At 43.8% G+C, this 72,089-nt stretch overlaps 1 protein-coding gene and 1 pseudogene across 1 annotated transcript; both read right to left on the reverse strand.

The window, feature by feature from the left end:
* Positions 1-20,925: 20,925 nt before the first annotated feature.
* LOC121548084 lies at positions 20,926-37,535 on the reverse strand (annotated as a pseudogene).
* An 859-nt stretch (positions 37,536-38,394) lies between these two features.
* Positions 38,395-40,751, reverse strand: LOC121547921 (MARVEL domain-containing protein 1). Its single transcript, XM_041859334.2, has 2 exons — positions 40,679-40,751; positions 38,395-39,597 (listed from the first exon to the last, which is right to left on the reverse strand). Exon 2 carries the CDS (start codon positions 39,531-39,533, stop codon positions 39,045-39,047), a length of 489 nt encoding a protein of 162 aa, XP_041715268.1. The 5' UTR covers positions 39,534-39,597; positions 40,679-40,751; the 3' UTR covers positions 38,395-39,044.
* Between the last annotated feature and the right edge of the window lie 31,338 nt (positions 40,752-72,089).

The following is a 72,089-nucleotide window of genomic DNA, read 5'->3' on the forward strand; positions in this document are numbered from 1 at the left end:
CTCATGCTACGAGCAGTGTGTATGAAATGATTAAGTAACATGTACAGTTCATTTATTTTGCAACGCTTGCACACCCAACACAGCCAGTTTGGTTTCCCTATAGCCCAAAGTCTGGCAGATGGCGATTCTGAGTATTTTATTTTAACCGTCCAAAGGTTAACACTCATATCCCCCGTGGACTGGTTCGTACATAAAACATTCTCCATTCAGGCTGCAAAAGCATCGATTTCCTCTTTAACATAATTTAATGGTGAGAAGGCGGAAAAAAACGAGAAATATGCATACTTTCACTATGAAACACCATTTTCCACCTCCATGCTAAAGTGGCTAATGCCTAGGAATGCTATTCCCGGATGTTGCGTATCGCTTTCAGCCAATCAGGTTGCAGCAGTCTGTTGTTTACCCCTGGGGCGTATTCATTCTGCCGATTCTGTTGCAAAACGTTTCTTAAATGGAAGCAAACGGAATGAAACGAGGAGGGATCTAGCTGAATTTGTCAAATTGAAACTCTAATTTTGCTCTGTTTGTAATGAATTCACACCAGGCTGAACGCGGGGCGCAACATCAGGAAGTAGCATTAGCCACTCTAGCATGGTGGTGGAAAGTGGTGTTTCATGAAGAAAGTATGTATATTTTCCCTGTTTTATCCACCTTCTCGCCATTAAATCGAGTTGAATGGAGAATGTTTTATGTATGAACCAGTCCACGGGGGATACTAGTGTGTAGCCGGCTGCATACAGTGCATTTCGACAGATGAAACAACTCAATATCGCTATCTGCCGGCCTTTAGGCTAGTTTCCCTATTAGTCATTAGCTTCACTGTTGTGTATGCTCACATATAGGTTGCATCCCAAATAAGGCTCTGGTCAAAAGTAGTGTACTATGTAGGGAATAAGGTGCCATTTGGGACAAAGACATAGTTTATTGCAGTGCCCATTCCAGGTGAAACATTGCATTTTTGGAATGACCCACTAACTATTCTTTCCACAGCTGCGGTTCATTCTACTCTAGTTCCCAATCCCAGTTCCATTTTGCAATGGAAGCTTTCAAATTCATTGGGATGCATGACCAGGTAAATACAGTGAGATACTAAGGTGGGTTAAGGAGCACCTGGTTGGCTTACACTGCCGGAATGGGTGGGCTATGTGTTTGAAGTTGTTTCACCTATTCAAACCACCCTGTTTATATAAATAGAGACTACATTACTTCAGTAAAGTTAAACAGAGTTTCTCTACCATGTTTTGTGTTTTGAGTTGCAGTTCAGTCACCTCAATTTTCTGTGAGCTTGATTGTGACCTGTGACCCCTCCGGGTGTACATCAGCTGTGCAGTGATCATGTGTGAGACGGGGAACCCCAACACCCGCTGTGCTCAGGGCTGCATAAACGGCACCATGGCCACAACTCCCCAGCATCACCAAGAGAGAGAGGCCGCCCTGGAGACCAACCCGCACTACATTTCCCAGGGGCCTTTGTGTGTGAGGAGGAGTGCCGACAGCAAAGGTAATCCTGAAAACCTGAATGATTATGTCAGATTTAGATATGGTCATTGACACACGACATAAAATCAAGTGGGATAAAGTATTTAGCCAACAACTGTAAATAATGTGTTATATGCATATCTCATTTCAATCCCTTTTGCATTGAGGAAATACTAATAGTAGAGTAGGCAATCACCCTTTCAATAAATTCCTTTTCCCTCTCCAGCTGCTGATGTGGCTTTGAACCTGAATTTGTTGTTCGTCACTGGCAGCTTCCTGGCAGCAGTCGCCATGGTGTGTGGAGTGGTCATGTACAGATCCAGGGAGTCAAAGGACAAATATCAATCTTGACACACTTTGAGGTGTTTTCTTTTTAACAATCAATACATTTGCTGTACTTAAAGGACCTATATGTAATATTTGTGCATTATAATTTCAGAAAATGTCCATAAAGGTCCAATGCAGACATTTTTATATCAATATCAAATCATTTCTGGGCAACAATTAAGTATCATGCTGTGATTGTTTTCAAAAATAGCTTTTTCTCAAGCAAGAATTTTGCTAGGACTGTGTGAGAGTTGTTTGAGTAGGGAGGGAGAAACTGAAAATTAACTGTTTTTGGCAGAGAGGTTTGGAACTCTCTTTCTTATTGGACTATTAATTAATTTACCACACGGTGATGTCACCATCGAAGGCCAAAACTCCCTCCCAGCAAAACAGGCTGAAGTTTCAGCTGGTCTTTTCAAACAGCTCTTACACTAAAAGTGCATTATTACACAGTATTATTCCAACCTCATAGTGTGGAAATATATATACAATACAGGGAAATCAAGTTTTTGACTGATCAGGGCCTTTAATATATCTACAGTAATAGTGGAATGATAGTGTTTCACACAAAAAAATTATCGCAAATTTGTATTGGGCCCAAACAAAATTACATTCTAGTGGTGCAGCCTTCTTATTGGTCAACAATAGAAGGACCGTCTGTTGTTGTCAAATTGACTGCGGCCAGCAAATCTCTTGTTCTCAAATTGACTGAGGCCAGCAAAGGGCAAGCATCAAACATGTAGAAATCATTCAGCCCCAGTCAATTTGACAACAGTACATTTGTTTGTTGATCATTAGAATACAATTTTGTATGGGCCCAATAAAAAATGTTGGGCCCACAAATATCTGTAGATACTGTATATTAAGGGAATGCTCTGAAATTACAATGCAAAAATATTACATATAGCTCCTTCCAAATCTATCTGAGGTGGTTTGTAAACTAACTATATCTGTAATTTCTTGTAACATTTAGTGAATTGGGAAAAACTAAGGATTTTAAAAATGAAGGGTTACACTTTGTCTCACAGGAAGTTGGTGGCACCTTAATTGGGGAGGGCGGGCTCATAGTAATGGCTCGAACGGAATAAATTGAATGGTAATCGAACTCATCAAACACATGATTTCCATGTGTTTGATACCATTCCATTCACTCCATTCCAACAATTATTATGAGCCGTCCACCCCTCAGCAGCCTCCTGGGCTTTGTATTAATGACTAAATACGCTCTGTTGCTCTTTTAATTGTCTTATTGATAAGAATTATGGTAAAATCGAATGAGAAATGTGAGAATGAGATTATGAAAGGTTTGGTACAGTATGTTTCACACATTGTCTGCTTCTTACCTATGACCATGTCAAAGATTTAATCACAACTGGATCAGGCCTCTGCCACTAATCTAGGCCCTTAGAAGTGACCCCAACACAGGAGGTTGGTGCCACCTTAATTGGGGAGGACAGTCTCTTGGTAATGGCTGGAGCGGAATCAGTGGAACGGTATCAAACACATCAAGGGGCAAAATGGGAGTGAGAGAGATATTACAGGATTATGGGTACTAAGCAAGTCTACGTCATGGCTAGTTGGCTACTTCTGGGCTACAGCGCCCAATATCATAAGCTGAGCACTCCAGGTTGTTCACTTTGGCTGCATTATGTAGAGTCATGAATTACAGACACGCTAATACATAGAAGAGGGGAGGGAAAAGAGGGCAATAGCGATGCAAGTCTGGTTCTACTTGAGCCAGCTCTATAGCCCTATATTCAAAAATGACAATGACAGAAGAGCTGGCTAAATCAGAAACACTAGCATCTAGGCTAGGGATATGCTAGCTATTATCAGAAACAGAATGGCATCCAGGTTAAGGATATGCTAACTATTAGCAGAAACAGACTGGCATCCAGGCTAGGAATATCTAACTATTAGCAGAAAAAGACTGACATCTAAGCTATGGATATGCTAACTATTAGCAGAAACAGACTGGCATCCAGGCTAGGGATATGTTAACCTCTTAAGGATCGGACACTTTCTTTAAATTTTCGCCTAAAATGACATACACAAATCTAACTGCCTGTATCTCAGGACCTGAAGCAAGAATATGCATTTCTTGATACCATTTGAAAGGAAACACTTTGAAGTTGGTGGAAATATGAAATTAATGTAGGAGAATATAACACATTAGATCTGGTAAAAGATAATACAAACAAAAAAACATGAGGTTTTATGTTTTTATTTTTTTTATCGTCTTTGCAACGCAAGAGAAAGGCCACAATATAATATTGCAGTTTAGGCGCAATTTAGATTCTGGCCACTAGATGGCAGCAGTGTGTGTACAAAGTTTGAGATTGATCCAGTGAAGCATTGCAATACTGGACTATTTCGTATCAAGTCTGCCTAAATGTGCCGAATTGGTCAATTGATACATTTTCAAGTATATAACTATAGAGAACATACAAAAATGATATGGTAATACAAAATGTAAGTTTACACACTCCCAGGAATGTCATTAATGATGGATCATTAGCTTATACACTAACTTTCACACATCTAGATGGCCGGGCGGGGTGGGTGTGGAGCCACAGACAGCAGGGGTTCAAACTGTAGAACCCAGTTCCTACATTCAAATATAAAAATTGATTTCATCAAACAAAACGATGCTACATTTTATCTCTGGGACCCTTAGGATGACAAATCAGAGCAAGATTACTGAATGTAAGTATTATTTACCTTCAGAGGTGAATGTATCAAACCAGTTGCCGTGATACGTTTTTTGTTATTGTGCACTCTCCTCAAACAATAGCATGGTATTTTTTCACTGCAATAGCTACTGTAAATTGGACAGTGCAGTTAGATTAACGATAATGTAAGCTTTCTGCCCATATAAGACATGTCTAGGTCCTGGAAAGTTTGCTTTTACTTACAACAGTCATGCTAATCACATTAGCGCACGTTAGCTCAACCGTCCCGAATGTCCTGTCCCCTTAGCAGAAAAACACCCACAAAGCATAATGTTTCCACCTCCATGTTGGACGGTGGGGATGGTGTTCTTGGGGTCATAGGCAGGATTCCTCCTCCTCCAAACACGGTGAGTTGAGTTGATGCCAAAGAGCTCGATTTTGGTCTCATCTGACCACAACACTTTCACCCAGTTCTCCTCTGAATCATTCAGATGTTCACTGGCAAACTTCAGACCGCCCTGTATATGTGCTTTCTTGAGCAGGGGGACCTTGCGGGCGCTGCAGGATTTCAGTCCTTCACGGCGTAGTGTGTTACCAATTGTTTTCTTGGTGACTATGGTCCCAACTGCCTTGAGATCATTGACAAGATCCTCCCGTGTAGTTCTGGACTGATTCCATTCTCATGATCATTGCAACTCCAAGAGGTGAGATCTTGCATGGAGCCCCAGGCCGAGGGAGATTGACAGTTCTTTTGTGTTTCTTCCATTTGCGAATAATCCCACCCACTGTTGTCACCTTCTCACCAAGCTGCTTGGCGATGGTCTTGTAGCCCATTCCAGCCTTGTGTAGGTCTACAATCTTGTCCCTGACATCCTTGGAGAGCTCTTTGATCTTGGCCATGGTGGAGAGTTTGGAATCTGATTGATTGATTGCTTCTGTGGACAGGTGTCTTTTATACAGGTAACAAACTGAGATTAGGAGCACTCCCTTTAAGAGTGTGCTCCTAATCTCAGCTCGTTACCTGTATAAAAGACACCTGGGAGACAGAAATCTTTCTGATTGAGAGGGGGTCAAATACTTATTTCCCTAATTAAAATGCAAATACATTTATAAAAAATTTTGACATGTGTTTTTTCTGGATTTTTGTTGTTGTTATTCTGTCTCTCACTGTTCAAATAAACCTACCATTCAAATTATAGACTGATCATTTCTTTGTCAGTGGGCAAATGTACAAAATCAGCAGGGGATCAAATACCTCTTTCCCTCACCGTACATATACAGTGGGGAGAACAAGTATTTGATACAGTCCCGATTTTGCAGGTTTTCCTACTTACAAAGCATGTAGAGGTCTGTAATTTTGATCATAGGTACACTTCAACCGTGAGAGACGGAATCTAAAACAAAAATCCAGAAAATCACATTGTATGATTTTTAAGTAATTAATTTGAATTTTTTTGCATGACATAAGTATTTGATCACCTACCAACCAGTAAGAATTCCGGCTCTCACAGACCTGTTAGTTTTTCTTTAAGAAGCCCTCCTGTTCTCCACTCATTACCTGTATTAACTGCCACTGTTTGAACTCGTTACCTGTATAAAAGACACCTGTCCACACACTCAATCAAACAGACTCCAACCTCTCCACAATGGCCAAGACCAGAGAGCTGTGTAAGAACATCAGGGATAAAATTGTAGACCTGCACAAGGCTGGGATGGGCTACAGGACAATAGGCAAGCAGCTTGGTGAGAAGGCAACAACTGTTGGCGCAAATTATTAGAAAATGGAAGAAGTTCAAGATGACGGTCAATCACCCTCGGTCTGGGGCTCCATGCAAGATCTCACCTCGTGGGGCATCAATGATCATAAGGAAGGTGAGGGATCAGCCCAGAACTACACGGGAGGATCTTGTCAATGATCTCAAGTCAGCTGGGACCATAGTCACCAAGAAAACAATTGGTAACACACTACGCCGTGAAGGACTGAAATCCTGCAGCGCCCGCAAGGTCCCCCTGCTCAAGAAAGCACATATACAGGGCCGTCTGAAGTTTGCCAATGAACATTGAATGATTCAGAGGAGAACTGGGTGAAAGTGTTGTGGTCAGATGAGACCAAAATGGATCTCTTTGGCATCAACTCAACTCGCCGTGTTTGGAGGAGGAGGAATGCTGCCTATGACCCCAAGAACACCATCCCCACCGTCAAACATGGAGATGAAAACATTATGCTTTGGGGGTGTTTTTCTGCTAAGGGGACAGGACAACTTCACCACATCAAAGGGACAATGGACGGGGCCATGTATCATCAAATCTTGGGTGAGAACCTCCTTCCCTCAGCCAGGGCATTGAAAATGGGTCGTGGATTTGTATTCCAGCATGACAATGACCCAAAACACACGACCAAGGCAACAAAGGAGTGGCTCAAGAAGAAGCACATTAAGGTCCTGGAGTGGCCTAGCCAGTCTCCAGACCTTAATCCCATAGAAAATCTGTGGAGGGAGCTGAAGGTTTGAGTTGCCAAACGTCAGCCTCGAAACCTTAATGACTTGGAGAAGATCTGCAAAGAGGAGTGGGACAAAATCCCTCCTGAGATGTGTGCAAACCTGGTGGCCAACTACAAGAAACGTCTGACCTCTGTGATTGCCGACAAGGGTTTTGCCACCAAGTACTAAGTCATGTTTTGCAGAGCGGTCAAATACTTATTTCCCTCATTAAAATGCAAATAAATTTATAACATTTTTGACATGCGTTTTTCAGGATTTTTTTTTTGTTATTCTGTCTCTCACTGTTCAAATAAACCTACCATTAAACTTATAGACGGATCATTTCTTTGTCAGTGGGAAAACGTACAAAATCAGCAGGGGATCAAATAAATGTTTCCCTCACTGTATATACACTGCTCAAAAAAATAAAGGGAACAGTTAAAAAATACAATGTAACTCCAAGTCAATCACACTTCTGTGAAATCAAACTGTCCACTTAGGAAGCAACACTGATTGACAATACATTTCACATGCTGTTGTGCAAATGGAATAGACAACAGGTAGAAATTATAGGCAATTAGCAAGACACCCCCAATAAAGGACTGGTTTTGCAGGTGGTGACCACAGACCACTTCTCAGTTCCTATGCTTCCTGGCTGATGTTTTGGTCACTTTTGAATGCTGGCGGTGCTTTCACTCTAGTGGTAGCATGAGACGGAGTCTACAACCCACACAAGTGGCTCAGGTAGTGCAGCTCATCCAGGATGGCACATCAATGCGAGCTGTGGCAAGAAGGTTTGCTGTGTCTGTCAGCGTAGTGTCCAGAGCATGGAGGCGCTACCAGGAGACAGGCCAGTACATCAGGAGATGTGGAGGAGGCCGTAGGAGGGCAACAACCCAGCAGCAGGACCGCTACCTCCGCCTTTGTGCAAGGAGGAGCAGGAGGAGCACTGCCAGAGCCCTGCAAAATGACCTCCAGCAGGCCACAAATGTGCATGTGTCTGCTCAAACGGTCAGAAACAGACTCCATGAGGGTGGTATGAGGGCCCGACGTCCACAGGTGGGGGTTGTGCTTACAGCCCAACAACGTGCAGGACGTTTGGCATTTGCCAGAGAACACCAAGATTGGCAAATTCGCCACTGGCGCCCTGTGCTCTTCACAGATGAAAGCAGGTTCACACTGAGCACATGTGACAGACGTGACAGAGTCTGGAGACGCCCGTGGAGAACGTTCTGCTGCCTGCAACATCCTCCAGCATGACCGGTTTGGCATTGGGTCAGTCATGGTGTGGGGTGGCATTTCTTTGGGGGGCCGCACAGCCCTCCATGTGCTCGCCAGAGGTAGCCTGACTGCCATTAGGTACCGAAATGAGATCCTCAGACCCCTTGTGAGACCATATGCTGGTGCGGTTGGCCCTGGGTTCCTCCTAATGCAAGACAATGCTAGACCTCATGTGGCTGGAGTGTGTCAGCAGTTCCTGCAAGAGGAAGGCATTGATGCTATGGACTGGCCCGCCCGTTCCCCAGACCTGAATCCAATTGAGCATATCTGGGACATCATGTCTTGCTCCATCCACCAACGCCACGTTGCACCACAGACTGTCCAGGAGTTGGCGGATGCTTTAGTCCAGGTCTGGGAGGAGATCCCTCAGGAGACCATCCGCCACCTCATCAGGAGCATGCCCAGGCATTGTAGGGAGGTCATACAGGCACGTGGAGGCCACACACACTACTGAGCCTCATTTTGACTTGTTTTAAGGACATTACATCAAAGTTGGATCAGCCTGTAGTGTGGTTTTCCACTTAAATTTTGAGGGTGACTCCAAATCCAGACCTCCATGGGTTGATACATTTGATTTCCATTGATAATTTTTGTGTGATTTTGTTGTCAGCACATTCAACTATGTAAAGAAAGAAAAAAGTATTTAATAAGATTATTTCATTCATTTAGATCTAGGATGTGTTATTTTAGTGTTCCCTTTATTTTTTTGAGCAGTGTATATATGTGGTCCTCTGTAACGCCAGGGTAGTGGGTTTGATCCCCGGGACCACCCATACACAAAAATGTATGCACGCATGACTGTAAGTCTCTTTGGATAAATGTGTCTGCTAAATGGCATACAGTGGGGAAAAAAAGTATTTAGTCAGCCACCAATTGTGCAAGTTCTCCCACTTAAAAAGATGAGAGAGGCCTGTAAATTTCATCATAGGTACATGTCAACTATGACAGACAAATTGAGAAAAAAAATCCAGAAAATCACATTGTAGGATTTTTAATGAATTTATTTGCAAATGATGGTGGAAAATAAGTATTTGGTCACCTACAAACAAGCAATATTTCTGTCTCTCACAGACCTGTAACTTCTTCTTTAAGAGGCTCCTCTGTCCTCCACTCGTTACCTGTATTAATGGCACCTGTTTGAACTTGTTATCAGTATAAAAGACACCTGTCCACAACCTCTAACAGTCACACTCCAAACTCCACTATGGCCAAGACCAAAGAGCTGTCAAAGGACACCAGAAACAAAATTGTAGACCTGCACCAGGCTGGGAAGACTGAATCTGCAATAGGTAAGCAGCTTGGTTTGAAGAAATCAACTGTGGGAGCAATTATTAGGAAATGGAAGACATACAAGACCACTGATAATCTCCCTTGATCTGGGGCTCCACGCAAGATCTCACCCCGTGGGGTCAAAATGATCACAAGAACGGTGAGCAAAAATCCCAGAACCACACGGGGGGACCTAGTGAATGACCTGCAGAGAGCTGGGACCAAAGTAACAAACCCTACCATCAGTAACACACTACGCCGCCAGGGACTCAAATCCTGCAGTGCTAGACGTGTCCCCCTGCTTAAGCCAGTACATGTCCAGGCCCGTCTGAAGTTTGCTAGAGTGCATTTGGATGATCCAGAAGAAGATTGGGAGAATGTCATATGGTCAGATGAAACCAAAATATAACTTTTTGGTTAAAACTCAACTCGTCGTGTTTGGAGGACAAAGAATGCTGAGTTGCATCCAAAGAACACCATACCTACTGTGAAGCATGGGGGTGGAAACATCATGCTTTGGGGCAGTTTTTCTGCAAAGGGACCAGGACGACTGATCCGTGTAAAGGAAAGAATGAATGGGGCCATGTATCGTGAGATTTTGAGTGAAAACCTCCTTCCATCAGCAAGGGCATTGAAGATGAAACGTGGCTGGGTCTTTCAGCATGACAATGATCCCAAACACACCGCCCGGGCAACGAAGGAGTGGCTTCGTAAGAAGCATTTCAAGGTTCTGGAGTGGCCTAGCCAGTCTCCAGATCTCAACCCCATAAAAAATCTTTGGAGGGAGTTGAAAGTCCGTGTTGCCCAGCGACTGCCCCAAAACATCACTGCTCTAGAGGAGATCTGCATGGAGGAATGGGCCAAAATACCAGCAACAGTGTGTGAAAACCTTGTGAAGACTTACAGAAAACGTTTGACCTGTGTCATTGCCAACAAAGGGTATATAACAAAGTATTGAGAAACTTTTGTTATTGACCAAATACTTATTTTCCACCATAATTTGCAAATAAATTCATAAAAAATCCTACAATGTGATTTTCTGGATTTTTTTTCCTCATTTTGTCTGTCATAGTTGACGTGTACCTATGATGAAAATTACAGGCCTCTCTCATCTTTTTAAGTGGGAGAACTTGCACAATTGGTGGCTGACTAAATACCTTTTTCCCCCACTGTATATATATATATATATATATATACATACATATATTTTTAAAATATATTTGTCTTTATTATTTTCCACTAACCCTACCACCTGTCAAGGCGTGCTGAAGGTGGGTGTGGTGTATGAATCATGCGCAGAGGCTCAGTCCAAAGGCTTTAGTGCAATATATATAAAAGACAGAAACACAATAAGCCCGAAGGCGAATACACGGCGCACACAGGCGACAAAACAAACGGCGCACAAACATGTGCAAAACAACCTCTCCAAAACACTGGAGGGAAAATGTAGCTCCAAACACGAAACAGAAGCGCAATCACACACAACGACAAGCACACACAACGATAACTAAATAGGACACTAACGAGGACTAACAAGACACAGGTGTACAACATCCAGACAAAACCAAACGAACATGAAACATAGATCGGTGGCAGCTAGTACTCCGGGGACGACGACCGCCGAAGCCTGCCCGAACCAGGAGGAGGAGCAGCCTCGGCCGAAACTGTGACACCACCCCTCCGCTAATTGGAGTAAATTAATGAACAACAACACCTAGGCTTCTACTTCCAGCTTATACATACTATATACAGTACATTTTACAGACACAATCTATTTTCAAATCAAATCAAATCAAATTTTATTTGTCACATACACGTGTTTAGCAGATGTTATTGCGGGTGTAGCAAAATGCTTGTGCTTCTAGCTCCGAAAGTGCAGTAATATCTAACAATTTCACAACATATACCCAATACACACAAATCTAGTAAGGAATGGAATTTAAGAAAATATACATATATGGACAAGCAATGACAGAGCGGCATGGACTAAGATACAGTAGAATATTATAGAATAGAATACAGTATATACATATGAGATGAGTAGTGCAAGATATGTAAACATTATTAAAGTGACTAGTGTTCCATTTCTTAAAGTGGCCAGTGATTTCAATAGGCAGCAGCAGCCTCTAATGTGCTACTGATGGCTATTTAACAGTCTGATGGCCTTGAGATAGAAGCTGTTTTTCAGGTCCCAGCTTTGATGCACCTGTACTGACCGCGCCTTCTGGATGATAGCGGGGTGAACAGGCAGTGGCTCAGGTTGTTGATGTCCTTGATGATCTTTTTGGCCTTCCTGTGACATCGGGTGCTGTAGGTGTCTTGGAGGGCGGGTAGTTTGCCCCCGGTAATGCATTCGGCAGACCGCACCACCCTCTGGAGAGCCCTGCGGTTGCGGGAGGTGCAGTTGCCGTACCAGGCGGTGATAAAGCCCGACAGGATGCTCTCAATTGTGCATCAGTAAAGGTTAGTGAGGGTTTTAGGTGCCAAGACAAATTTCTTCAGCCTCCTGAGGTTGAAGAGGCTCTGATGCGCCTTCTTCACCACACTGTCTGCGTGGGTGGATCATTTCAGTTTGTCAGTGATGTGTACGCCAAGGAACATGAAGCTTTCCACCTTCTCCGCTGCGGTCCCGTCGATGTGGATAGGGGGGTGCACCCTCTGCTGCTTCCTGAAGTCCACAATCATCTCCTTTGTTTTGTTGACGTTGAGTGAGAGGTTATTTTCCTGGCACCACACTCCCAGAGCCCTCACCTCCTCCCTGTAGGCGGTCTCGTCATTGTTGGTAAACAAGCCTACTACTGTTGTGTCGTCTGCAAACTTGGTGATTGAGTTGGAGGCGTGCTTGGCCATGCAGTCATGGGTGAACAGGGAGTACAGGAGGGGGCTGAGCACGCATCTTGTGGGGCCCCAGTGTTGAGGATCAGCGAAGTGGAGATGTTGTTTCCTACCTTCACCACCTGGGGGCGGCCCGTCAGGAAGTCCAGGACCCAGTTGCACAGGGCGGGGTTCAGACTCAGGGCCTCAAGCTTAATGATGAGCTTGGAGGGTACTATGGTGTTGAATGCTGAGCTATAGTCAATGAACAGCATTCTTACATAGGTATTCTTCTTGTCCAGATGGGATAGGGCAGTGTGCAGTGTGATTGCATCGTCTGTGGATCTATTGGGGCGGTAAGCAAATTGAAGTTGGTCTAGGGTGACACGTAAGGTAGAGGTGATATGATCCTTGACTAGTCTCTCAAAGCACTTCATGATGACAGAGGAGAGTGCTACGGGGCGATAGTCATTTAGATCAGTTACCTTTGCTTTCTTGGGTACAGGAACAATGGTGGCCATCTTGAAGCATGTGGGAACAGCAGACTGGGAAAGGGAGAGATTGAATATGTCCGTAAACACACCAGCCAGCTGGTCTGCGCATGCTCTGAGGACGCGGCTAGGGATGCCGTCTGGGCAGGCAGCCTTGCGGGGGTTAACATGCTTAAATGTCTTACTCACGTCGGCCACTGATAAGGAGAGGCCACAGTCCTTGGTAGTGGGCCTCGTCGGTGGCACTGTGTTATCCTCAAAGCGGACGAAGAAGGTGTTTAGCTTGTCTGGAAGCGAGACGTCGGTGTCGGCGACGTGCCTGGTTTTCCTTTTATAGTCTGTGATTGTCTGTTGACCATGCCACATACGTCTCATGTCTGAGCCGTTGAATTGCAACTCCACTTTATCTCTATACTGATGTTTTTCCAGTTTAATTGCCTTGCAGAGTGAGTAGCTACACTGTTTGTATTCTGCCATATTCCCAGTCACCTTGCCATGGTTAAATGCGGTGGTTCGCGCTTTCAGTTTTGCGCGAATACTGCCATCTATCCACGGTTTCTGGTTAGGGTAGGTTTTAATAGTCACAGTGGGCACAACATCACCTATACACTTCCTGATAAACGCAGTCACCGTTTCAGTGTATTCGTCTAAACTATTTTCGCAAGCTACCCGGAACATATCCCAGTCCGCGTGATCAAAACAATCTTGAAGCGTGGATTCCGATTGGTCAGACCAGCGTTGAATAGTCCTTAGCAAGGGTACTTCCTGTTTGAGTTTCTGCCTTGCAACGCCAGGGTTGTGGGTTCGATTTCCACAGGGGGCCAGTATGAAAAAATTTATGCACTCACTACCTGTAAGTCGCTCTGGATAAGAGCGTCTGCTAAATGACAAAAATATATATATACAGGTAGGGAGGAGGAACATTTTAATTTTGTTTTTAGTCCTGTCCTGTCCTTCCTCTACCCTCACCCACTCTCATCTATTTCTGATGTCCATCCAGTTTGATTTCTATTTGCCATATATTTTTGACTGTGCTGTTTTACAAAAGTTCTGAACCTATATACATTTTATTGGCATTTTACATGAGTGTCACGCCCTGACTCAGGGGACTCTTATATGTTGAGTCAGGGTGTGAATATTCGATGTTGTGTTTTCTATGTTTCAGTCTAGGTGTTGTATATCTATGTTTGGCCGGGTGTGATTCCCAATCAGAGACAGTTGTCGCTCGTTGTCTCTGATTGGGGATCATACTTAGGCAGCCTGTTGGCATGCATTAGTTGTGGGATCTTGTTCCGTGTATAGGTTTGTTTTGTGTTTCAGCCTTAGGACTTCACGTTTCGTTTGGTTTGTTGTTTTGTCGTGTGTTTATCTGTGTAATAAACATGTACGCTTTTCATGCTGCACCTTGGTCTGACCCGTCCTTGAACGAACGTGACAATGAGTTATCTTGTTGTTATTAGTCCCACCTTTCATCTCCATTCAACGCCTCCCATCTATCTCTATTTTCATTTTATTTTTTATTATATATTTTTTATTTATTTAGGGGGTAGATCAGCTTTAATATTGCAGATAGATTGTAACTTCCATCAATGTAATTGTCTGCATCACTTCCAATTTTTGGTTACTACATGATTCCATACAGTGGGGAAAAAAAGTATTTAGTCAGCCACCAATTGTGCAAGTTCTCCCACTTAAAAAGATGAGAGAGGCCTGTAATTTTCATCATAGGTACACGTCAACTATGACAGACAAATTGAGGAAAAAAAATCCAGAAAATCCCATTGTAGGATTTTTAATGAATTTATTTGCAAATTATGGTGGAAAATAAGTATTTGGTCACCTACAAACAAGCAAGATTTCTGGCTCTCACAGACCTGTAACTTCTTCTTTCAGAGGCTCCTCTGTCCTCCACTCGTTACCTGTATTAATGGCACCTGTTTGAACTTGTTCTCAGTATAAAATACACCTGTCCACAACCTCAAACAGTCACACTCCAAACTTCACAATGGCCAAGACCAAAGAGCTGTCAAAGGACACCAAAAACAAAATTGTAGACCTGCACCAGGCTGGGAAGACTGAATCTGCAATAGGTAAGCAGCTTGGTTTGAAGAAATCAACTGTGGGAGCAATTATTAGGAAATGGAAGACATACAAGACCACTGATAATCTCCCTCGATCTGGGGCTCCACGCAAGATCTCACCCCGTGGGGTCAAAATGATCACAAGAACGGTGAGCAAAAATCCCAGAACCACACGGGGGGACCTAGTGAATGACCTGCAGAGAGCTGGGACCAAAGTAACAAAGCCAACCATCAGTAACACACTACGCCGCCAGGGACTCAAATCCTGCAGTGCGAGACGTGTCCCCCTGCTTAAGCCAGTACATGTCCAGGCCCGTCTGAAGTGCATTTGGATGATCCAGAAGAGGATTGGGAGAATGTCATATGGTCAGATGAAACCAAAATATAACTTTTTTGTAAAAACTCAACTCGTCATGTTTGGAGGACAAAGAATGCTGAGTTGCATCCAAAGAACACCATACCTACTGTGAAGCATGGGGTTGGAAACATCATGCTTTGGGGCTGTTTTTCTGCAAAGGGACCAGGACGACTGATCCGTGTAAAGGAAAGAATGAATGGGGCCATGTATCGTGAGATTTTGAGTGAAACCCTCCTTCCATCAGCAAGGGCATTGAAGATGAAACGTGGCTGGGTCTTTCAGCATGACAATGATCCCAAACACACCGCCCGGGCAACGAAGGAGTGGCTTCGTAAGAAGCATTTCAAGGTCCTGGAGTGGCCTAGCCAGTCTCCAGATCTCAACCCCATAGAAAATCTTTGGAGGGAGTTGAAAGTCTGTGTTGCCCAGCGACAGCCCCAAAACATCACTGCTCTAGAGGAGATCTGCATGGAGGAATGGGCCAAAATACCAGCAACAGTGTGTGAAAACCTTGTGAAGACTTACAGAAAACGTTTGACCTGTGTCATTGCCAACAAAGGGTATATAACAAAGTATTGAGAAACTTTTGTTATTGATCAAATACTTATTTTCCACCATCATATGCCAATAAATTCATTAAAAATCCTACAATGTGATTTTCTGGAATTTTTTTTCTCATTTTGTCTGTCATAGTTGACGTGTACCTATGATGAAAATTACAGGCCTCTCTCATCTTCTTAAGTGGGAGAACTTGCACAATTGGTGGCTGACTAAATACTTTTTTTCCCCACTGTATATGTTATTTCATAGTTATGATAACTTCACCATTATTCTACAATGTAATAAATTGTACAAAATAAAGAAAAACCCTTGAATGAGTAGGTGTGTCCAAACTTTTGACTGGTACTGTATATACATACATATAAATTCATATACATACATACAGTGGGGAGAACAAGTATTTGATACACTGCCGATTTTGCATAGATACACTTCAACCGTGAGAGACGGAATCTAAAACAAAAATCCAGAAAATCACATTGTATGATTTTTAAGTAATTAATTTGCATTTTTTTGCATGACATAAGTATTTGATACATCAGAAAAGCAGAACTTTATATTTGGTACAGAAACCTTTGTTTGCAATTACAGAGATCATACGTTTCCTGTAGGTCTTGACCAGGTTTGCACACACTGCAGCAGGAATTTTGGCCCACTCCTCCATACAGACCTTCTCCAGATCATTCAGGTTTCGGGGCTGTCGCTGGGCAATACGGACTTTCAGCTCCCTCCAAATATTTTCTATTGGGTTCAGGTCTGGAGACTGGCTAGGCCACTCCAGGACCTTCAGATGCTTCTTATGGAGCCACTCCTTAGTTGCCCTGGCTGTGTATTTCGGGTCGGTATCATGCTGAAAGACCCAGCCACGACCCATCTTCAATGCTCTTACTGAGGGAAGGAGGTTGTTGGCCAAGATCTCGCGATACATGGCCCCATCCATCCTCCCCTCAATACGGTGCAGTCGTCCTGTCCCCTTTGAATGATGTTTCCACTTCCATGCTTCACGGTTGGGATGGTGTTCTTGGGGTCGTACTCATCCTTCTTCTTCCTCCAAACACGGCGAGTGGAGTTTAGACCAAAAAGCTCTATTTTTGTCTCATCAGACCACATGACCTTCTCCCATTCCTCCTCTGGATCATCCAGATGGTCATTGGCAAACTTCAGATGGGCCTGGACATGCGCTGGCTTGAGCAGGGGGACCTTGCGTGCGCTGCAGGATTTTAATCCATGACAGCATAGTGTGTTACTAATGGTTTTCTTTGAGACTGTGGTCCCAGCTCTCTTCAGGTCATTGACCAGGTCCTGCCGTGTAGTTCTGGGCTGATCCCTCACCTTCCTCATGATCATTGATGCCCCACGAGGTGAGATCTTGCATGGAGCCCCAGACTGAGGTTGATTGACCGTCATCATGAACTTCTTCCATTTTCTAATAATTGCGCCAACAGTTGTTGCCTTCTCACCAAGCTGCTTGCCTATTGTCCTGTAGCCCATCCCAGCCTTGTGCATATCTACAATTTTATCCCTGATGTCCTTACACAGCTCTCTGGTCTTGGCCATTGTGGAGAGGTTGGAATCTGTTTGATTGAGTGTGTGGACAGGTGTCTTTTATACAGGTAACGAGTTCAAACAGGTGCAGTTAATACAGGTAATGAGTGGAGAACAGGAGGGCTTCTTAAAGAAAAACTAACAGGTCTGTGAGAGCCGGTATTCTTACTGGTTGGTAGGTGATCAAATACTTATGTCATGCAATAAAATGCAAATTAATTACTTAAAAATCATACAATGTGATTTTCTGGATTTTTGTTTTAGATTCCGTCTCTCACAGTTGAATTGTACATATGATAAAAATGACAGACCTCTACATGCTTTTTAAGTAGGAAAACCTGTGCGCCCATGGGGCGGCGCACAATTGGCCCAGCTTCGTCCAGGGTAGGGGAGGGAATGGCCGGCAGGGATGTAGCTCAGTTGGTAGAGCATTGTGTTTTTTTTATTGTTTATTTTTTTTAAATTATATATATTTATTTATTTTTATTTATTTTTATTTGGGGGGGGAATGGATCAGCTTAATATTGCAGATATATTGTATCTTCTATCAATGTAATTGTCTGCATCACTTCCAATCCCCCATGTTTTTTTATATTTTTTTTTTTTATATATATATTCCCCTTTATTACTTTTCAACCCCACCATCCTTTCCCTACTTGGAGTAAATTAGTGAACAACAATGCCCAGGCCTCTACTTCCGGTCTATACTTACTCTCTACACCTTATGGACAGAGTTAATTTTACAATAATTCTATTATATATATATGGTGTTTGCAATGCCAGGGTTGTGGGTTCGATTCCCATGGGGGGCCAGTATGAAAAATTATAATAATAATAATAATGTATGCACTAACTGTAAGTCACTCTGGATAAGAGTGTCTGCTAAATGACAAAAAAAATATATATAAACATATCCTTTTAAAAAATATATTTTCCTTTGTTACTTTCTAACCCTACCACCCCTCCCCTAATTGGAGAAAACTAGTGAACAACAACGCTTAGGCCTCTACTTCCAGCTTATACATACTACATACATTTTATGGACACAATCAATTTGACAATAGTTCCATTTTGTTTGCTTTTACTCCTGAACTTCCTCTACCCTCAACCTCTCCGATCATTTTCATGATGTCCATCCGGTTTGCTTCTATATGCCATATCTTTCAAACCGTGTTCTTTCACAAAAGTTATTAACCTACAACCTATATAGATATTATGGACACAGTATGTTTTACATTAGTTATCTTGTTGTTATTAGTTGTTATTAACCCCAACCTTCAGCTCCATTCAACCCCTCCCATCTATCTCCCAACACCATCCATATTGGATTTCTATTTGCCATATATTGTATACTGTACTGTGATGTTTCACAAAAGTTCTGAACCTTTATATTCTCATTGTTTCTACAGATTGTAAATTGAAAATGAACATTTGTGCTAAAAGTATTACTATATTATTGATCGATTGACTATGACTTTTCAGATCACCCAGTAGTGCCATCTGCAGGGTTAGCTCCAGGTAAATATTGCAATTCTTCAGCCATTCCTGGACCTGTGACCAAAAACAAGCTACATATGTACTGTACCAAAATAAATGATCCAATGACTGTCTCTTCGCAGCAAAATCTGCAGAGCTGGGAAGGTTGTATCCCCCATATATTATATAACATTCCATTGGTTGCAATAATTTTGTATAATAATTTAAATTGAACAATTTTAAGTTTTGAATCCGGCATCGTTTTGCGTATCAGTTCATAAACCATGTGTCAAACAGTATCTTAAATAATCCTCCTCACCTCGACTCTACTGATAGCTACAATATTGAGGAAAAATGTCTATGTGGTTGTCCAACCTAGCTACAGTGTATTCGGAAAGTATTCAGACCCGTTGACTTTTCCTACATTTTGTTACGTTACAAACTTATTCTAAAATGGATTAAATCGTTTTTTTCCCCCTCATCAATCTGTATACAATACCCCATAATGACAAAGCAAAAACACGTTTTTAGCAATGTTAGAAAATGTATAAAACAATAAAAAACGGAAATATCACATTTAAATAAGTATTCAGATCCTTTGCTCAGTACTTTGTTGAAGCACCTTTGGCAGTGATTACAGCCTCGAGTCTTCTTGGGTATGACGCTACAAGCCTGGCACGCCTGTATTTGGGGAGTTTCTCCCATTCTTCTCTGCAGATCCTCTCAAGCTCTGTCAGGTTGGATTGGGAGCGTCGCTGCACAGCTATTTTCAGGTCTCTCCAGAGATGTTCGATCGGGTTCAAGTCTGGGCTCTGGCTGGGCCACTCAAGGATATTTAGAGACTTGTCCCGAAGCCACTCCTGCATTGTCTTGGCTGTCTGCACAGGGTTGTTGTCCTGTTGGAAGGTGAACTTTCGCCCCAGTCTGAGGTCCTGAGCGCTCTTGAGCAGGTTTTCATCAAGGATCTCTCTGTACTTTGCTCCGTTCATCTTTCCCTCGATCCTGACTAGTCTCCTGTCCCTGCTGCTGAAAGACATCTGACATGCACTGTCAACTGTGGGATCTTATATAGACAGGTGTGTGCCTTTCCAAATCATGTCCAATCAATTGAATTTACCACAGGTGGACACCAATCAAGTTGTAGAAACATCTCAAGGATTATAAATTGAAACAGGATGCACCTGAGCTCAATTTCGAGTCTCATAGCAAAGGTATTTCTGTTTTTGTTTTTTTATAAATTTGCAAATATTTCTAAAAACCTGTTTTCGCTTTGTCATTATGGGGTAATGTTTGTAGATTGATGAGGAAAACATTTCATTTTATAAATGTTAGAATAAGGCTGTAACGTAACAAAATGTGGAAAAAGTCAAGGGGTCTGAATACTTTCCGAATGCACTGTATCTTAAGATGAATGCACTAACTGTAAGTCGCTCTGGACAAGAGCATCTGCTAAATGACAAAAAAGTCAAATGTAAATGTAAAATGTAAATTAATGACAGTGTTATTACCAAAGAAGAGAACCCTGTATCTGGTGTTCAGTTACAATGGTTTTAATGCATCAACATTTGGCCTTAACAAGAAGGACACTTCTGGAATAATTAGGAAAATACTTGTTTTTGTTTTTGATATAGACATGGATTATTTCTTGCTAACAAATGTAGTTATTTTCATATCAAGGGCATTTAATCTCATGTCCTTGCTATTACAACTTGTTGTAGGCTGCAAAGCATAAGATATGTGTTTGTAAAGGCGCAGATAAAACGCCCATGCCCTGACGACTGCTCAGAGCATTGGAATGTTGTTGCCAGTCTAAACAAAAACATTCTAGTATTCTAGTCCGGTTTTTGGTTGATAGCTTGCTGTCATATAAAAAACCACACACACAAGAATATAAAATATATACTTTGATAAGCTAATTAATTGATACTGACATTAAATTACATAACAAAATATGGACAAACCTGTAGGAGTTTGAGCCAAGAAGACAAGAGGACACTCCCTTATCTTTGGGGGACAGAAAATCCACCTCCCTCATCTCCTCTCCCATATCCCGGGAGAGCTCTTGCCTCCCTCCCCCAGTCCAACATCCCATCTCTCACTTCTCTGCTCCCCTCTGTCCTCCCCCCTCTCTCTCAAACCACCGTCTGCTCGCCCCAGCACTTCCTACAGCCCAAGTACACCGCCGAGACAAGATACACCACAGTGCCCAGACATGCGAACATGGCGGCAGCCAGGTAGACTTTATACAGGCAGGCAGTAGAGTTTGTATTGCTCCAGGTTGCAGTGCATGTACTGCTTGGTCTTCTAGATCATGACGCCGATCGCCGGTAGCACTGCGGCTGCGATACTGTGAATTATGTTGCCAAGCAACCACCGGTCCCCTCCCAAAAAGATGGGGACGAGGTCCTGCTTGTCCAGGAGGGTGATGAAGAAGGTGAGGAGCCAGAAGAGGACTGCCACGAACAAGACGAAGTGGATGGAGCATTCGTATTTGTTGGTGGCGATTGTGACCCATAGTCCAGCTCCGAATAGGATTTGGAGGATTTGGATAAAGGCAAGAAAACTCTTGAGGAAGTCCCGGAAATATGTGCTCACCTCCGGCTGGGGGGGATATCTGCTCCGGAGAACACTAGGACCTTTCACTGAGCAGAGCGGGAGCTTACAATCTAACACCGACTCAAAAGAAAGACAGAAAAAAATGAAAAGTAAAAGGGAGGGTAGATTGCTAAATAACTAGGTGGTTAGAAGGGTAAAATGTGTCAGAGTTGTGTTTTCTTCTGCACAGCCCCAGGGACAGCTGATCTTGGATGAAGGCCCATGTTCATAAAGTGTCTCTTATTCATTATGAGAAAAAGTGCTAAACTGATTCTAGATCAGCACTCCTACTCTGGGTATGCTTTGTTAATACGGGCCCAGAAATTCCCAAATAGAGAGACAGATTGCACTTTGTTCATGTTCTTGCAAAACTGAATGCATTCAACCGAAATGTGTCTTCCGCATTTAACCCAACCCCTCTGAATCAGAAAGCCTGCCAGTGATGTAATTATAGCTGTGAATCATAGTCGAGTCATTGTGGGCCATTTGGCGTGATGAAGTCCGTTTTAGATTTCTTGGCAGAAAATGGCCGACAACACATCACTATCAGTCATTCAGCTAATTGATGTTAGTCCATAGCATTTTTGTAAGGTACAGCACTTCACTGTCTCTCCCTATCATTTAGGACTTGTTTCACTCTGCACTAGTGTCCAGGGATTTGAGAGAGTGTCAGGGAGAGACAGATAGGGAGAGACAGATAGGGAGAGACAGACAGGGAGAAACTTGATAGAGAAAAAGACAGGTAGAGGAGACATGGAGAGAGAGAGAGGTAGAGAGAGAGAGAGCCACATCCCCACCCCAACCAGTCGACCCCTCCCCAAACAAACACTAGCCACACCCTATATAGGCCCCCCGAGATCAGTCTTATGCCCCCCCCATGCCCCCCGCCCCTGCAGCAATGACCTCAACATGGCAGCCACACATATGCCCAGGCCGTGAGCAGAGCAACAGGCCCAACCCCCTTAATACACCCACCCAAGTCCCATCCTGCGACCTAAGATGTATGTATCAGATGCTCAACATGCTTTGCTCACACCTGCTGTAATGGTCCGAGCCTAAACCACACGAAAACAACACTAGACACTATGGAACACAAAGCTTTTACTATCTAATCCTGGAATATACAAGGTCTGAGGTCATCTGCCATTGGCCTAAAGAGAAGGAACCCAGACTTCATCAAAGAAATTGGAAATACAGACAATGTCATCCTACAAGAAACATGGTAGAGAGGAGATGGATCCACTGGTTGCCCTCTAGGTTACAGAGAGCTGGTAGTCCCATCCACCAAACTACCAGGTGTGAAACAGGGAAGAGACTCAGGGGTTATGCTAATTTGGTATAGAGCAGACCTAATCCACTCTATTAAATTAGTCAAAACAGGAACATTTTACATCTGGCTAGAAATGATCTAAACAGAGAAAAATGTCCTCATGTGTGCTACCTATATCCCCCCAATAGAATCCCCATACTTTAACGATGACAGCTCCATCCTAGAGGGGGAGATCAACCATTTCCAAGCCCAGGGACATGTACTAGAACTGGACAATAACTTGACACTCTTAGCACACAGGGGAACAAACACCTACCTGGAGGGTCACAACTCCTGCAGCTCTGTCGCACCTTGGGTCTGTACATAGTCAAGATTGAGGATCCAAGATGGCGTAGTAGTGCAGTTCTGTTTTTGTCGTGTGTCTGTAAATAGCCTGTTTTTTTGTATTTTTCGTACATATTTCCCTATCAGACTTTTCATCCTTCTACAAAATATACTTTCCTGCAACCCGCCTCACTCAATGTGGAACGGATTCTATTATTGACTTACCTTTATCTGGAGTCTCCAGTTGAAACTAGCTAGCCAGCTGACTGGCTACTTGCTATTAGCCACAGCTGGCGGTATTTCACCCAGAGCATTGGATTTTTTTTCTGCGGGATTGATTTGGTCACTGGACATTAATCACCGGATATTCGGCCAGTCTGCACAGCGTTGTCGACCCAGAACATATCGGTTTTTCCGCCGGAATCACTGAATCACTGGACCTTTAACTCCGGATTCATCGCTACCAGCTAGCTGCAACGGAATGGACGCTGTGGTCTGGCTAATCATCCTGAGCTAGGCCCATCTCCCGGCTATCTACCTCTCTGTCAACCGGACGGGACCACCTAGTGTTGACACGGAGCCCCGCCGATCCTACACGACTGGTCTGCCGACGAAATCGTCTGATGTGGTTACGACGTTAACCACGAAGATTCCATCTGCTAGCCCCGCCCGCTAGCACACGCTAGCCGTGGCCTCTTACTCGAACTATCCTATTGCTGTTCACCGGACCTTATGATAACTCAGCTATACAGCTGATGTCTGCTGGACTGTTCCTTTTTACGGTACTACATCCTGTTTATGTTTAGCCTCAGCCCAAACATGGTTAGCTTATTGTTGTTTCGGTTATTTCTAATTGTACTATTTCACTGTAGACCCCCCAGCCCAGCTAAACCTACCTTAGATAGCTCCTTTGTCCCACCCCCTATACACGCGGAGACCGACTCAATTGATGCTTCCAGCGATGCTATCTCTTTCATTGTTACCCAACGCTTAGGTTTACCTCCACTTTACTCATATCCTTCCATATCCTTGTCTGTAAATAATGCCCTGAATCTTTTCTATAACACCCGGAAATCTGCCCCCCTTTATTCTATGTACCCAACGCACTAGAAGACCAGTTCTTAAAGCCTTTAGCCGTATCCTTATTCTAGTCCTCCTCTGTTCCTCTGGTGATGTAGAGGCTAACCCAGGCCCTGCAGCCCTCAGTATCACTCCTACTCCCCAGGCGCTATCATTTGCTGACTTCTGTAATCGCAAAGTCTTGGTTTCTTGCACATAAATATCAGAAGTCTACTTCCTAAGTTTGAGTTATTCACTGCGTTAGCACACTCCGCCAACCCTGATGTTCTAGCAGTGTCTGAATCCTGGCTCAGGAAGGCCACCAAAAATTCTGAAATTTCCATCCCCAACTATAAAATGTTCCGTCTAGATAGAACTGCCAAAGGGGGTGGAGTTGCAATCTACTGTAGAGATAGCCTGCAGAGCTCTATCATACTATCCAGGTCTGTGCCCAAACAGTTTGAGCTTCTACTTCTAAAAATCCACCTTTCCAGAAATAAGTCTCTCACTGTTGCCGCTTGCTACATACCCCCCTCAGCCCCCAGCTGTGCCCTGGACACCATATGTGAATTGATTGCCCCCCATTTATCCTCAGAGTTCGTACTGCTTGGTGACCTAAATTGGGATATGCTTAATCCCCCAGCCATCCTACAATCCAAACTAGATGCCCTCAACCTCACGCAAATTATCAACGAACCTACCAGGTACAACCCTAAATCCGTAAACATGGGTACCCTCATAGATATCATCCTGACTAACATACCCTCTAAATACACCTCAGCTGTCTTCAACCAGGATCTCAGCGATCACTGCCTTATTGCCTGCGTCCGTAGCGGGTCCGCGGTCAAACGACCACCCCTCATCACTGTCAAACGCTCCCTAAAACACTTTAGCGAGCAGGCCTTCCTAATTGACCTGGCCCAGGTATCCTGGATGGATATAGATCTCATTCCGTCAGTAGAGGATGCCTGGTTGTTCCTTAAAAGTAATTTCCTCTCAATCTTAAATAAACATGCCCCATTAAAAAAATACAGAACTAAGAACCGATATAGCCCCTGGTTCTCCTCAGACTTGACTGCCCTTGACCAGCACAAAAACATCCTGTGGCGTACAGCATTAGCATCAAATAGCCCCCGCGATATGCAACTTTTCAGGGAAGTTAGGAACCAATATACACAAGCAGTCAGGAAAGCAAAGGCTAACTTTTTCTTTCAGAAATTTGCATCCTGTAGCACTAACTCCAAAAAGTTTTGGGACACTGTAAAGTCCATGGAGAATAAGAGCACTTCCTCCCAGCTGCCCACTGCACTGAGGCTAGAAACACTATCACCACCCGATAAATCTACAATAATCGAGAATTTCAACAAGCATTTTGCTACAGCTGGCCATGCTTTCCATCTGGCTACCACTACCCCGGCCACCAACTCTGCACCCTCTGCTGCAACTTGCCCATGCCCCCCCCGCTTCTCCTTCACACAAATTCAGACAGCTGATGTTTTGAAAGCGCTGCAAAATCTGGACCCCTACAAATCAGCTGGGCTAGACAATCTGGACCCTTTCTTTCTAAAACTAGCCGCCGAAATTGTCGCAACCCCTATTACTAGTCTGTTCAACCTCTTTCATAACGTCTGAGATCCCCAGAGATTGGAAAGCTGCCGCGGTCATCCCCCTCTTCAAAGGGGGTGACACTCTAGATCCAAACTGCTACAGACCTATATCCATCCTGCCCTGCCTTTCGAAAGTATTTGAAAGCCAAGTTAACGAACAGATCACCGACCATTTCGAATACCACCGTACCTTCTCCGCTATGCAATCCGGTTTCCGAGCTGGTCATGGGTGCACTTCAGCCACGCTCAAGGTCCTAAACGATATTATAACCGCGATTGATAATAGACAGTACTGTGCAGGCGTCTTCATCGACCTGGCCAAGGCTTTCGACTCTGTCAACCACCGCATTCTTATTGGCAGACTAAATAGCCTTGGTTTCTCAAATGACTGCCTCGCCTGGTTCACCAACTACTTCTCAGATAGAGTTCAGTGTGTCAAATCGGAGGGCCTGTTGTCTGGACCTATGGCAGTCTCTATGGGGGTGCCACAGGGTTCAATTCTTGGGCCGACACTTTTCTCCGTGTATATCAATGATGTCGCTCTTGCTGCTGGTGACTCTCAGATCCACCTTTACGCAGACGACACCATTTTGTATACATCTGGCCCTTCATTGGACACTGTGTTAACAAACCTCCAAACGAGCTTCAATGCCATACAACACTCCTTCAGTAGCCTCCAACTGCTCTTAAACACTAGTAAAACTAAATGCATGCTTTTCAATCGAACGCTGCTGGCACCCGCCCACCCGACTAGAATCACCACTCTCGACGGGTCTGACCTAGAGTATGTGGACAACTACAAATACCTAGGTGTCTGGTTAGACTGTAAACTCAACTTCCAGACTCACATAAAGAATCTCCAATCCAAAGTTAAATCTAGAATCGGCTTCCTATTTCGCAACAAAGCCTCCTTCACTCATGCTGCCAAACATGCCCTCGTAAAACTGACTATCCTACCGATCCTTGACTTCGCGATGTCATTTACAAAATAGCCTCCAACACTCTACTCAGCAAATTGGATGTAGTCTATCACAGTGCCATCCGTTTTGTCTCCAAAGCCCCATACACTACCCACCACTGTGACCTGTACGCTCTTGTTGGCTGGTCCTCACTACATGTTCGTCGTCAAACCCACTGGCTCCAGGCCATCTATAAATCACTGCTAGGCAAATCCCCGCCTTATCTTAGCTCATTGGTCACCATAGCAGCACCCACCCGTAGTCTGCGCTCCAGCAGGTATATCTCACTGGTCATTCCCAAAGCCAACACCTCCTTTGGCCGCCATTCCTTCCAGTTCTCTGCTGCCAATGACTGGAACGAATTGCAAAAATCTCTGAAGCTGGAGACTCTTATCTCCCTCAATAACTTTAAGCATCAGTTGTCAGAGCACCTTACCGATCACTGCACCTGTACACAGCCCATCTGAAATTAGCCCACACAACTACCTCATCCCTATATTGTTATTTATTTTGCTCTTTTGCACCCCAGTATCTCTATTTGCACATAATATCTTGCACATCTAGCATTCCAGTGTTAATACTATTGTAATTATTTTGCACTAAAGCCTATTTATTGCCTTACCTCCATAACTTGCTACATTTGCACACACTGTATATATATTTTCTGTTGTATTTTTGACTTTAAGTTTTTTACCCCATATGTAACTCTGTGTTGTTTTTATTGCACTGCTTTGCTTTATCTTGGCCAGGTCGCAGTTGTAAATGAGAACCTGTTCTCAACTGGCTTACCTGGTTAAATAAAGGTGAAATAAAAAAAATAAAAAATAAAAATGGTAGGCTTCGAGCGGACTCTTACGGTAGGTACACCTACAGCTCATTCCTTGAGTCTCTCAGAGCGTTCACAGTCAGCCCACTGACACCCCTATCAGATCACAGAAAAATCACAGTCTACTTGAACAGAGCAATACTCAATCATGAAGCATCAAAGCCAAAGGAACTGCATAATATTAAGAAATGCTATAGATGGAAGGAAAGTAGTCTAGAAACCTACCAAAAAACAATTAGGCAACAACAAATTAAATCCCTTCTAGACAACTTCCTGGACAAAATGTTTCACTGTAATAGTGAAGGTGTAAACTTAGCAGTAGAAAACCTAAACAGTATATTTGACCTCTCAGCTTCCCTATCAAATAAAAATGTCAAGCAGACAACCTAAGAAATTTACAACAATGACAAATGGTTTGATGAAGAATGCAAAAACCTAAGAAAGAAATTGAGAAACCTATCTATCCAAAAACATAGAGACCCAGAAAACCTGAGCCATGCCTTCACTATGGTGAATCACTAAAACAATACAGAAATACACTACGGAAAAAGAAGGAACAGCACATCAGAAATCAGCTCAATGTAAATGAAGAATCCATAGAATCTAACCACTTCTGGGAAAATTGGAACACACTAAACAAACAACAACACAAAGAGTTATCTATCCAATTACATTGAATGAACTACAGGACAAAATACAAACCCTCCAACACAAAAAGGCCTATGGTGTTGATGGTATCCTAAATTAAATATACAGACCACAAATTCCAATTGGCTATACTTACACTTTTTAACATCATCCTCAGCTCTGGCATCTTCCCCAATATTTGGAACCAAGGACTGATCGCCCCAATCCACAAAAGTGGAGACAAAAAAGCTCTTGACTCAATTTGGCATGAGCGTCTGCTATACAAATTGATGGAAAGTGGTGTTTTGGAAAAACATACGACATTATAAAATCCATGTACACAAACAACAGGTGTGTGGTTAAAATTGGCAAAAAACACACACATTTCTTTCCACATGGCAGTGGGGTGAGACAGGGATGCAGCTTGAGCCCCACCCTCTTCAAAATATACAGCTCTGGAAAAAATTAAGAGACCACTGCAAATTTTTCTTAAATCAGCATCTCTACATGTATGACAGCCATTCCATTCCAGTGTCTGTTGAATTCCAACACAGGCACACCTCATTCTACTGAATTAGGTACTGATTAGGTGATCACCTGAACCAAATCTTATTTAACAAGGAAAAGTGTAAAAACCACTGCTGTGGTCATCAATATCCTCTTGCAATAGGACCATCTGGATGGCAAAAACAGTGCTAATAGTACCTCAAAAGTAATATTAATCGAAAAATAACTATTGACCATGCCAAAAGAGTTGAAAAGGAAAGTTTTGAGTGAGGAAAAGAAGGGTTCAATTCTGGCTTTACTGGCTGAGGGATACAGTGAGCGTCAGGTTGCTTCCATCCTTAAAATTTCAAAGACGACGGTACATAAGACTCACTCCTGAGTGGTGCAGTGGTCTAAGGCACTGCATCGCAGTGCTAACTGTGCCACTAGAGATCCTGGTTCGAATCCAGGCTCTGTCGCAGCCGGCCGCGACCGGGAGACTCATGGGCGGCGCACAATTGGCCCAGCGTCGTCCAGGGTAGGGGAGGGAATGGCCGGCAGGGATGTAGCTCAGTTGATAGAGCATGGCATTTGCAACGCCAGGGTTGTGGGTTCGATTCCCACAGGGGGCCAGTATTTAAAAAATATGTAATCACTAACTGTAAGTCGCTCTGGATAAGAGCGTCTGCTAAATGACTAAAATGTAAAATGTAAAAATAAGAACAAGGTCAAGCAGCAGACATTGGGGACAACAAAGCTACAGACCGGCAGAGGGCGAAAACGACACTCTACTGACCGGGATGACCGCCAACTCATTCGAATGTCACTCAACAACCATAGGATGACATCAAGTGACCTACAAAATGAATGGCAAACGGCAGCTGGGGTGAAGTGCACGGCGAGGACAGCTCGAAACAGGCTCCTAGGGGCAGGGCTGAAGTCGTGCAAAGCTAGAAAAAAGCCCCTCATCAATGAGAAGCAAAGAAGAGCCAGGCTGAGGTTTGCAAAAGACCATGAGGATTGGACCGTAGAGGACTGGAGTAAGGTCATCTTCTCTGATGAGTCCAATTTTCAGCTTTACCCAACACCTGGTCATCTATTGGTTAGACGGAGATCTGGAGAGGCCTACAAGCCACAGCGTCTCGCACCCACTGTGAAATTTGGTGGAGGGTCGGTGATGATCTTGGAGTGCTTCAGCAAGGCTGGAATCGGGCAGATTTGTCTTTGTGAAGGACGCATGAATCAAGCCACATACAAGGTTGTCCTGGAAGAAAACTTGCCTCCTTTTGCTCTGACATTGTTCCCCAACTCTGAGGATTGGATTTTCCAGCAGGACAATGCACCATGCCACACACCCAGGTCAATCAAGGTGTGGATGGAGGACCACCAGATCAAGACCCTGTCATGGCCAGCTCAATCTCCAGACCTGAACCCCATTGAAAACGTCTGGAATGTGATCAAAAGGAAGATGGATGGTCACAAGCCATCAAACAAAGCTGAGCTGCTTGAATTTTTGCACCAGGAGTGGCATAAAGTCACCCAACATCAGTGTGAAAGACTGGTGGAGAGCATGCCATGGAAGCTGTGATAAAAAATCAGGGTTATTCCACCAAATATTGATTTCTGAACTCTCCCTAAGTTAAAACATGAGTATTGTGTTGTTTAAATATGAACATTAACTTATTTTCTTTGCATTATTCGAGGTCTGACAACACTGCATCTTTTTTGTTATTTTGACAAGTTGTCATTTTCTGCAAATAAATGCTCTAAATGATAATATTTTTATTTGGAATTTGGGAGAAATGTTGTCAGTAGTTTATACAATAAAACAAAAATGTAATTTTTAGCCAAACACATACCTATAAATAGTAAAACCAGAGAAACTGATACTTTTGCAGTGGTCTCTTTTTCCAGAGCTGTATAAATGAATTGGTGAGGGCACTAGAACAGTCTGCAGCACCCAGCCTCACCCTACTAGAATCTGAAGTCAAATGTCTACTGTTTGCTGATGATCTGGTGCTTCTATCCCCAACCAAGGAGGGCCTACAGCAGCACCTACATCTTCTGCACAGATTCTGTCAGACCTGGGCCCTGACAGTAAATCTCAGTAAGACAAAAATAATGGTGTTCCAAAAAAGGTCCAGATGCCAGGACCACAAATACAAATTCCAACTAGACACCGTTGCCCTAGAGCACACAAAAAAATTATACATACCTTGGCCTAAACATCAGCACCACAGGTAACTTCCACAAAGGTGTGAACGATCTGAGAGACAAGGCAAGAAGGGCCTTCTACACAATGAAAAGGAACATAAAATTTGACATACCAATTAGGATCTGGGTAGAAATACTTGAATCAGTTATAGAACCCATTGCCCTTTATGGTTGTGAGGTCTGGGGCCCTCTCACCAACCAAGAATTCACAAAATGGGACAAACACCAAATTGACTCTGCATGCAAAATTCTGCAAAAATATCCTCCATGTACAACGTAAAACACCAAATAATCAGTGGTGTAAAGTACTTAAGTAAAAATACTTGAAAGTACTACTTAAGTAGTTTTCTTGGGTATCTGTACTTTACTATTTATCTTTTTGACTACTTTTACTTTTACTTCACTACATTCCTAAAGAAAATAATGTACTTTTTACTCCATACATTTTCCCTGACACCCAAAAGTACTAGTTACATTTTGAATGCTTAGCAGGACAGGAAAATAGTCTAATTCACACACTTATCAAGTGAACATCCCTGGTCATAGCTACTGCCTCTGATCTGACGGACTCACTCAACACATGAGTGAGTTAGTAAATTATGTCTGAGTGTTGGAGTGTGCCCCTGGCTACCCATAAATATAAATAAAATGATGCTGTCTGGTTTACTTAATATAAGGAATTTGAAAGGATTTATACTTTTACTTTTACTTTTGATACTTGCGCATATATTAGCAATTACATTGACTTTTGATACTTAAGTATAATTAAAACCAAATACTTTTAGACTTTTACTCAAGTAGTATTTTACTGGGTGACTTACACTTTTACTTGAGTCATTTTCTATTAAGGTATCTTTACTTTTACTCAAGTATGAAAATTGGGTACTTTTTCCACCACTGCAAATAATGCATGCAGAGCTGAATTAGGATGATACCCACTAATTATCAAAATCCAGAAAATATCAGTTAAATTCTACAACCACCTAAAAGGAAGCGATTCCCAAACCTTCCATAACAAAGCCATCACCTACAGAGAGATTAATCTGGAGAAGAGTCCTCTAAGCAAGCTGGTCCTGGGGCTCTGTTCACAAACACAAACAGAGCCCCAGGACAGCAACACAATTAGACCCAACTAGGGCTGTGGCGGTCAAGAAATTTAGTCAGCTGGTGATTGTCAAGCAAATAACTGTCGGTCTCACGGTAATTAACCGTTAATTAACATAAAAACATTTAGCATCTCCTGGCTTCCACACATAGCCTACAAGCCACTGATGCAGACCTTTGGAACATCTATATTTAAAAAATCCATGTAATATAGCCTATACCTTCACAATAAATCCATTATTTATTTTAGACAGGTCTAAAGAAGCATGATATGACGAAAATGTAGTGTATTTCAGAAGAACAGAATAGCATACTCTGAGTTGTCCTTATGTTAGGAACTGATCTGGCTATGCCAAATGGCTGTGGGTTACACTTGTTCATTTAGCAGACAAGATTTGCTTAGAATTCCATGGCATTATTTTATGGTATGAAGAATACAACTGAACAAAGCTGAATAAAATAGAAAGGATATTTTCTCCAAACGATTTGAGGGAGTGTGCACATGCGGCTATTCTGTGTTGAGCGGTTAACAAAGAAATATGTATTCCTATATGCTTAATTTAGAGTTATGAATGTACCTTTAGTTGTTCTACAAACTTTGGGCTATATGTTTAATACATTGTAAGGATGCATGATGCGACTCTAATGATGGTTTGAAAAAAGTATCTTGAAAGGCATGAGCTCTGCTTTGTTTTTTGTGCAGGCTGTACACACTTCATCAGTCACTCATTCACAATTTGACAAGCACTTGATAATGCCTTGAATTTCACGGCAGCATCCCCTTTGTGTGGCCGTAATGCACCCTAAATAAATACATGCCTTTTGCGGCCAGTGGCCATTGTGCCCTTCTCCCTGAGTGCTGCATGATCCGAAACACCTCTCACTCACATGGCTCTCCATCACGTGATTGGGTCTTTCTCACAGGCTACAAGTGAAAACAGACACATCGGAGATGCCACTGTGCGCGTCCTTATCCAATTCCGAGGTGCATATTGAAGATATTGGAAGAACTGTCCACATTTACTTTTCGTCAGACAACAAGATGAGTAGGCCTAATGAACAGCAAAAGCACTAGCCTACGTCAATCTACTATCCCCCATAGTACATAAGTCGACCTATTCCATTCCGTGCGAGAAATAAATATTCCAAACATAGTCTGGGACAGTTGTGGGATGCGATAGATCACAAATTAATACAACCACTAGCATCAAAACAACTTTTTTACGCAATGTGGCTGACGGAACAGATCAGAACATTTAGCTTAAAATGTTGATAAACTATTAGGCTATTTCTTCACCATATAAGCGCAGCAATGCACACATGGCAGTAGGCTATAAGCGCAAATGTTCCATTAGCGGGAAAACACCATTATCAAAAATGACCGCAAATGCAATTATGCATGTAATGCTTTTATTATAAAGGTTCATTTTTATGGTGTAAATTATCTTCCCCAAACTTGAAACTCACGCGCTGCTTATTTATGCCAGTTAGGCTCTACACCCCTTGTAAAGCGGATTAATGTGCTTAATTTTAAGAAGTTATTTGGCCACTTTAGTTGTGATACAAACCTCATCAAAACATATAGGCCTGTGGGCTAGGCTACATGAGGTGTGCAACTATGATTCAAAAAAGTCGCAAAAAAAGGCATTGTTTCTTATGCTGGGCATCATTCACAAGTGATAATATATCATTCACAAGTGATAGGCTAATATTGTCACCCATCAGACTATTCTTGATTTAATCTTGTCTTTACATATACTAAATAATATATGAGTGTTATTTTCATGCCAGCCAAGTAGGCTATACTCCTGTTGTAAATATAAGCAATGTGCCTGATATTAGGAAAGTTGAGAAATAAATATAGTAGGCCTAGCCTATAGAAAGCTGATGGGATACTCCTCTTTTTAGTAGAGGCCATCACTCTGTTTTCTCGCGCAATTGCATAGCCTATATAAATGTTGCGCAACATGAGCTCATGGGCTCTCGTGAAGTGTTTGATTAGATTTTCGCTTACATTTGCATTGATGTCAGAGTGATTAGAGGGACAATAGAGTGCTTAATACCAGGCAGTTAGCAAGTTTGGTAGGCTACTACTGACCAGCAGCAGCATCAGAGCTTGGAGAATACCTGATCACTCTGACTGATCCAAAATTAAGGAAAGATTTGACTATGTACAGACTCAGTGAGCATAAATGAGGTGGAAACTGAGCTGCACTTCCTAACCTCCTGCCAAATGTATGACCATATTAGAGACACATATTTTCCTCAAATTACACAGACCCACAAAGAATTCAAAAACAAATCCAATTTTGAAATATCACAGTGTGCCATCACATAAGCAAGATTTGTGACCTGTTCCCACAAGAAAAGGGGAACCAGTGAAGAACAAACACCATTGTAAATACAACCTATATTTATGTTTTTTTTTTCTCCCTTTTGTACTTTAACTATTTGCACATCGTTACAACACTATACAGTGGGGAAAAAAAGTATTTAGTCAGCCACCAATTGTGCAAGTTCTCCCACTTAAAAAGATGAGAGAGGCCTGTAATTTTCATCATAGGTACACGTCAACTATGACAGACAAAATGAGGAAAAAAAATCCAGAAAATCACATTGTAGGATTTTTTATGAATTTCTTTGCATATTATGGTGGAAAATAAGTATTTGGTCAATAACAAAAGTTTCTCAATACTTTGTTATATACCCTTTGTTGGCAATGACACAGGTCAAACGTTTTCTGTAAGTCTTCACAAGGTTTTCACACACTGTTGCTGGTATTTTGGCACATTCCTCCATGCAGATCTCCCCTAGAGCAGTGATGTTTTGGGGCTGTCGCTGGGCAACACGGACTTTCAACTCCCTCCAAAGATTTTCTATGGGGTTGAGATCTGGAGACTGGCTAGGCCACTCCAGGACCTTGAAATGCTTCTTACGAAGCCACTCCTTCGTTGCCCGGGCGGTGTGTTTGGGATCATTGTCATGCTGAAAGACCCAGCCACGTTTCATCTTCAATGCCCTTGCTGATGGAAGGAGGTTGTCACTCAAAATCTCATACATGGCCCCATTCATTCTTTTCCTTTACACGGATCAGTCGTCCTGGTCCCTTTGCAGAAAAACAGCCCCAAAGCATGATGTTTCCACCCCCATGCTTCACAGTAGGTATGGTGTTCTTTGGATGCAACTCAGCATTCTATGTCCTCCAAACACGACGAGTTGAGTTTTTACCAAAAAGTTCTATTTTGGTTTCATCTGACCATATGACATTCTCCCAATCCTCTTCTGGATGTACTCTAGCAAACTTCAGACGGGCCTGGACATGTACTGGCTTAAGCAGGGGGACACGTCTGGCATTGCAGGATTTTAGTCCCTGGCGGCGTAGTGTGTTACTGATGGTAGGCTTTGTTACTTTGGTCCCAGCTCTCTGCAGGTCATTCATTAGGTCCCCCCGTGTGGTTCTGGGATTTTTGCTCACCGTTCTTGTGATCATTTTGACCCCACGGGGTGAGATTTTGCATGGAGCCCCAGATCGAGGGAGATTATCAGTGGTCTTGTATGTCTTCCATTTCCTAATATTTGCTCCCACAGTTGATTTCTTCAAACCAAGCTGCTTACCTATTGCAGATTCTGTCTTCCCAGCCTGGTGCAGGTCTACAATTTTGTTCCTGGTGTCCTTTGACAGCTCTTTGGTCTTGGCCATAGTGGAGTTTGGAGTGTGACTGTTTGAGGTTGTGGACAGGTGTATTTTATACTGATAACAAGTTCAAACAGGTGCCATTAATACAGGTAACGAGTGGAGGACAGAGGAGCCTCTTAAAGAAGAAGTTACAGGTCTGTGAGAGCCAGAAATCTTGCTTGTTTGTAGGTGACCAAATACTTATTTTCCACCATAATTTGCAAATAAATTCATTAAAGATCCTACAATGTGATCTTCTGGATTTTTTTTTCTCATTTTGTCTGTCATAGTTGACGTGTACCTATGATGAAAATTACAGGCCTCTCTCATCTTTTTAAGTGGGAGAACTTGCACAATTGGTGGCTGACTAAATACTTTTTTTCCCCACTGTATATAGCCATAATATGACATTTGAAATATCTCTATTCCTTTGGAACTTTTGTGAGTGTAATGTTTACTGTTCATTTTTTATTGTTTATTTCACTTTTGTTTATTATCTATTTCATTTGTTTTGGCATTGTAAACATACGTTTCCCAAGCCTATAAAGCCTTACATTTAAATTGAATTGAAATTGAGAGAGAGAGACAGAGAGAGAGCGAGACCATTGGAGTGGTAACTCGTCTCGCCCAGTCTACTCTAGTCCAGTTTGAGTCCATACAGGAAATGTCTCTCTGGTTGAGTAGCCAGAGTAAATATCACTGGGCTGGCATCCGCCGGGCTTTATATGTGTTGAAGTGCCCTTCTCCCAGGGTTTCTCTCTGTCACAAATGCTCTCACTCGCTCATTCTCTCTCACTCTTTATATTTTCCTCACACTCTGTCTCTCTCTCGTCCCCCTCTTTCTTCTTCTCCCTCCATCTCTGTCCTACCACCTCCCCTCTCTTTCTCTCTTTATTTCTTAGTTAAGATGGTGAAACACTATCTCACTCTATTCCACATCTGTCCAATCTCTCTCTCTCTCTCTCTCTATCTCTCTTTCTCTTTCTCTTTCTCTTTCTCTTTCTCTTTCTCTCTCCCTCTCTCTCTCTCCCTCTCTCTCTCTCCCTCTCTCTCTCTCTCTCACTCACCCATGTTTTTAAACACTAGGTAGCAGTACCGACACACATTACATTTAGTTTCTTGGCAGGCCCTCTTAGGCACAGTGTCTTGCTCTTACATTCAGTCCTACATGGCTGAGTCAAAATATCTGGTTCTGACTAGAGCGCAAAATTGAACATTTGAGAAAAATGACAACTACTTAATGCAACACAAGCAAAGCTGGCAGTTTCCCCACAAACAAATCAGATGCAAATAACTACACTTTTGGGAAAAGGACCATAGTAAGGGATCATATGAAAAGCATTTGTTACTGATTGAAGTTGTGAGTGTATGAGGCGTAGAGTAAGCAGGTCTTATTGAGAAGGAGGGAAGGAAGGATCTACTTTGTTTCTATTTGAGCTGTTTGCTTGGCCTGTGCTGCAGACCCAACACTTATGACTCTCTCTCGCTCACACACACACACACACACACATACACACACACACACACACACATAGATTTACTTTACATCCCTCTAGTGCATCTGTTCAACATTAGCCTTATCATTCCATCTTGTGTTTTGTGTCCTCCAGTCTACTCAGGGCTCAGCAACCAACATTTTCACAATGCTTCCTTCCTCCCTCCCTTGCTTCATGTCTCTCTGGCTCATCACAGAACATGGGTCCTGTTCCAACATTTTCGTAACGCTTCCTACATCCCTCCCTTTCTTAATAATGTCAGAATATGGGTCCTGTTCCAAAATGTTAATATCGCTTCCTACGTCCCTCCCTTCCTTCATGTCTCTCTGGCTCAGCACAGAACATGGGTCCTGTTCCAAAATGTTAATATCGCTTCCTACGTCCCTCCCTTCCTTCATGTCTCTCTGGCTCAGCACAGAACATGGGTCCTGTTCCAACAATTTCACCTCTCCCATCATTTTCACACGACTAGGTTTAGGCTGTGTCATACACTCTGTGGCTGGATTTATTTCTGCTTCATTGTCACGCCAATCATGTGTTTCTTTTTGGTCTGTGGAGGAAGATAGCAGGAAATGTGTGATTGCCAGGAATAGACCACTACTCATCTCATCTCCCTGCAAAGAACTTCTAGATCACTAATCATCAACACTCCCCCCTCCCCCCCCACCTCCACACACACACCCTAAACCACCACTGTTAATTCCGGTAAGAACTGCCCATTTCATAATCACTATGATCTCTCTTTCTCTCTCTTTCTCTCTCTGTCTCTCTCTGTCTCTCTCTCTCTCTCTGTCTCTCTCTCTCTCTCTCTCTCTCTCTCTCTAACACACACACACACTTACTCAGATATGACAATAATCACATAAATACATACCCACACACATACACAATTTCAGTCACAAAGGCAGTGATTACAGAGTAAAGGCACACACTCTTCCCTCTTTCATGTGTCTGTGTGGCATCCCAGCGACCCCTGCTGATGGGTTAAGTCTGTTTGTCTCAGACAGGTAGTAGCTGAGGGCTACGGGTACTAATTTTTTGTGCCGGTACTGTTTATATTTAGGTGCAGGAGCTCCACAATGCTTTTGAGCTAATATTCTATAAGAGGAACAGGAGCTCAAGCAGTAGAACATTTGAGGTGCCGGTACTCAGCGCCGGTGAGCTCCTGCTTGAGTCAAGCTCGGGGCCTGGCTTTGTTACTGCAAAATAATGATGATAATAATAGTGCTAGCAATAGACTACTTCTGTAAGTCATGTCTGGCCCTACACGCAGAAGGCATTAATGACAGTGTTATTACCAAAGAAGAGAACCCTGTCTCTGGTGTTCAGTGACATTGGTTTTAATGCATCAACATTTGGTCTTAACATGAAGAACACTTTAATTAGGAACAGACTTGGTTTTGTTTTTGAAATAGACATGGATTATTTCTTGCTAAAAGGACACTTAAAAACATTGGCAACAAATATGTTGTAGGTATTTTCATATCAAAGGCATATAATCTCATGTCCTTGCTATTACAACTTGTTGTAGGCTGCAAAGCATAAGGTATTTGTTTTTAAAGGCACAGATAAAACGTCCATGCCAGGACTGGACTTCTCAGAGCTTTGGAATGTTGTTGGCAGTCAAAACAAAAACACTGGAGTAGGCCTACCAAAAAAGTATTATAGTCCAACAACTTAAAAAAGATAGCTTGCGGTCATATAAAAAAACACACAGACAAAAATATAAAATATATACTTTGATAAGCTGCTGAAATGATACTGACATTAAATTACGGAACAGAATATGGACAAACCTGTAGTAGTTTGAGCCAAGAAGACAAGAGGACACTCAGTTTTGGGGAACAGAAAATACCCCCTCTCCACCCCTGTCCTCTCCCCTATCCCGGGAGAGCTCTTGCCTCCCTCCACCAGTCCTCCGCCCCATCCCTCACTCCTCTGTTCCCTTCTGTCCTCCCCTCTCTCTCTCAAACCACCGTCTGCTCGCCCCGGCACTTCCTACAGCCCACATACACCGCCGAGACAAGATAAACCACAGCGCCCAGACATGCGAACATGGCTGCAGCCAGGTAGACTTTATACAGGCAGTTGTGTTTGTATTGCTCCAGGTTGCAGTATGCGTACCGCTCCGTTTTGTAGATCATGACGCCGATCGCCGGTAGATACAGCACCGCCGCCGCGATGTCGTGAACCAGGTTGCTAAGCAACCACCGTTCCCCTCCCAAGATGGGGACGAGGTCCTGCTTGTCCAGGAGGGTGATGAAGAAGGCGGCGAGGGTGAGGAGCCAGAAGAGGACTGCCACGAACAGGACGAAGTGGATGGAGCCTTCGTATTTGTTGGCGGCGATTGTGACCCATAGTCCAGCTCCGAATAGGATTTGGAGGATTCGGATGATGCCGAGAAAACTCTTGAGGAAGTCCCGGAACTTCGTGCTCACCTCCGGCTGGGGGGGCATCTCTGCTCCAGCGAACACTGGGACCTTTTACTGAGCAGAGCGGAGGAGTTCAATCTACCACCGACTGAAAAGAAAGACAGAAAAAACGGAAAAGTAAAAGGGAGGGTAGATTGCTAAATAAATAGGTGGTTAGAAGGGTAAAATGTGTAAGAGTTGTCTTTTCTTCTGCACAGCCCGGGGTTTTGAAATTAGGAGGATTGTGTGTTTCGTCTTTTCCGTTTCCTTTCCTCTCCCCCCCCCCCTCTCTCTCTCTCTCTCTCTCGCTCCCGTAGGTTGGGGTAGGGAACCGAAAGAGGGACGGATTAAAATTCAAAGACCGCTCCTCCTCTCAATTCAATTCAAAGGGCATTATTAGCATGGGAAACATATGTTTACATGGCCAAAACAAGTGAAATAGAGAATAACCAAAAGTGAAATAAACAATCAGAAATTAACAGTAAACATTTCACTCACAACAGTTTCAAAAGAATACAGACATTTCAAATGTTATATGTTGACTGTGTACAGTGTTGTAACAATATGCAACTAGTTGAAGTAGAAAAGGCAAAATAAATCAACATTAATATGGGTTGTATTTACAATGGTGTTTGTTCTCTCTCACTTGCTGCCTTCTATCCTATTGTGTGTGTGTGTGTGTGTGTGTGTGTGTGCGCGCGCATGGTGCGTGCGTGCGTATGAGAAAGAGAGAGAGAGAGAGAGAGAGAGAGAGAGGGGGAGAGAGAGAGAGAGAGAGAGAGAGAGAGAGAGGGAGAGCGACAGAGAGAGGGAGAGCGAGAGAGAGAGAGAGCTTTGCTGAGAGTTTGTTTGATTCATGTTCATCTATTTGCTCCTCATCAATCTCTGTTTTTTCAGCTGCATTATATTTGTTCACACTCCTCAAACAGTTTTCTTTGGAAGTTATGATTAAATTGAGACAATGTTAATACAACAATGTGTTTCGTTAGCTGGCCATATTGAAGTTCTTCAAAAAAGTTGCAAGAGTTTGAGAAACATAAATGGTAGCCCGGCCTAAGCCATTCACTTTTTCCTGCCAAGTTGTCAAAAAGACAAAATGATGTGGCTGAGACAAACATGTTGTTTTCAGAGTGCAGCCAAACCTTGGAATGTGATGCATAAGAATAGAACAGAAAAGAATAACTGTTTACCTTGAAATAATCTTGAGAGTTGGCTGAGTGTCAGAAATGTTTACTGAGTCTGTTTTAGTGTTTTATGAGGGGGCTCTTTGGTAGTGAAAGGCTCCTCCCCCTGGTTCTCAAATTATCTCCAGCAGTAGGTTACTTCCTAGAGAGGATACTCATCCTTCTGAAGCACTCTGATGCCCCTTGGTGGCCTACACCCACACACACACACACACACACACACACACACACACACACACACACAGATTTGATTTGACATACATACTCATGCGCGAACACATACACACACGCAAACACATACACACACACAGATTTGATTTGACATACATACTCATGCGCGAACACGCGCAAACACGCAAACACACACACACACACACACACACAGACTTACACTGAACAAACAGAGCCTAATTGTGCACAACATTTTATTTGCCGTACACACATCACATCACACACACACACACAGGGCCTAGGTAATACACATTACACTATAGCCTTCCAAGAAATGATGCAACATGTGACTTTCCACCCGGTCAGTCTGATCATTGTAGATATGATTAGGTCAGGTCAATGGCTGGGGGGTTATGCAGTAATCAATAGTCTTCCATCAGTTACTGAGTGCATTGACTTCAGGGCAGAACACATAATGGCAACCTAATGATGACATGAGTTCACGTGGGTTTCTAAATGTCCCTTCTAGATTATGCACAATTATACAGTTTTATGTCATGCATGCATTCAACTCTTGCAATTTTGTAACCCGCTGTGAAAGTGTGAAGTTAGTGTGCACAGGGAGATGCCATAAAGGGATATTCCGTACCCAAGCAGGCGAAGGCACACACACATGATTTTTTGAATCGTCAAGCCCCTCACACACAGTTTCGTGCCAGGAGCATTGACGTCAATAAATTATCTACGTGGCCGAGGGGCTGATCTTCACACCTTGCTCCGCCCTTGCTCGAGAAAACATTCCAGCCGGCCCTATAGGCTGGGGGGTAATTACCATATCCGCTCTCATTGGTGGATAGGCACAGTGGCGTAGACCCGAGATGACAAAATTACAGAGTGCGGCCAATTGACAACAACACCGAGTGCACAGAGCTATCGATAAATCAAAGGTCCTTTATAAGCCATAATTGACCAAATATACTGCAGTGCAGCACAGAACAAAATGACCTAGAGAAAATTATCCTGGAAAAAGCATAAGAACGACGTGTCACTATAGTCTTTGTTATTCCAGAGTTGTTTATTCGGCTATTATGCACGAGACTATCCTTGACCTATATTGGATGGATGGACGACTAATTTCCAAAGCCCTTTGTTTGCAACTGAAATGCACAGTAGCTTCTGGCCTTGTACCTTTACACAAAACGAGTCCAAATATGTATGTTTTGATGCAGACTAACAAAAGAAAAAGAAACAAACACGTTTACTTTTTCAGACTTTCTTGCATATATTTACAAAACTGGATAATTGTCTTCGAATGCCACATATCTGCATGCCAATTAAACCTGCGTGAAATATGCAGTCCTATCTGTGCATTGGTGTAGGCTACACTATTAATCTCCCTTTAGCCCTATTCTCAGCCGGCTCGTAGAGCATGTTTTAACAATGGATTTAGAAGTGGATATGGGGAAAAATCTTCACTTGATTGGTCAACTACAGTTATGTGTTGTGGCACTCTAAAAGGTGCTGCATGGTCAATCAGACGTCTGCATTGGCCGTGCAGCATTTACGATGATATGGCCACTGCAGAAGTCAGGGCATTCATACTTCTTGCACTTCGCGTAGCAGCGAAGAGCTGTTGTGAAGGAAGTTGTCAAGGAAGTGAGTTTGTATGAGCACAGGACCTCCCGCCCTCACCTACTGTCAACCAATCATGTCAATGCAGAGCTATACGGAGCCCTCCACATTGTTACACATTTTGAGAGGCGCGCAGCGATGTGGTACGGGGTTCAGTTTGGCCTCTGCATGCCTCCAGAGGCTCTGCAAATGCGTCACACCATCCATACGACGCCTCCAACCACATTTCCGATCAAGCATAAATTGGCATTAACTTTGCCCACTCATAGGGCTATAAGAACTAAAATCAATAAATTGTGTAAAAATGTGCTCAACCAGGCGGTTATGTTAGTAAAAAGTATGGTCGACTAAGAATAGGGTACTTATTTTGGTGAAAAATATAATTGAATTGTTGACAAAAAACTATATTATATTTAAGCAACAAGGCACGAGGGTGTGTGGTATATGGCCAATATAGCACAGCTAAGGGCTGTTCTTATGCACAACGCAACGCAGAGTGCCTGGATACAGCCCTTAGCCGTGGTAAATTGGCCATATACCACAAACCCCCAAGGTGCCTTATCGCTATTATAAACTGGTTACCAACGCAATTAGAGCAGTACAAATAAATGTTTTGTCATGCTGATTGGCTGACAGCCGTGGTATATCAGGGGTATACCACGGCTGTCAGCCAATCAGCATTCAGGGCTCAAACCACCCAGTTTATAATATATATTAAACCACATTTCATGACCCATGGGGTCAATTAATCAATATTCAGACTTAAGGTCGCCTATAAAATCAAATCAAATGTTATTTGTCACATGCTTCGTAAACAACAGGTGTGGATTAACATTGAAATGATTACTTACAGTACCTTCCCAACAATGCAGAGAGAAAGAAAATAGAGAAAAAATAGAAAAGTAAAACATGTAATAAAGATACACAATGATTAATGATAACTTGGCTATATACAAGGGGTTCCAGTGAAGGGGTACAAGGTCATTGAGGAATATACACTACATTAACAAAAGTATGTGGTCACCTGCTGGTCAAACATCTCATTCCAAAATTATGGGCATTAATATGATGTTGGTCCCCCCTTTGCTGCTATAACAGCCTCCACTCTTCTGGAAAGGCTTTCCACTAGATGTTGGAACATGGCTGTGGGGACTTGCTTCCATTCAGCCACAAGAGCATTAGTGAGGTCGGGCACTGATGTTGGGCGATTAGGCCTGGCTCGCAGTCGGCGTTCCAATTCATCCCAAAGGTGTTCGATGGGGTTGAGGTCAGGGCTCTGTGCAGGCCAGTCAAGTTCTTCCACACCAATCTCAACAAACCATTTCTGTATGGACCTTGCTTTGTGCACAGGGGCAATGTCATGCTGAAACAGGAAAGGGCCTTCCACAAAGTTGGAAGCACAGAATCGTCTAGAATGTCATTGTATGCTATAGCAGTAAGATTTCCCTTCACTGGAACTAAGGGGCCTAGAACGAAATATGAAAGACAGCTCCAGACCATTATTCCTCCACAACCAAACTTTACAGTTGGCACTATGCATTCAGGCAGGTAGCATTCTCCTGGCATCCGCCTAACCCAGATTCGTCCGTCGGACTGCCAGATGGGGAAGCGTGGTTCATCACTCCAGAGAACGCGTTTCCACTGCTCCAGAGTCCATTGGCGGTGAGCTTTACACCACTCCAGCCAATGCTTGGCATTGTGCATGGTGATCTTAGGCTTTTGTGTAGCTGCTCAGCCATGGAAGTCCATTTCATGAAGCTCCTGACGAACAGTTATTGTGCTGACGTTGCTTCCAGAGGCAGTTTGGAACTTGGTAGTGAGTGTTGCAACCGAGGACAGACACATTTTACATGCTACTCGCTTCAGCACTTGGCGGTCCCTTTCTGTGTGCTTGTGTGGCCTACCACTTCGCGGCTGAGCCGTTGTTGCTCCTAGACATTTCCACTTCACAATAACAGCACTTACAATCGACCTGGGAAACTCTAGCAGGGCAGATATTTTATGAACTGACTTGTTGGAAAGGTGGTATCCTATGACAGTGTCACATTGAAAGTCAATGAGATCTTCTGTAAGGCCATTCTACTGCCATGTCATGAGTCCAAGAAGTTAGTTCAAAAAGGGTAAATGCAGATAGTCTGGGTAGCTATTTGGTTAACTTCTATATTTAACTAACTATTTAGTAGTCTTATGGCTTGGGGGTAGAAGCTGTTCATCCTCCTCCCTATAGGCCGTCTCATCGTCGTCGGTGATCCGGTCTACTACTGCCGTGTCATCAGCAAACTTAAGGATGGTGTTGGAGTCGTGGACAGCCACGAAGTCACGGGGGAACAGGGAGTACAGAAGGGGACTAAGCACCCTTGTTGAGGGTAGCATATTTTTAACGTAATGATATCAGAATTTCAACCAAAACCTAATATTAGATAAAGGGAACCTGAGTGAACAAATAGCACAAACATTTGATACCTATTTCATAAAAGTGAAAAAGTGATTGCCCCCTTACATTCAATAATTTGTTGTGCCACCTTTAACTGAAATGACTGCATCCAAATGCTTCCTGTAGTTGTTGATCAGTCTCTCACATCACTGTGGAGGAATTTTGGCCCACTCTTCCATGCAGAACTTCTTTAACGCAGCGACATTTGTGGATTTTCAAGCATGAACTGCTAGTTTCAGGTCCTGCCACAACATCTCAATCGGGCTTAGGTCTGTGTTGCTTTTCAGCCATTCTGATGTAGACTTGCTTATGTGTTTTGGATCATTGTGGCAGGACATTAAACGAGCAGTTCATGCTCGAAAACCCACAAATGTTGCTGAGTTAAAGAAGTTCTGCATGGATGAGTGGGCCAAAATTCCTCCACAGTGATGTTAAACTGATCACCAGCTACAAGAAGTGTTGGGTCTCAGTCATTGCAGCTAAATGTGACACGACCAGTTATTGAGTGTAAGGGGGCATTGGGTGTTGCTTAACTTTGTTTATTAAATAAACTAAATAAGTGTAATTTTCTTTGTTTTTTTGTTAACTCAGGTTCCCTTTATCTAATATTAGGTTTTGGTTGGAGATTTGATAACATTTGGTGTAAATAAATATGCACAAACAGAGAACATCTGGGGCCAAATTCTTTTTCACGGCAATCTAGGTGTTCCTTTTGTCCAAGTGGGAAAGGGCAATGTGGAGTGCAATAGAGATTGCGTCATCTGTGGATCTGTCGGGGCGGTATGTGAATTGGAGTGAGTCCAGGGTGTCTGGGATGATGGTGTTGGTGTAAGTCATCACCAGCCTTTCAAAGCATTTCATGGCTACAGATGTGAGTGCGATGGGGCGATTCATTTAGACAGGTTACCTTCGTGTTCTTGGGCACCGGGACAATGGTGATCTGCTTGAAACATGTAGGTATTACAGACTGGGTCAGGGAGAGGTTGAAAATGTCAGTGAAGACACTTGCCAGCTGGTCAGCGCATGCTCTGAGTACTCGTCCTGGTAATCCATCTGGCCCCACGGCCTTGTGAATGTTAACCTGTTTAAAGGTCTTACTCACATCGGCTATGGAGAGCTTGATCACACGGTCATCCAGAATAGCTAGTGCACTCACGCATGGTTCAGTAACGCTTGTCTCGATGCGACTGTAGAAGGCATTTAGTTTGTCTGGTAGTCTTGCGTCACTGGGCAGCTCGCAGCTGGGTTTCCCTTTGTAATCCATGATAGTTTGCAAGCCCTGCCACATCCGACGAGCGTCAGAGCCGGTGTTGTAGGATTCGATCTTAGTCCTGTATTGACGCTTTGCCTGTTTGATGGTTTGTCGGAGGGCGTAGCGGAATTTCTCATAAGCCTCCGGGTTAGTGTCCCGCTCCTTGAAAGTGTCAGCTTTAGCCTTTAGCTCAGTGAGGATGTTGCCTGTAATTCATAGCTTCTGGTTGGGATATGTACGTATGGTCACTGTGGGGTTGATGTCGTCGATGCACTTATTAATGAAGCCGGTAACTGATGTTGTAATCTCCTCAATGTCATCGGATGAGTCCCAGAACATATTCCAGTCTGTGCTCGCGAAACAGTCCTGAACTTAGCATTCGCTTCATCGGACCACTTACTTATTGAGCGCATCCTGTTTTGAGTTTTTGCTTGTAAGCAGGAATCAGGAGGATAGAGTTATGGTCAGATTTGCCAAATGGAGGGCAAGGGAGAGCTTTGTATGTATCTCTGTGTGTGGCGTAAATGTGATAGAAAGTTTATTTGCCTCTAGATGCACAGGTGACATGCTGGTATAAATTAGGTAAAAAATAGTGCCTATAATAGTTTTTTTTAAACGGCACTTTGTCATATATTATCTCAAAATGTAGTCTGAGCATGAGGTAAACATAATGGAAGATCATGGATAATTAGAAATGTAAGAAAACCTTTTGAGGGACATTGCACTTGTCACACCCTGGCAATGGGACTCTAGTTGTTGAGCCAGGGTGTGTTTGTTCTATGTGGTGTGTTTCTATGTTGGGGGTTCTGGTTTGTTGTTTTCTATGTTTGCCTTAGTGACTCCCAATCAGAGGCAACGAGTGTCAGCTGTTCGTTGGTTGTCTCTGATTGGGAGCCATATTTAAACTGTCTGTTTTTCATTCGGGTTTGTGGGATTTTGTTCCGTTAAGGTTTGTGTTGTGTATAACTTCAGGACGTCACGCATCGTTGTTTATTGTTTTTGTGTCGTGTTCAGTACAAATAAAGTATGTACGCTTATTACGCTGCGCCTTGGTCCTCCTCTCTCGTAGACGATCGTGACAGCACTATATACCTCCTGAAAACGCATTTGTTTCAATGTAATTGAATATTCATGTTTGGACATGCAACATTACCATAATTTGCACAAATAAATATATAAAGAAAATACATGCCATCAGCCCTTATTTAACAATGCTAACCTACCTATAAAAGCCATTGAAGCAGACCTAAGGTAATTTTTGTGATATTGTTGAAATTTGACTCATTTTAGGAAACTAGGCATATGTCACAGGAGAGGCATTTTAACATTTTTATTTTATCAAAATGCTTTTTTTGGGGCAGAAATGCCTTCTGGAACATGTGAATTTTCATGTGCCTTAAAAACAAACTTGTATGCCATCTGTAAATACGAATACAATTGTTAAATTACGAGCCTAGTTGGTTTAGCCACGGAAAAAGACAGGAACCTTCCCGCTAGCCATGATTGGCTGAGATATTGGATGGGCTGGACATGCCGAGAGATGAGTTCGGATTGGTCTGCCATGTAGCACGCTTCTGTCTATAACATGAGCTGCTCAGTGTGTGTAGGTCATCCTTTCTAAAGCGTCTTTTTAAAAAGATATCACGAAGAACTGCACGTGTTGCTAAGGCTCTCCACTTTCTGGAGGACCGGGTTTTGAAATCAGTGGAATGCCCGGTGGAAGCAGAGTATGATAGCTAAGGAGATGGAGAAAATTCAGGCATTTGATTGCAAATGCGGAGGGAGTCGAAAAGAGAACACAGAAGGCTGTTGTATAAAACACCTGTCTCCGGATTACATCTTCAAACTAAGGGCGACCAGGGCATCCGTGACAGAGAGGGAGAAACGTTCATCCATGTATAAGGGTAAGAGAGTTTAGCTAGCTACATTCGCAGATGTTATAAGTTTCTAATTTTGTCAGAAAGTCGTTTTCATTGCAAGTTAAAGCGTACTGTTAGCTAGCTAACTAACGTTAGCTGGCTGGCTCGATGATCTTTTGTAGTAATGTTATTCGTATCTCTGAGCCATTTGCATTGCTAGTTATAGCCTAATGTTAGCTATCTAGCTAACATTGAACGTAGCTAGTTGGTTAGCTTTAGCTACCTGTAGGTTAATGTAGGGTAGTAACGTTATGAGTTGGGATTATGGTTAATTGTTTAGCTAGCTAGTTAGCTACATATCTAAACAAAAGACTCCACTATGCAAGTAACCATTTCACTGTACTGTTTACACCTTCTAACAAGCTAGAAACTAACCAAAAACATTGCTTAGAAAGTTGCCTTTAGTTGCCTGGTTTGCTAGATTGACATATACTAAATACATTTTCAAACAGATGGGTTTATTGGTGTTAAAAAACACAAATTATGCTATTTTGGACCCCCAGGCTGCTGATGTCATGCAGCCTGTCATTTTTGTGTTTATACTTTTTCATAACGACAACAACATGTTTGATGTCGGACGACAATAGAATGTTCTTTATGTCACTGCGACAACTGTATACAGACATGTCGATAGAAGTAGTATAAACCAGCCTTTAGTCTTAATCTTTGGTTGTACACTACCGTACTCACTGTTTAGCACATGGCCTCACATGTGAATCCTTAAAGAGATGGGTGGGGCTAAGGCTTAAGAGGGTGTGAACAATGCTGAATGGGTGTAGACAAAGAAGAGCTCTCCAGTTGGTGTCCCAAAACATTCAAGGGCCAGTTTCTGAAAGGTGGGACAGAATTACTTTCCCATTTGTTCCTCAACTGCAGTGTATGATATACCATTTTCTAGCTCTGAGTCTCTACTTTTATCCAATGTAAAAAACACAATTTCAAATTTTGCTAGAAAGGTCAGAATCGAGGAGGTCGATCACAAATGCTATGCAAATTGCGATTCTAATATGGCATTGCTGATATGACCTTGTTTTGACTTCCCAACCGCCTATTAGAGCTCTGTTATTTCCAAAATAAACCATAAAGTTGAAAAAGAACTATGGGAAGTTCTTATTTGAGTTGATAGGAATTTAAGGGGAATAACCTTTTTTTCAATGTGTTTTTCAAGAAGAGACAGTTAAAGGGTTAATGCAATATTTTACATAGTGCAGCATTTCAATTACATTAATGATGTGTTGATGTGAGTCATCTTCAGTGCATAACATTCTAAAGTGGCTTTCTCAGGTTGCCGTCTATTCTAGAACCTCAACAGAAACACAGTAGATAGGCCTATCATAGAATCTGAATAAATTGTAATTGAATCAGATCAAATGCTTTCTAATTCCATATGGTGAAGAGAGCGAATGGCTACATTCCAAATATCCACACTAGCATACAACTTAAAATGGAGCAATGTATTGGGCATGCTTTCTAAGTGGAATTCTAGTGTGGATATTGGAGCAGAGCCTTTCTTTCTCCAGTAGGCTACAGTTGACCTAATGACACAGCCAGGTAACTACCCTACATAACTCTGCTAATACCATTACACTGCCTGCCACTGTGCCAGTTATTCATGTGTGACCAAGCAGACTTACTTAGCGGACTGGTTCTTACCAGAGTTACTGTATCGGTAGACTGGTTCTTATCATCTGCAGTGTAATGGTCATTGGGACAGGATGGACTGGGTTCCTCTCTCTGCTCCTTAAAGCACGATTAAACAATCAAGGACAGGTAGAGACTGGCAGGAGCTTGCCTTGCACCCCACCGCGCTTCCTTTACAAAGGGCCTGGAGTTTTTCCTAAACCATAACCTGGCCAGGACAAACAAGGGCCCGGAGTTTCCCTTGGCCAGGACATGCTTCAGTCACACCATCCTAAATCTGTAACTAGCACAGTCATTCCTCTGAGTAAGATCAAGTTGCCCCTAGAAATGGACAAACATGAAATACAATGCAATTGCAACAAGTGAGTTCTAGCCCTTAAGCCAAATCTTTCATATCCTCCACAGGTAGGCCCATCTCGCGACATCTTCTCCCCACTCTTGGTGCCTCTCCCCTGGAGAGGACAGATGCGGAGGCAGCCTCTCCGTCTTCCTCCTCAATGGTGGCAGGGCCCTCCACACTGTGGTGTCTGGCAAAGCGGAGGAGTAGGAAGGCGGGCTCAGGGAACATCTTTGGCGGGGTGAGTTTGATATTATTTAGGATGTGGATATTCAGTCAGCAGATCTAAAGGTAAAGTTTCAGCATAGGGATTGACAATGGTTAAGGTAAGGTTAGGGTTAAGGAGGTTTCTGGTAAAAGAGGATGTGTTCTCACTTCTCAATTACTTAACTGGTTAAAAACAGGCAAAATAAATACAACTGCTAATTATGTACAGTGGGGAAAAAAGGATTTAGTCAGCCACCAATTGTGCAAATTCTCCCACTTAAAAAGATGAGAGAGGCCTGTAATTTTCATTATAGGTACACGTCAACTATGACAGACAAATTGAGAATTTTTTTTCCAGAAAATCACATTGTAGGATTTTTAATGAATTTATTTGCAAATTATGGTGGAAAATAAGTATTTGGTCACCTACAAACAAGCAAGATTTCTAGCTCTCACAGACCTGTAACTTCTTCTTTAAGAGGCACCTCTGTCCTCCACTCGTTACCTGTATTAATGGCACCTGTTTGAACTTGTTATCAGTATAAAAGACACCTGTCCACAACCTCAAACAGTCACACTCCAAACTCCACTATGGCCAAGACCAAAGAGCTGTCAAAAAACACCAGAAACAAAATTGTAGACCTGCACCAGGCTGGGAAGACTGAATCTGCAATAGGTAACCAGCTTGGTTTGAAGAAATCAACTGTGGGAGCAATTATTAGGAAATGGAAGACATACAAGACCACTGATAATCTCCCTCGATCTGGGGCTCCACGCAAGATCTCACCCCGTGGGGTCAAAATTAGCACAAGAACGGTGAGCAAAAATCCCAGAACCACACGGGGGGAACTAGTGAATGACCTGCAGAGAGCTGGGACCAAAGTAACAAAGCCTACCATCAGTAACACACTACGCCGCCAGGGACTCAAATCCTGCAGTGCAAGACGTGTCCCCCTGCTTAAGCCAGTACATGTCCAGGCCCGTCTGAAGTTTGCTAGAGTGCATTTGGATGATCCAGAAGAGGATTGGGAGAATGTCATATGGTCAGATGAAACCAAAATATAACTTTTTGGTAAAAACTCAACTCGTCGTGTTTGGAGGACAAAGAATGCTGAGTTGCATCCAAAGAACACCATACCTACTGTGAAGCATGGGGGTGGAAATGGGACCAGGACGACTGATCCGTGTAAAGGAAAGAATGAATGGGGCCATGTATCGTGAGATTTTGAGTGAAAACCTCCTTCCATCAGCAAGGGCATTAAAGATGAAACGTGGCTGGGTCTTTCAGCATGACAATGATCCCAAACACACCGCCCGGGCAATGAAGGAGTGGCTTCGTAAGAAGCATTTCAAGGTCCTGGAGTGGCCTAGCCAGTCTCCAGATCTCAACCCCATAGAAAATCTTTGGAGGGAGTTGAAAGTCCGTGTTGCCCAGCGACAGCCCCAAAACATCACTGCTCTAGAGGAGATCTGCATGGAGGAATGGGCCAAAATACCAGCAACAGTGTGTGAAAACCTTGTGAAGACTTACAGAAAACGTTTGACCTGTGTCATTGCCAACAAAGGGTATATAACAAAGTATTGAGAAACTTTTGTTATTGACCAAATACTTATTTTCCACCACAATTTGCAAATAAATTCATAAAAAATCCTACAATGTGATTTTCTGGATTTTCTTTTCTCATTTTGTCTGTCATAGTTGGCGTGTAACTATGATGAAAATTACAGGCCTCTCATCTTTTTAAGTGGGAGAACTTGCACAATTGGTGGCTGACTAAATACTTTTTTTCCCCACTGTATGCAATTGATTTACAGTAGGTAAACAGCTGATCGTGCACATACATTTTAAAAAATCAATTTTGATGTCCCCCCCAGGTGAATCTGTGTCAGCTGCAGGAGTTGTTGACGGCGGCTGGGGACCAGGATGCAGAGCAGAGGGCCCAGCTGGTGTGGGGCTACAGGGACGAGGCTGAGCTGGTCCAGGCCCTGATGGGACTGAGGACCAGTGGCCAACGGAGCGGACTCAGGGTGGAGGGGAGAGACACACTGTGGCCTCGCTGGCTCCGGGCGTTTAATCATCTGAGGTGGGTTTCAGTAATATGTGTGTGTGTGTGTGTGTGTATACAGTACCAGTCAAAAGTTTGGACACACCTACTCATTCAAGGGTTTTTCTTTATTTTTACTATTTTCCACATTGTAGAATAATAGTGAAGACATCAAACTATGAAATAACACATATGGAATCATGTAGTAACCAATAAAGTGTTAAACCAATGAAAATATATTTTATATTTGACATTCTTCAAATAGCCACCCTTGATGACAGCTTTGCACACTCTTGGCATTCTCTCAACCACACACACACACACACACACACACACACAGTGTGGAGAGGGTGACATGGAAAGACACAATGGGACCACGCTGGTTACTGAGGTTGGTCAGACTCAGGACACACACAAAGCTCTCAATGTCCTCACATTCTCCACACTCTTGTACGTATGCACACACAGACCTGCTGAGAAAGCTGCAGATTTCTAAATCATGAAGTCACAAACAAGAGATTTAAAATGTCTCATTAATCCTTCATAACGTCCTCACACAGCACAATAACTCCCTGGACTTTGTGGCTCTTTAATCATTTGACCTAAATAATATTTCAACAAAGGCGTCCTGTGGCTTGTTTCTACAGGATTGATGAGAGTTGGAGATGGAATCTGAGATGGAATCTGAGATGGAATCTGAGATGGAGTCTGGAGCAGCTCACAGCAGCCCACACACACAGCCACGGACTCCTAAGGGCCTCATAGGAGCTACAGGGGTCACAGAGGTCTTAACCAAGGGCATGCAGGGGCTCCTGAGAGGCCAGCCAGACCAGAACCACTACTGAAGAAGGGAGGGGAGCAGTGATGACAACTTAGCAATTTTGTTGCTAGATTTAGCAACGTTTCAGACTACCCTGGCAACTTTTTTTTCAAACAGCACCTAGCAGGCCAGCCAAGCAGCACAACAACCTGGAGAGAGCTGGAGAGAGATGCCTAGCGCACACATCATTATTTGAGTTAAGTTGCTTGTTCAATAAGATAGCATATATACCTTGTTATTAGCTTGTACCTATAATTGTTGAACAGTTAGGTAGCATGTTAACTAACTACCAATACACTGCTTAAAACTATAATTGTTCAGAATGTGTAGGTTTACTAGTTAATAAGAAAATAAATAAAATGTAATTGTTCAATAATGTGTAATTGTTCAATAATTCAATGTGTTATATCTGATCATATAAAATGTGTTGTGTTTATATTACTTTAAAAAAATAAAAGTGATAATAAACAAACAAATCTAAACTAACAAATGTCAAATCATATTTGTCGCCGAGATGGCAAGTTAATTTGAGTAACGTTATTGTGTATACTACGTAATGACGCAGTTTTACGTTATTACGTAATGACATCATCACGCAATGACATCACAATGTCATTTAGCAACTTTTAGCAACAAATCGACCTGCCTCCAGCAACTTCCCCTGAAAATGAGTTGGCAACACTGGAGGGGAGAGCGACCTGGAGAGGTACCGCCACCGCATCCGCCACTGACGGACACACAGAGGAGTAGGATGGCGTTGCTGCCCCTAGATGCTGATCTTGGATCAGTTTTTCCCTTTCCCCCGCTAATGGCTGAAGTAAGGATAAGGGGATGGGAAGCTGGTGGTTAGGAACAACTTCTATGTGGAGTATTGACTAACCCTAGTTCCGAGTGGGACAGATGTCTGTGTACATATTGAGACAGAGGAAAGAAACTGTCAAAGACACTGTACCTTTCTACCGCTCTGTCCAACCAAGATACAGATACATGAAGAACAAACTGGATCTACAAGATGGGGAACACTTGGAGATTTGATGGCCTCTGTTGTTCCAAACACTCTTGTTGTTTGACTCTTCAGCACTGAGTGTCACGTATCAAACCTTGAACCAGACATGTCAAGATGCATCAACAGAAAGAAAGTAAAGGAAAATTAGTTGATTTAGACGTTCTAGGTAGAGCTACTGTTTCCCCCTTTTGCACACACACAGGCTCTCAGTAGAGCTTGTGGCGCTTAACATTTTAGACAGGTTTCTACTCGTAAACCAACGGCATCAGCAGCAAGCTAGCTCAGCTGCACAGTCATACCGTTTTATCTTTTATTTAACCTTTAACCTTTAGTAATGCTGAGACCACGGTCACTTTCGCAGATGACTCCTGCATGAACACATCAACAATGACACTATACACATCTATATACACAACAGTTACACAATACATGAAAAGCACACACAAAACACAAAAAGCAAAACACAATCATATGAAACAAACACATTCTTCAGTAACAAATAGAAAAAATCCTTGGTTCTCTATAGAACTTTCAGATCGTGTTAAAATGAGACATCAGGCCTGGGCCAAAAGAAAATAACAGAACTCTTCTGTGGCTCGCCCGCCACAACTATAACGTCTCCACGACTGAACTGTGTAATGACATACACCAGCACCATTATATACAGTATCTCCGGTATAACCAATCAAGAGACTACCCATCTGTTCCAATTCATTCCCTAACCCTTCAAGGTTTCCAGATTTGTAAAGTGTAGACAATATGGTGGAAGTTCAACTACTACACTGCTTATACCTATCCAGACCCTTTGGAGCTGATAACATCGGAGGGTTAGCTTCAAGGGGAAGGGAGCGAATTGGCACCGGCAATGAGGCTCCATCCAGAAACAACCAGGTTATGGTGAATTCCAGATCTATCCTTAGCTCTTACTCCCTGGTCACTCCTGCAGATCAATGGCTGAGTTTACACAGACAGCCCAATTCTGATCTTTTTCCCAATTATTGGTCTATTGGCAAAACAGATCAGATATTTATAATTGGGCAAAATAATCTGAATTGGGCTGCCTGTGTAAACACATCATAAGAGTATTGGATAGGTGGAGGCAATATGCCCTCCTGGAGAGCTACTATGCGTCTGCAAGCTTGATCTGATTGAATCTAGGCCAATATTAAAAGGTTCTCCAACCCTCTTCCTGGACAGCTACCCTCCTGTAGATTTTTTGCTCCAACCCCAGGCTTGATTAGCTGAATCATTAGCCGATACCTAGTAACTTTTCAGGAGGAGGGTGGTGGGAGGCCTTGATTAGCTTAATCATTAGCTGATACCTAGTACCTTTTCAAGAGGAGGGTGGTGGGGACATGATTAGCTGAATCATTAGCTGATACCTAGTACCTTTTCAGGAGGAGGGTGGTGGGGGGACTTGATTAGCTGAATAATTAGCTGATACCTAGTAACTTTTCAAGAGGAGGGTGGTGGGGACATGATTAGCTGAATCATTAGCTGATACCTAGTACCTTTTCAGGAGGAGGGTGGTGGGGGGACTTGATTAGCTGAATAATTAGCTGATACCTAGTAACTTTTCAGGAGGAGGGTGGTGGGGGGACTTGATTAGCTTAATCATTAGCTGATACCTAGTAACTTTTCAGGAGGAGGGTGGTGGGGGGACTTGATTAGCTTAATCATTAGCTGATACCTAATACCTTTTCAGGAGGAGGGTGGTGGGGGCTTGATTAGCTGAATCATTAGCCAATACCTAGTAACTTTTCAGGAGGAGGGTGGTGGGGGGACTTGATTAGCTTAATCATTAGCTGATATCTTGTACCTTTTCAGGAGGAGGGTGGTGGGGACTTGATTAGCTGAATCATTAGCTGATACCTTGTACCTTTTCAGGAGGAGGGTGGTGGAGGGACATGATTAGCTGAATCATTAGCTGATACCTAGTACCTTTTCAGGAGGAGGGTGGTGGGGGGCCTTGATTAGCTTAATCATTAGCTGATACCTTGTACCTTTTCAGGAGAAGGGTGGTGGGGACTTGATTAGCTGAAACATTAGCTGATACCTAGTACATTTTCAGGAGGAGGGTGGTGGGGGCCTTGATTAGCTTAATCATTAGCTGATACCTAGTACCTTTTCAGGAGGAGGGTAGTGGGGACTTGATTAGCTGAATCATTAGCTGATACCTAGTACCTTTTCAGGAGGAGGGTGGTGGGGGGCCTTGATTAGCTTAATCATTAGCTGATACCTAGTACCTTTTCAGGAGGAGGGTGGTGGGGACTTGATTAGCTGAATCATTAGCTGATACCTAGTACTTTTTCAGGAGGAGGGTGGTGGGGACTTGATTAGCTGAATCATTAGCTGATACCTAGTACTTTTTCAGGAGGAGGGTGGTGGGGGGCCTTGATTAGCTGAATCGTTAGCTGATACCTAGTACCTTTTCAGGAGGAGGGTGGTGGGGACTTGATTAGCTGAATCATTAGCCAATACCTAGTACCTTTTCAGGAGGAGGGTGGTGGGGGGTCCTTGATTAGCTTAATCATTAGCTGATACCTAGTACCTTTTCAGGAGGAGGGTGGTGGGGACTTGATTAGCTGAATCATTAGCTGATACCTAGTACCTTTTCAGGAGGAGGGTGGTGGGGACTTGATTAGCTGAATCATTAGCCAATACCTAGTACCTTTTCAGGAGGAGGGTGGTGGGGGTCCTTGATTAGCTTAATCATTAGCTGATACCTAGTACCTTTTCAGGAGGAGGGTGGTGGGGACTTGATTAGCTGAATCATTAGCTGATAGCTAGTACCTTTTCAGGAGGAGGGTGGTGGGGGGACTTGATTAGCTGAATCATTAGCTGATACCTAGTACCTTTTCAGGAGTAGGGTGGTGGGGGGCCTTGATTAGCTGAATCATTAGCTGATACCTAGTACCTTTTCAGGAGGAGGGTGGTGGGGGTCCTTGATTAACTGAATCATTAAATGATACCTAGTACATTTTCAGGAGGAGGGTGGTGGGGGGCCTTGATTAGCTTAATTATTAGCTGATACCTAGTACCTTTTCAGGAGGAGGGTGGTGGGGGCTTGATTAGCGGAATCATTAGCTGATACCTAGTACCTTTTCAGGAGGAGGGTGGTGGTGGGGGTGCTTGATTTGCTGAATCATTAGCTGATACCTAGTACCTTTTCAGGAGGAGGGTGGAGGGGGGACTTGATTAACTGAATCATTAGATGATACCTAGTACCTTTTCAGGAGGAGGGTGGTGGAGGGCCTTGATTAGCGTAATCATTAGCTGATACCTAGTACCTTTTCAGGAGGAGGGTGGTGGGGACTTGATTAGCTGAATCATTAGCTGATACCTAGTACTTTTTCAGGAGGAGGGTGGTGGGGGGCCTTGATTAGCTTAGTTATTAGCTGATACCTAGTACCTTTTCAGGAGGAGGGTGGTGGGGGCTTGATTAGCTGAATCATTAGCTGATACCTAGTACCTTTTCAGGAGGAGGGTGGTGGTGGGGGTGCTTGATTAGCTGAATCATTAGCTGATACCTAGTACCTTTTCAGAAGGAGGGTGGTGCGGACATGATTAGCTGAATCATTAGCCGATACCTAGTACCATTTCAGGAGGAGGGTGGTGGGGGGCCTTGATTAGCTTAATCATTAGCTGATACCTAGTACCTTTTCAGGAGGAGGGTGAAGGGTACTTGATTAGCTGAATCATTAGCTGATACCTAGTACTTTTTCAGGAAGAGGGTGGTGGGGGGCCTTGATTATCTTAATCATTAGCTGATACCTTGTACCTTTTCAGGAGGGGGGTGGTGGGGACTTGATTAGCTGAATCATTAGCTGATACCTAGTACTTTTTCAGGAGGAGGGTGGTGGGGGGCCTTGATTAGCTTAATCATTAGCTGATACCTAGTACCTTTTCAGGAGGAGGGTGGTGGGGACTTGATTAGCTGAATCATTAGCTGATACCTAGTACCTTTTCAGGAGGAGGGTGGTGGGGGGACTTGATTAGCTGAATCATTAGCTGATACCTAGTACCTTTTCAGGAGGAGGGTGGTGGAGGGCCTTGATTAGCTTAATCATTAGCTGATACCTAGTACCTTTTCAGGAGGAGGGTGGTGGGAACTTGATTAGCTGAATCATTAGCTGATACCTAGTACCTTTTCAGGAGGAGGGTGGTGGGGGGACTTGATTAGCTGAATCATTAGCTGATACCTAGTACCTTTTCAGGAGGAGGGTGGTGGGGACTTGATTAGCTGAATCATTAGCCAATACCTAGTACCTTTTCAGGAGGAGGGTGGTGGGGGTCCTTGATTAGCTTAATCATTAGCTGATACCTAGTACCTTTTCAGGAGGAGGGTGGTGGGGACTTGATTAGCTGAATCATTAGCTGATAGCTAGTACCTTTTCAGGAGGAGGGTGGTGGGGGGACTTGATTAGCTGAATCATTAGCTGATACCTAGTACCTTTTCAGGAGTAGGGTGGTGGGGGCCTTGATTAGCTGAATCATTAGCTGATACCTAGTACCTTTTCAGGAGGAGGGTGGTGGGGGTCCTTGATTAACTGAATCATTAAATGATACCTAGTACATTTTCAGGAGGAGGGTGGTGGGGGGGCCTTGATTAGCTTAATTATTAGCTGATACCTAGTACCTTTTCAGGAGGAGGGTGGTGGGGGCTTGATTAGCTGAATCATTAGCTGATACCTAGTACCTTTTCAGGAGGAGGGTGGTGGTGGGGGTGCTTGATTTGCTGAATCATTAGCTGATACCTAGTACCTTTTCAGGAGGAGGGTGGAGGGGGGACTTGATTAACTGAATCATTAGCTGATACCTAGTACCTTTTCAGGAGGAGGGTGGTGGAGGGCCTTGATTAGCGTAATCATTAGCTGATACCTAGTACCTTTTCAGGAGGAGGGTGGTGGGGACTTGATTAGCTGAATCATTAGCTGATACCTAGTACTTTTTCAGGAGGAGGGTGGTGGGGGGCCTTGATTAGCTTAGTTATTAGCTGATACCTAGTACCTTTTCAGGAGGAGGGTGGTGGGGGCTTGATTAGCTGAATCATTAGCTGATACCTAGTACCTTTTCAGGAGGAGGGTGGTGGTGGGGGTGCTTGATTAGCTGAATCATTAGCTGATACCTAGTACCTTTTCAGAAGGAGGGTGGTGCGGACATGATTAGCTGAATCATTAGCCGATACCTAGTACCATTTCAGGAGGAGGGTGGTGGGGGGGCCTTGATTAGCTTAATCATTAGCTGATACCTAGTACCTTTTCAGGAGGAGGGTGAAGGGTACTTGATTAGCTGAATCATTAGCTGATACCTAGTACTTTTTCAGGAAGAGGGTGGTGGGGGGCCTTGATTATCTTAATCATTAGCTGATACCTTGTACCTTTTCAGGAGGGGGTGGTGGGGACTTGATTAGCTGAATCATTAGCTGATACCTAGTACTTTTTCAGGAGGAGGGTGGTGGGGGGGCCTTGATTAGCTTAATCATTAGCTGATACCTAGTACCTTTTCAGGAGGAGGGTGGTGGGGACTTGATTAGCTGAATCATTAGCTGATACCTAGTACCTTTTCAGGAGGAGGGTGGTGGGGGGACTTGATTAGCTGAATCATTAGCTGATACCTAGTACCTTTTCAGGAGGAGGGTGGTGGAGGGCCTTGATTAGCTTAATCATTAGCTGATACCTAGTACCTTTTCAGGAGGAGGGTGGTGGGAACTTGATTAGCTGAATCATTAGCTGATACCTAGTACCTTTTCAGGAGGAGGGTGGTGGGGGGACTTGATTAGCTGAATCATTAGCTGATACCTAGTACCTTTTCATGAGGAGGGTGGTGGGGACTTGATTAGCTGAATTATTAGCCGATACCTAGTACCTTTTCAGGAGGAGGGTGGTGGGGGGCCTTGATTAGCTGAATCATTGGCTGATACCTAGCACCTTTTCAGGAGGAGGGTGGTGGTGGGGGGGCTTGATTAGCTGAATCATAAGCTGATACCTAGTACTTTTTCAGGAGGTGGGTGGTGGGGACTTGATTAGCTGAATCATTAGCTGATACCTAGTACCTTTTCAGGAGGAGGGTGGTGGGGGGCCTTGATTAATTTAATCATTAGCTGATACCTAGTACCTTTTTAGGAGGAGGGTGGTGGGGACTTGATTAGCTGAATCATTAGCTGATACCTAGTACTTTTTCAGAAGGAGGGTGGTGGGGCCATGATTAGCTTAATCATTAGCTGATACCTAGTAACTTTTCAGGAGGAGGGTGGTGGGGAGCCTTGATTAGCTTAATCATTAGCTGATACCTAGTACCTTTTCAGGAGGAGGGTGGTGGGGACTTGATTAGCTGAATCATTAGCTGATACCTAGTACCTTTTCAGGAGGAGGGTGGTGGGGGGACTTGATTAGCTGAATCATTAGCTGATACCTAGTACCTTTTCAGGAGGAGGGTGGTGGGGGGGACTTGATTAGCTGAATCATTAGCTGATACCTAGTACCTTTTCAGGAGGAGGGTGGTGGGGGGCTTGATTAGCTGAATCATTAGCTGATACCTAGTACCTTTTCAGGAGGAGTGTGGTGGTGGGGGGGCTTGATTAGCTGAATCATTAGCTGATACTTAGTACCTTTTCAGGAGGTGGGTGGTGGGGACTTGATTAGCTGAATCATTAGCCGATACCTAGTACCTTTTCAGGAGGAGGGTGGTGGGGACTTGATTAGCTGAATCATTAGCTGATACCTAGTACCTTTTCAGGAGGAGGGTGGTGGGGGGACTTGATTAGCTGAATCATTAGCTGATACCTAGTACCTTTTCAGGAGGAGGGTGGTGGGGGGCCTTGATTAGCTTAATCATTAGCTGATACCTAATACGTTTTCAGGAGGAGGGTGGTGGGGACTTGATTAGCTGAATCATTAGCTGATACCTAGTACTTTTTCAGAAGGAGGGTGGTGGGGCCTTGATTAGCTTAATCATTAGCTGATACCTAGTACCTTTTCAGAAGGAGTGTGGTGGGGGGCCTTGATTAGATGAATAATTAGCTGATACCTAGTAGCTTTTCAGGAGGAGGGTGGTGGGGACTTGATTAGCTGAATCATTCGCCGATACCTTGTAACTTTTCAGGAGGAGGGTGGTGGGGGGCCTTGATTAGCTTAATCATTAGCTGATACCTAGTTCCTTTTCAGGAGGAGGGTGGTGGGGGGACTTGATTAGCTGAATCATTAGCTGATACCTTGTACCTTTTCAGGAGGAGGGTGGTGGGGACTTGATTAGCTGAATCATTAGCTGATACCTTGTACCTTTTCAGGAGGAGGGTGGTGGAGGGACTTGATTAGCTGAATCATTAGCTGATACGTAGTACCTTTTCAGGAGGAGGGTGGTGGGGGGCCTTGATTAGCTTAATCATTAGCTGATACCTAGTACCTTTTCAGGAGAAGGGTGGTGGGGACTTGATTAGCTGAAACATTAGCTGATACCTAGTACATTTTCAGGAGGAGGGTGGTGGGGGGCCTTGATTAGCTTAATCATTAGCTGATACCTAGTACCTTTTCAGGAGGAGGGTGGTGGGGACTTGATTAGCTGAATCAATAGCTGATACCTAGTACCTTTTCAGGAGGAGGGTGGTGGGGGGCCTTGATTAGCTTAATCATTAGCTGATACCTAGTACCTTTTCAGGAGGAGGGTGGTGGGTACTTGATTAGCTGAATCATTAGCTGATACCTAGTACTTTTTCAGGAGGAGGGTGGTGGGGACTTGATTAGCTGAATCATTAGCTGATACCTAGTACTTTTTCAGGAGGAGGTTGGTGGGGGGCCTTGATTAGCTGAATCGTTAGCTGATACCTAGTACCTTTTCAGGAGGAGGGTGGTGGGGACTTGATTAGCTGAATCATTAGCCAATACCTAGTACCTTTTCAGGAGGAGGGTGGTGGGGGTCCTTGATTAGCTTAATCATTAGCTGATACCTAGTACTTTTTCAGGAGGAGGTTGGTGGGGGGCCTTGATTAGCTGAATCGTTAGCTGATACCTAGTACCTTTTCAGGAGGAGGGTGGTGGGGACTTGATTAGCTGAATCATTAGCCAATACCTAGTACCTTTTCAGGAGGAGGGTGGTGGGGGTCCTTGATTAGCTTAATCATTAGCTGATACCTAGTACCTTTTCAGGAGGAGGGTGGTGGGGACTTGATTAGCTGAATCATTAGCTGATACCTAGTACCTTTTCAGGAGGAGGGTGGTGGGGGGCCTTGATTAGCTTAATCATTAGCTGATACCTAGTACCTTTTCAGGAGAAGGGTGGTGGGGACTTGATTAGCTGAAACATTAGCTGATACCTAGTACATTTTCAGGAGGAGGGTGGTGGGGGGCCTTGATTAGCTTAATCATTAGCTGATACCTAGTACATTTTCAGGAGGAGGGTGGTGGGGACTTGATTAGCTGAATCATTAGCTGATACCTAGTACCTTTTCAGGAGGAGGGTTGTGGGGGGCCTTGATTAGCTTAATCATTAGCTGATACCTAGTACCTTTTCAGGAGGAGGGTGGTGGGGACTTGATTAGCTGAATCATTAGCTGATACCTAGTACTTTTTCAGGAGGAGGGTGGTGGGGACTTGATTAGCTGAATCATTAGCTGATACCTAGTACTTTTTCAGGAGGAGGGTGGTGGGGGGCCTTGATTAGCTGAATCGTTAGCTGATACCTAGTACCTTTTCAGGAGGAGGGTGGTGGGGGACTTGATTAGCTGAATCATTAGCCAATACCTAGTACCTTTTCAGGAGGAGGGTGGTGGGGGTCCTTGATTAGCTTAATCATTAGCTGATACCTAGTACCTTTTCAGGAGGAGGGTGGTGGGGACTTGATTAGCTGAATCATTAGCTGATACCTAGTACCTTTTCAGGAGGAGGGTGGTGGGGACTTGATTAGCTGAATCATTAGCCAATACCTAGTACCTTTTCAGGAGGAGGGTGGTGGGGGGTCCTTGATTAGCTTAATCATTAGCTGATACCTAGTACCTTTTCAGGAGGAGGGTGGTGGGGACTTGATTAGCTGAATCATTAGCTGATACCTAGTACCTTTTCAGGAGGAGGGTGGTGGGGGGACTTGATTAGCTGAATCATTAGCTGATACCTAGTACCTTTTCAGGAGTAGGGTGGTGGGGGGCCTTGATTAGCTGAATCATTAGCTGATACCTAGTACCTTTTCAGGAGGAGGGTGGTGGGGACTTGATTAACTGAATCATTAGCTGATACCTAGTACATTTTCAGGAGGAGGGTGGTGGGGGGCCTTGATTAGCTTAATTATTAGCTGATACCTAGTACCTTTTCAGGAGGAGGGTGGTGGGGGGACTTGATTAGCTGAATCATTAGCTGATACCTAGTACCTTTTCAGGAGGAGGGTGGTGGTGGGGGTGCTTGATTTGCTGAATCATTAGCTGATACCTAGTACCTTTTCAGGAGGAGGGTGGAGGGGGGACTTGATTAACTGAATCATTAGCTGATATCTAGTACCTTTTCAGGAGGAGGGTGGTGGAGGGCCTTGATTAGCTTAATCATTAGCTGATACCTAGTACCTTTTCAGGAGGAGGGTGGTGGGGACTTGATTAGCTGAATCATTAGCTGATACCTAGTACTTTTTCAGGAAGAGGGTGGTGGGGGGCCTTGATTATCTTAATCATTAGCTGATAACTTGTACCTTTTCAGGAGGAGGGTGGTGGGGACTTGATTAGCTGAATCATTAGCTGATACCTAGTACTTTTTCAGGAGGAGGGTGGTGGGGGGCCTTGATTAGCTTAATCATTAGCTGATACCTAGTACCTTTTCAGGAGGAGGGTGGTGGGGACTTGATTAGCTGAATCATTAGCTGATACCTAGTACCTTTTCAGGAGGAGGGTGGTGGGGGGACTTGATTAGCTGAATCATTAGCTGATACCTAGTACCTTTTCAGGAGGAGGGTGGTGGAGGGCCTTGATTAGCTTAATCATTAGCTGATACCTAGTACCTTTTCAGGAGGAGGGTGGTGGGAACTTGATTAGCTGAATCATTAGCTGATACCTAGTACCTTTTCAGGAGGAGGGTGGTGGGGGGACTTGATTAGCTGAATCATTAGCTGATACCTAGTACCTTTTCATGAGGAGGGTGGTGGGGACTTGATTAGCTGAATTATTAGCCGATACCTAGTACCTTTTCAGGAGGAGGGTGGTGGGGGGCCTTGATTAGCTGAATCATTGGCTGATACCTAGCACCTTTTCAGGAGGAGGGTGGTGGTGGGGGGGCTTGATTAGCTGAATCATAAGCTGATACCTAGTACTTTTTCAGGAGGTGGGTGGTGGGGACTTGATTAGCTGAATCATTAGCCGATACCTAGTACCTTTTCAGGAGGAGGGTGGTGGGGACTTGATTAGCTGAATCATTAGCTGATACCTAGTACCTTTTCAGGAGGAGGGTGGTGGGGACTTGATTAGCTGAATCATTAGCTGATACCTAGTACCTTTTCAGGAGGAGGGTGGTGGGGGGCCTTGATTAATTTAATCATTAGCTGATACCTATTACCTTTTTAGGAGGAGGGTGGTGGGGACTTGATTAGCTGAATCATTAGCTGATACCTATTACTTTTCAGAAGGAGGGTGGTGGGGCCATGATTAGCTTAATCATTAGCTGATACCTAGTAACTTTTCAGGAGGAGGGTGGTGGGGAGCCTTGATTAGCTTAATCATTAGCTGATACCTAGTACCTTTTCAGGAGGAGGGTGGTGGGGACTTGATTAGCTGAATCATTAGCTGATACCTAGTACCTTTTCAGGAGGAGGGTGGTGGGGGGACTTGATTAGCTGAATCATTAGCTGATACCTAGTACCTTTTCAGGAGGAGGGTGGTGGGGGGACTTGATTAGCTGAATCATTAGCTGATACCTAGTACCTTTTCAGGAGGAGGGTGGTGGGGGCTTGATTAGCTGAATCATTAGCTGATACCTAGTACCTTTTCAGGAGGAGGGTGGTGGTGGGGGGGCTTGATTAGCTGAATCATTAGCTGATACCTAGTACCTTTTCAGGAGGTGGGTGGTGGGGACTTGATTAGCTGAATCATTAGCCGATACCTAGTACCTTTTCAGGAGGAGGGTGGTGGGGACTTGATTAGCTGAATCATTAGCTGATACCTAGTACCTTTTCAGGATGAGGGTGGTGGGGGGACTTGATTAGCTGAATCATTAGCTGATACCTAGTACCTTTTCAGGAGGAGGGTGGTGGGGGCCTTGATTAGCTTAATCATTAGCTGATACCTAATACCTTTTCAGGAGGAGGGTGGTGGGGACTTGATTAGCTGAATCATTAGCTGATACCTAGTACTTTTTCAGAAGGAGGGTGGTGGGGCCTTGATTAGCTTAATCATTAGCTGATACCTAGTACCTTTTCAGAAGGAGTGTGGTGGGGGGCCTTGATTAGATGAATAATTAGCTGATACCTAGTAGCTTTTCAGGAGGAGGGTGGTGGGGACTTGATTAGCTGAATCATTCGCCGATACCTAGTAACTTTTCAGGAGGAGGGTGGTGGGGGGCCTTGATTAGCTTAATCATTAGCTGATACCTAGTTCCTTTTCAGGAGGAGGGTGGTGGGGGGACTTGATTTGCTGAATCATTAGCTGATACCTAGTACCTTTTCAGGAGGAGGGTGGTGGAGGGCCTTGATTAGCTTAATCAATAGCTGATACCTAGTACCTTTTCAGGAGGAGGGTGGTGGGGGGACTTGATTAGCTGAATCATTAGCTGATACCTAGTAATTTATCAGGAGGAGGGTGGTGGGGGCCTTGATTAGCTTAATCATTAGCTGATACCTAGTACCTTTTCAGGAGGAGGGTGGTGGGGGGCCTTGATTAGATGAATCATTAGCTGATACCTAGTACCTTTTCAGGAGGAGGGTGGTGGGGGCTTGATTAGCTGAATCATTAGCTGATACCTAGTACCTTTTCAGGAGGAGGGTGGTGGTGGGGGGGCTTGATTAGCTGAATCATTAGCTGATACCTAGTACCTTTTCAGGAGGAGGGTGGTGGGGGACTTGATTAGCTGAATCATTAGCTGATACCTAATACCTTTTCAGGAGGTGGGTGGTGGGGACTTGATTAGCTGAATCATTAGCTGATACCTAGTACCTTTTCAGGAGGAGGGTGGTGGGGGGACTTGATTAGCTGAATCATTAGCTGATACCTAGTACCTTTTCATGAGGAGGGTGGTGGGGACTTGATTATCTGAATTATTAGCCAATACCTAGTACCTTTTCAGGAGGAGGGTGGTGGTGGGGGGGCTTGATTAGCTGAATCATAAGCTGATACCTAGTACTTTTTCAGGAGGTGGGTGGTGGGGACTTGATTAGCTGAATCATTAGCCGATACCTAGTACCTTTTCAGGAGGAGGGTGGTGGGGACTTGATTAGCTGAATCATTAGCTGATACCTAGTACCTTTTCAGGAGGAGGGTGGTGGGGACTTGATTAGCTGAATCATTAGCTGATACCTAGTACCTTTTCAGGAGGAGGGTGGTGGGGGCCTTGATTAATTTAATCATTAGCTGATACCTAGTACCTTTTTAGGAGGAGGGTGGTGGGGACTTGATTAGCTGAATCATTAGCTGATACCTATTACTTTTTCAGAAGGAGGGTGGTGGGGCCATGATTTGCTTAATCATTAGCTGATACCTAGTAACTTTTCAGGAGGAGGGTGGTGGGGCGCCTTGATTAGCTTAATCATTAGCTGATACCTAGTACCTTTTCAGGAGGAGGGTGGTGGGGACTTGATTAGCTGAATCATTAGCTGATACCTAGTACCTTTTCAGGAGGAGGGTGGTGGGGGGACTTGATTAGCTGAATCATTAGCTGATACCTAGTACCTTTTCAGGAGGAGGGTGGTGGGGGGACTTGATTAGCTGAATCATTAGCTGATACCTAGTACCTTTTCAGGAGGAGGGTGGTGGGGGGCTTGATTAGCTGAATCATTAGCTGATACCTAGTACCTTTTCAGGAGGAGGGTGGTGGTGGGGGGCTTGATTAGCTGAATCATTAGCTGATACCTAGTACCTTTTCAGGAGGTGGGTGGTGGGGGACTTGATTAGCTGAATCATTAGCGATACCTAGTACCTTTTCAGGAGGAGGGTGGTGGGGACTTGATTAGCTGAATCATTAGCTGATACCTAGTACCTTTTCAGGAGGAGGGTGGTGGGGGACTTGATTAGCTGAATCATTAGCTGATACCTAGTACCTTTTCAGGAGGAGGGTGGTGGGGGCCTTGATTAGCTTAATCATTAGCTGATACCTAATACCTTTTCAGGAGGAGGGTGGTCGGGACTTGATTAGCTGAATCATTAGCTGATACCTAGTACTTTTTCAGAAGGAGGGTGGTGGGGCCTTGATTAGCTTAATCATTAGCTGATACCTAGTACCTTTTCAGAAGGAGTGTGGTGGGGGGCCTTGATTAGATGAATAATTAGCTGATACCTAGTAGCTTTTCAGGAGGAGGGTGGTGGGGACTTGATTAGCTGAATCATTTGCCGATACCTAGTAACTTTTCAGGAGGAGGGTGGTGGGGGTCCTTGATTAGCTTAATCATTAGCTGATACCTAGTTCCTTTTCAGGAGGAGGGTGGTGGGGGGACTTCATTTGCTGAATCATTAGCTGATACCTAGTACCTTTTCAGGAGGAGGGTGGTGGAGGGCCTTGATTAGCTTAATCAATAGCTGATACCTAGTACCTTTTCAGGAGGAGGGTGGTGGGGGACTTGATTAGCTGAATCATTAGCTGATACCTAGTAATTTATCAGGAGGAGGGTGGTGGGGGGCCTTGATTAGCTTAATCATTAGCTGATACCTAGTACCTTTTCAGGAGGAGGGTGGTGGGGGCCTTGATTAGATGAATCATTAGCTGATACCTAGTACCTTTTCAGGAGGAGGGTGGTGGGGGCTTGATTAGCTGAATCATTAGCTGATACCTAGTACCTTTTCAGGAGGAGGGTGGTGGTGGGGGGCTTGATTAGCTGAATCATTAGCTGATACCTAGTACCTTTTCAGGAGGAGGGCGGTGGGGGGACTTGATTAGCTGAATCATTAGCTGATACCTAATACCTTTTCAGGAGGTGGGTGGTGGGGACTTGATTAGCTGAATCATTAGCTGATACCTAGTACTTTTTCAGAAGGAGGGTGGTGGGGCCTTGATTAGCTTAATCATTAGCTGATACCTAGTACCTTTTCAGGAGGAGTGTGGTGGGGGGCCTTGATTAGATGAATCATTAGCTGATACCTAGTAGCTTTTCAGGAGGAGGGTGGTGGGGACTTGATTAGCTGAATCATTAGCCGATACCTAGTAACTTTTCAGGAGGAGGGTGGTGGGGGGCCTTGATTAGCTGAATCATTGGCTGATAACTAGCACCTTTTCAGGAGGAGGGTGGTGGTGGGGGGGCTTGATTAGCTGAATCATTAGCTGATACCTAGTACTTTTTCAGGAGGTGGGTGGTGGGGACTTGATTAGCTGAATCATTAGCCGATGCCTAGTACCTTTTCAGGAGGAGGGTGGTGGGGACTTGATTAGCTGAATCATTAGCTGATACCTAGTACCTTTTCAGGAGGAGGGTGGTGGGGACTTGATTAGCTGAATCATTAGCTGATACCTAGTACCTTTTCAGGAGGAGGGTGGTGGGGGGCCTTGATTAATTTAATCATTAGCTGATACCTAGTACCTTTTTAGGAGGAGGGTGGTGGGGACTTGATTAGCTGAATCATTAGCTGATACCTAGTACTTTTTCAGAAGGAGGGTGGTGGGGCCATGATTAGCTTAATCATTAGCTGATACCTAGTAACTTTTCAGGAGGAGGGTGGTGGGGAGCCTTGATTAGCTTAATCATTAGCTGATACCTAGTACCTTTTCAGGAGGAGGGTGGTGGGGACTTGATTAGCTGAATCATTAGATGATACCTAGTACCTTTTCAGGAGGAGGGTGGTGGGGGGACTTGATTAGCTGAATCATTAGCTGATACCTAGTACCTTTTCAGGAGGAGGGTGGTGGGGGACTTGATTAGCTGAATCATTAGCTGATACCTAGTACCTTTTCAGGAGGAGGGTGGTGGGGGCTTGATTAGCTGAATCATTAGCTGATACCTAGTACCTTTTCAGGAGGAGGGTGGTGGTGGGGGGGCTTGATTAGCTGAATCATTAGCTGATACCTAGTACCTTTTCAGGAGGTGGGTGGTGGGGACTTGATTAGCTGAATCATTAGCCGATACCTAGTACCTTTTCAGGAGGAGGGTGGTGGGGACTTGATTAGCTGAATCATTAGCTGATACCTAGTACCTTTTCAGGAGGAGGGTGGTGGGGGGACTTGATTAGCTGAATCATTAGCTGATACCTAGTACCTTTTCAGGAGGAGGGTGGTGGGGGGCCTTGATTAGCTTAATCATTAGCTGATACCTAATACCTTTTCAGGAGGAGGGTGGTGGGGACTTGATTAGCTGAATCATTAGCTGATACCTAGTACTTTTTCAGAAGGAGGGTGGTGGGGCCTTGATTAGCTTAATCATTAGCTGATACCTAGTACCTTTTCAGAAGGAGTGTGGTGGGGGGCCTTGATTAGATGAATAATTAGCTGATACCTAGTAGCTTTTCAGGAGGAGGGTGGTGGGGACTTGATTAGCTGAATCATTTGCCGATACCTAGTAACTTTTCAGGAGGAGGGTGGTGGGGGTCCTTGATTAGCTTAATCATTAGCTGATACCTAGTTCCTTTTCAGGAGGAGGGTGGTGGGGGGACTTCATTTGCTGAATCATTAGCTGATACCTAGTACCTTTTCAGGAGGAGGGTGGTGGAGGGCCTTGATTAGCTTAATCAATAGCTGATACCTAGTACCTTTTCAGGAGGAGGGTGGTGGGGGGACTTGATTAGCTGAATCATTAGCTGATACCTAGTAAATTATTAGGAGGAGGGTGGTGGGGGGCCTTGATTAGCTTAATCATTAGCTGATACCTAGTACCTTTTCAGGAGGAGGGTGGTGGGGGGCCTTGATTAGATGAATCATTAGCTGATACCTAGTACCTTTTCAGGAGGAGGGTGGTGGGGGCTTGATTAGCTGAATCATTAGCTGATACCTAGTACCTTTTCAGGAGGAGGGTGGTGGTGGGGGGGCTTGATTAGCTGAATCATTAGCTGATACCTAGTACCTTTTCAGGAGGAGGGCGGTGGGGGGACTTGATTAGCTGAATCATTAGCTGATACCTAATACCTTTTCAGGAGGTGGGTGGTGGGGACTTGATTAGCTGAATCATTAGCTGATACCTAGTACTTTTTCAGAAGGAGGGTGGTGGGGCCTTGATTAGCTTAATCATTAGCTGATACCTAGTACCTTTTCAGGAGGAGTGTGGTGGGGGCCTTGATTAGATGAATCATTAGCTGATACCTAGTAGCTTTTCAGGAGGAGGGTGGTGGGGACTTGATTAGCTGAATCATTAGCGATACCTAGTAACTTTTCAGGAGGAGGGTGGTGGGGGGCCTTGATTAGCTGAATCATTGGCTGATAACTAGCACCTTTTCAGGAGGAGGGTGGTGGTGGGGGGGGCTTGATTAGCTGAATCATTAGCTGATACCTAGTACTTTTCAGGAGGTGGGTGGTGGGGACTTGATTAGCTGAATCATTAGCCGATGCCTAGTACCTTTTCAGGAGGAGGGTGGTGGGGACTTGATTAGCTGAATCATTAGCTGATACCTAGTACCTTTTCAGGAGGAGGGTGGTGGGGACTTGATTAGCTGAATCATTAGCTGATACCTAGTACCTTTTCAGGAGGAGGGTGGTGGGGGCCTTGATTAATTTAATCATTAGCTGATACCTAGTACCTTTTTAGGAGGAGGGTGGTGGGGACTTGATTAGCTGAATCATTAGCTGATACCTAGTACTTTTTCAGAAGGAGGGTGGTGGGGCCATGATTAGCTTAATCATTAGCTGATACCTAGTAACTTTTCAGGAGGAGGGTGGTGGGGGAGCCTTGATTAGCTTAATCATTAGCTGATACCTAGTACCTTTTCAGGAGGAGGGTGGTGGGGATTTGATTAGCTGAATCATTAGATGATACCTAGTACCTTTTCAGGAGGAGGGTGGTGGGGGGACTTGATTAGCTGAATCATTAGCTGATACCTAGTACCTTTTCAGGAGGAGGGTGGTGGTGGGGGGGCTTGATTAGCTGAATCATTAGCTGATACCTAGTACCTTTTCAGGAGGAGGGTGGTGGGGGGACTTGATTAGCTGAATCATTAGCTGATACCTAATACCTTTTCAGGAGGTGGGTGGTGGGGACTTGATTAGCTGAATCATTAGCTGATACCTAGTACTTTTTCAGAAGGAGGGTGGTGGGGCCTTGATTAGCTTAATCATTAGCTGATACCTAGTACCTTTTCAGGAGGAGTGTGGTGGGGGGCCTTGATTAGATGAATCATTAGCTGATACCTAGTAGCTTTTCAGGAGGAGTGTGGTGGGGACTTGATTAGCTGAATCATTAGCCGATACCTAGTAACTTTTCAGGAGGAGGGTGGTGGGGGGCCTTGATTAGCTGAATCATTGGCTGATAACTACCACCTTTTCAGGAGGAGGGTGGTGGTGGGGGGGCTTGATTAGCTGAATCATTAGCTGATACCTAGTACTTTTTCAGGAGGTGGGTGGTGGGGACTTGATTAGCTGAATCATTAGCCGATACCTAGTACCTTTTCAGGAGGAGGGTGGTGGGGACTTGATTAGCTGAATCATTAGCTGATACCTAGTACCTTTTCAGGAGGAGGGTGGTGGGGACTTGATTAGCTGAATCAATAGCTGATACCTAGTACCTTTTCAGGAGGAGGGTGGTGGGGGGCCTTGATTAATTTAATCATTAGCTGATACCTAGTACCTTTTTAGGAGGAGGGTGGTGGGGACTTGATTAGCTGAATCATTAGCTGATACCTAGTACTTTTTCAGAAGGAGGGTGG

This window comes from Coregonus clupeaformis, chromosome 31 (assembly GCF_020615455.1).
Source record: "Coregonus clupeaformis isolate EN_2021a chromosome 31, ASM2061545v1, whole genome shotgun sequence".
Classification (NCBI taxonomy): Eukaryota; Metazoa; Chordata; class Actinopteri; order Salmoniformes; family Salmonidae; genus Coregonus; species Coregonus clupeaformis.

Excerpts from the sequence above, each read along its gene's own strand:
- LOC121547921 (XM_041859334.2), bottom strand. The coding sequence starts at position 39,533 with ATGCCCCCCCAGCCGGAGGTGAGCACGAAGTTCCGGGACTTCCTCAAG.